The sequence below is a fragment of the Moschus berezovskii genome, chromosome X (assembly GCF_049115385.1).
Source record: "Moschus berezovskii isolate FMDL1 chromosome X, NW_MosBer_1.0, whole genome shotgun sequence".
NCBI classification, from domain to species: Eukaryota; Metazoa; Chordata; class Mammalia; order Artiodactyla; family Moschidae; genus Moschus; species Moschus berezovskii.
Window position 1 is genome coordinate 136,551,512 of NC_142488.1, and position 72,089 is coordinate 136,623,600.

Sequence of the window (72,089 nt, forward strand, 5' to 3'; positions counted from 1 at the left end):
CTGTCTACATACTTTAACAAGCCTAAATATTGGTCCTTCCTGCAATAACATTAGGTCCCTGGATCTGCTCTGTGTGTGTTGTGCATGCATGCCATGTGTGAATGAATGTAGCTATTACTACTGTTCAATATGGAAAAATATCCACCATTGTATAACATAATTAATCCATGGGCACACCTCAGTACCTGACTCTAGAGCTGCATATTAAGAATGCCAGCCAGAAAATTCAAAATCCCTTTGAAACTCACCCAAGGTAATTCAACTAAATGCTTGCCTTTTTGCCTTTAGTAAAAACATTTATTTGTAAAGCACACATAATATGACAAGAAGCACAGAGTGATGAGAAAAATACAGGCTCTGAAGGTCTCCACATTCACATTTAGAGCCCAGTGCTGCTCCTTACTAAGTAGCACTGGAAAGTTCTATGACCTCTCTGCATCAGCTTTTTTCCACGTAGATAATGTGGATTGTAGTGATATCTGCATCCTGGGGTTGATGTGACCATCTGATGTACATAAAGAGCCTAGGAATTGGCACATATACACTATTGATACTGTGTATAAAGTAGATAACTAGTGAGAACCTACTGTATAGCACAGGGTACTCTACTTAGTGCTCTGTGGTGACCTGAATGGGAAGAAAGTTCAAAAATGTGGTGATATATGTATGTGTAAGGCTGATTCATGAGGAATGCTGGGCTGAAAGAAGCACAAGCTGGAATCAAGATTGCTGGGAGAAATATAAATAACCTCAGATATGCAGATGACAACACCCTTATGGCAGAAAGTGAAGAGGAACTCAAAAGCCTCTTGATGAAAGTGAAAGAGGAGAGTGAAAATGTTGGCATGAATCTCAACATTCAGAAAACTAAGATCATGGCATCTGGTCCCATCACTTCATGGGAAATAGATGGGGAAACAGTGGAAACAGTGTCAGACTTTATTTTTGGGGGGCTCCATAATCACTGTAGATGGTGATTTCAGACATGAAATTAAAAGAGGCTTACTCCTTGGAAGGAAAGTTATGACCAACCTAGATAGCATATTCAAAAGCAGAGACATTACTTTGCCAACAAAAGTCCGTCTAGTCAAGGCTATGGTTTTTCCTGTGGTCATGTATGGATGTGAGAGTTGGACTGTGAAGAAAGCTGATCGCCAAAGAATTGATGCTTTTGAAATGTGGTGTTGGAGAAGACTCCTGAGAGTCCCTTGGATTGCAAGGAGATCCAACCAGTCCATTCTAAAGGAGATCAATCCTGGGTGTCCATTGGAAGTACTGATGCTAAAGCTGAAACTCCAATACTTTGGCCACCTCATGCGACGAGTTGACTCACTGCAGAAAACTCTGATGCTGGGAAAGGTTGGGGGCGGGAGGAGAAGGGGACGACAGAGAATGAGATGGCTGGATGGCATCACTGACTCGATGGACATGAGTTTGAGTGAACTCCGGGAGTTGGTGATGGACAGGGAGGCCTGGTGTGCTGTGATTCATGGGATTGCAGAGAGTCGGACACAACTGAGCGACTGAACAGACTGAAGGATGATTGATTTTGCTGTACAGCAGAAACTAATGCAACATTGTATACTCCAAAAATTTTAATTTTAAAAAAATATAAAAATCTTCTTAAATTAAAAAATAATAATAATAATATAAAAGGAGCCAAGTGAAGTACCAACCAGTCCATCCTAAAGGAGATCAGTTCTGGGTGTTCATCGGAGGGACTCATGTTGAAGCTGAAACTCCAATACTTTGGCCACCTGATGCTGAGAGCTGACTCACTTGAAAATACCCTGATGCTGGGAAAGATTGAGGGCAGGAGGAGGAGGGGATGACAGAGGATGAGATTGTTGGATGGTATCACCAACACAATGGACAAGGGTTTGGGTGGACTCCGGAAGTTGATGATGAACAGGGAGGCCTGGCATGCTGCGGTTCATGGGGTCACAAAGTGTCGGACACGACTGAGTGACTGAACTGAACTGAAGTACCAGGTATACACAGATTCTCAGCAAATGTTAGCTCTTATTATCTGTCTGAAGATTGTGGACAGAGGTTTCTGAAATGACTCATGAGGCTTGAAATCTACCTAACTGCATGAGTGGATCACAGAATATGACAATTATCAGGAGGAAGTGGGGACCTGGTGTCCCCTCCATCTCTTTAACTTAGTGATGGCTCATGCTTGGTTTGCCCTGGCCTCAATCATGTTAACAGGAACTCCCTAGCAGAAAGCAGGTATTCAGTCCCCTTCTTTGTATCTTACTTTGGCATAACCCAATACTCAAAGAATTCTATTGCAAAACTTACCACTAAGTCTTTGTTCTATAGATGAAACACCATGAAGTCCAGCAACACAGCTTGCTAATTGGTGCTCTGATAAATTTTTATACTTGATTTTTACTAAATAAAAGATCACTTATTATTGATGCCCTCACCAAACCTTTTCATACAGGAAATTGGCTTATAATAAAGAGTTGGCCGAACATACGGGGGTGGGGGGGTGTTGGAAAACACAGACAGCAGGTGGTACAGCCGTTCCACTATAAGTAATAACCCTTACTATCAAGTAATACATGTATCTGATCAACTTTTATTGTGTTGGTCACCTTTCTTACCCCACGAATAAGCCTCCATGAATTTATAATCATTATTAAATTGTTTTCATTCTCTTGATTAAATCGCATCAAAGTATTTATCTTTTTTCCTTTGGATTTTACCTTTCAACTTTAAAAATCTTTAAGTATGATCAGAAGATAACTATATTGATTTTTAGTAAATTTTGTCTTTGCTTTGGTGGGGCTTCCCAGGTGGCTCAGTGGTAAAGAATCTGCCTAACAATGCAGGAGACACAGGAGATGCGGGTTTAATCCCTGGTTTGGGAAGATTCCCTGGAGAAAGACATGGCAACCCACTCCAGTATTCCTTCTCGGAAAAAATCCCATGGATAGATGTTTCTAATGGGCTAGAGTCCATGGGGTCACAAAGAGTTGGACATGACTGAATGACTTAGAATGCACGTACATCTTTGTTTAGAGAAGGGCATTGAGTAATCACATAAACTGGAATGATGGTTTCCAAGTTCGTATTATTTAATGTCACTTATAATTTCATGCCATGACCAAGAGTGGTAAATTTTATTCAGAGTAACCACGGCAAATGCAGCTGCAAATGTGCCCTGAACAAAGCTTTGTATAATTGAGGACAGACAATGAATGAGTTCACATCACTATTGCATTTTCACCTGCAGGAATTTGAATCACACAGAATTACCGTAACAGTTTAGATTTAAATAAAATCCTAGCTGAAGCCACAAAACCAGATCAGGTATGTTTTATGCAAGGAGAGGAGGAGACACTAGGGGTATTTTCTCTCTTATCTCAGTGGTTTGCTATTTTTACCTGACGTAAATGTGTGTAAGAGGTGTAACATGTTACACCTGCTGTTGACAGTTACAGTTGGGGCATCTGGCCTGTCAGACATGTCACCATGTGCTTGTTCCCTGTGGAATATATGAACAGTCATCCTGTCCTCTTCTCAAAAGGGAATGTAGAAAGTAAAGATGACACCTATTTTACCCTGAGTCCCAAGGAAGATCAAAAACCCTGGGTTGAGAGTCCTTTTATGGGGATGTGGTATTGTCAATTCCCAATTGGGTGCTACTGTATTCAGAATGAAACAGAACACTGGAGGCAGTGTGGTGGCCTGAGTTCTAATGCTGCTTCTGTCTCTAATAGTTATCCCTGGGCCAGGAATTTGATCTTTCAAAGTAGCTGTTGCTCCAGTTTTCCTGATAAATGTACTAGACTGGGAATGACATTAAATCCACCCACCTCACCTGTAATGTTTCAGGAACACATGCTTCCCTTTATTTTTATATTTAAACTTTTCTCAACCAAGTATTTGAAAGTGCATTTTAAGCTAAAACATTTTAAATGTTAGCTGTCCAATAAAGATTAAGAAAGCAACATATGAAAAAGCAGTGGACCTAAATATTTATTTTAAACTATCCATCACTATTGAAGTAGCAGAAAATATGTAGAAATAAAATGGCAGATATGAAGAAGACACTTTAAGAGAAACGTTTCCTAGCTTCATGATGGTTGTTTTATTAGTATTCTTTGCTTTTCTGCTGAATTTATCATATAAACATATCTCTGTATCTACGAGTTGATTCAATATACAAACCATAAGTTGTGACATTGAGAAATTCACACATTCATAACTTTAACTTCAAATCTACTGTTAGACCTTAATAATGAATTTCACAGCAGAGAATATTTGAGTCCCAATTTTGAATGTCAAGAGATAAAGGGCATGGTAATTTCCCTCTATTAGAATGTGTGTAACTCGGGAAGATATTCACATCCTTCTTGGAAGCCAAGTGTTTTACAACTCAGAGAACGATAGTTATGAAAATGGAAGTTTTACACCCAGAAATTTTAAACCCACCAATGCACACTGGGTGCAAGGATGTTTGGGGAGTTGCTGAAACCTCTCAAATGATCCATCTCTTCACCTGCTTTTTAATTCTGATGGTCACTTTTTATTTAATATTTACTGTTTTTCCAGTGGTCATGTATGGATGTGAAAGTTGGACTGTGAAGAAAGCTGATCGCCAAAGGATTGATGCTTTTGAACTGTGGTGCTGGAGAAGATTCTTGAGAGTCCCTTGGACTGCAAGGAGATAAAACCAGTCCATTCTAAAGGAGATCAACCCTAGGTTTTCATTGGAAGGACTGATGCTAAAGCTGAAACTCCAATACTTTGGCCACCTCATGCGAAGAGTTTACACACTGGAAAAGACTCTGATGCTGGGAAGAATTGGGGGCGGGAGAAGCAGGGGACGACAGAGAATGAGATGACTGGGTGGCATCACCAACTCGATGGAGATGAGTTTGAGTGAACTCCGGGAGTTGGTGATGGACAGGGAGGCCTGGCGTGCTGTGATTCATGGGGTTGCAAAGAGTCGGACACGACTGAGCGACTGAACTGAACTGAACTGATGGTTGTATATTGTTATCCTGCTTATTTAACTTAAATGCAGAGTACATCATGAGAAACGCTGGGCTGGAAGAAGCACAAGCTGGAATCAAGATTGATGGGAGAAATATCAATAACCTCAGATATGAAGATGACACCACCCTTATGGCAGAAAGTGAAGAGGAACTAAAAATCATTTTGATGAAAGTGAAAGAGGAGAGTGAAAAAGTTGGCTTAAAGCTCAACATTCAGAAAACTAAGATCATGGAATCCAGTCCCATCACTTCATGGGAAATAGATGGGGAAATAGTGGAAACAGTGACAGACTTAATTTTTGGGGTCTCCAAAATCACTGCAGATGCTTATTGCAGCCATGAAATTAATAGACGTTTACTCCTTGGAAGGAAAGTTATGACCAACTTAGACAGCATATTAAAAAGCAGAGACATTACTTTGCAACAAAGGTCCGTCTAGTCAAGGCTATGGTTTTTCCAGTGGTCATGTATGGATGTGAGATTTAGACTGTGAAGAAAGCTGAGCGCTGAAGAATTGATGCTTTTGAACTGTGGTATTGGAGAAGACTCTTGAGAGTCCCTTGGACTGCAAGGAGATCCAACCAGTCCATTCTAAAGGAGATCCGTCCTGGGTGTTCATTGGAAGGACTGATGCTAAAGCTGAAACTCCAATTCTTTGGCCACCTCATGTGAAGAGTTGACTCACTGGAAAAGACTCTGATGTTGGGAGGGATTGGAGGCAGGAGGAGAAGGGGACAACAGAATGAGATGACTGGGTGGCATCACCGACTTGATTGACATGAGTGAACTCCGGGAGTTGGTGATGGACAGGGAGGCCTGGTATGCTGCGATTCATGGTGTCACAAAGAGTTGTACACGATTGAGTGACTAAACTGAACTGAATGCCATCATGATGGTGGGTGATTTATATGTTTTCTGTTACTGTCTCCTCATAACAGTGCCATAGGTTAAGTATTGTCCCATTTTTTGGAAGTGACTATGACTTTCCCAGGTTGACAGGAAGTGACAGAGGTGGGTCACAAAATGGTATCTTTCTGATCCAGATGTGTGCTTTTCCTTCTATAGAATGACCCTTTGTGAAAGAAGGCATAAATGATGATGCTAATTCATGTGAGCTACAGTCTATCATTCACGTAGGGTCTCTTCCTCATCGCTGAGCTTCCTACCCAGTCCTTTTCTCTGAAATTCCCAAAACGCTTTAAAAGGAAGCAATAGCTCCATTTTGCAGGCAGAGGGATGATGTTGAGAAAGGTTAAATGACATTATCAAACATGCAAAAACAAGTCATGATGAAGTCAGGGACCAAGTCAATAGTCAAGCCATTAGTGCTTGCCACAACACACAGGTGAGTTATCAGTAAACCTGGATGCTCTTTAAATCTCCTTCCAAAAAGTACCTTTGAGGCTATTGTTTCCTATATATCCTTTATAAGGAAGAAGATGTTGGAACATCTGCATGGAACATCAACCCCCAAATTGCAAATTATTAAGTGTGATTAAGTGTCCTTTAAAGTAACAGTCTGACACTTTCCAAAACTTGTATTGCTCTGACTCTCAGTCCCTTAACTCTGAAGAACTTTTCTCTACCAAAGTCAGAGTCTATCTACAATGATCTTTCTTGCATTCCCACAGCATTAGAGATGACTCCACTTTTCTCGAATGTATGCATCCTCTCAGCAAGCCAAGAAAAATGAAAGTCAGTTGTGCCTTTTAACCAGGAGAGAGTTGGGAAAAGTAACTAAAAATAAAGGAGGAAGGGTGTCATTGAAATATGTTCTATCTTCATAGTTTGGTTATCATTAGGGATGTTCAGAAATATTTCAATTTTCTCCTACTGTCAGGCAAATGATAGGATTATACTTCCTTGTCCCCTTTTAAATTTATCATGAGCATGTGACTGCTTTTGACCAATGAAATATGAGTACAAGTCAGATGTAGTAGCAATGATGTGTGTGTGTGTGTGTGTGTGTGTGTGTGTGTGTGTGTGTGTGTGTCTTCCAGGCAGAAGCTTTGAGTACCAGGGCATAATTTCCAATGTCCTCCTCCTCTTGTTGCAGTGATGTGGTGGGGCCTGGGGCCATGGACCATGAGGAGCAGAACCCCCGGGTAAGCTTTGTTTTGCCTGTGGCATGAATGAGAAATAAACTGTTGATGGGTTAAACCACTAATATTTATCTGCTTTTAATCACAGCTTAGCCTAGTCTATCCTGACTAATTCATTTATTCATTTATCAAAACATTTAAATCATTTACCTTAGAGAGTGATAAGAATGCTTATTCTTCTAAGATGGAAGGAGGAGACAGATGAGGAGATGAATAGGCTTGGAAGTGGAGAGACCAGAGTCATTGAGGAGGCCTCTACATCTTTTCTTAACGGCACTGAGGAACAGTATGTGGTTTGGCACCCATGGAGCAGAGGGCATACGGAAGAAGGGCAATAGGAAAGGAACTGAGTCAGATCCTGGAAGCTGATAGCACTAGGCTATGGCCTTCTGCTTTCATTTTGACATCAGCAATGATCTCTGTCAGACACCTGAACAGAGGCTGCTGTGACCAGAACGGCAGTCTCAACACCAGGCTTTACATCTCCCACCTGAGCTATTTAGACAACAGATCCTTCAGCTCTAAGTGAAAGAACTGGGTTAAACAAGTTACAGATCCAATTGTCAAAAAAAAAAAAACACTCAGACATGAGACACACATATTCATTGCTTCTTCAACTTTCCTGCCCTAAAGGATCACCCAGTCTACCTAGTTTTATATATATATAAGGATGGTATTTCCCCAGTGGTCCAGTGGTTAGGATTCCATGTTTTCACTGCCAAGGACTTGGATCAATCTCTGGTTGGGGAATTTAGATCCTAACACAAGCTGTACAACAGGCAGCTACAAAAATTAAAATAGAGATTGCTGTTTGTTTCCTTAGGTAGATATATTCCTAATTATTTAATTATTTTCGTTACAACAGTGAATGGAATACTTTCCTTAATTTCTCTTTCTATTTCCTCATTATTAGTGTATAGGAATGCAAGGGATTTCTGTGTGTTGATTTTATATCCTGCAATTTTACTGTATTCATTGATTAGCTCTAGTAGTTTTCTGGTAGTGTCTCGAGGGTTTTCTGTGTAGAGGATCATGTCATCAGCGAATAGTGAAAGTTTTACTTCTTCTTTTCCAATTTGTATTCCTTTTATGTTTTTTCTGCTCTGATTGCTGTAGCCAAGACTTCTACAACTATGTTGAATAGTAGTGGTGAGAGTGGGCACCCTTGTCTTGTTCCTGACTTTAGGGGAAATGCTTTCAGCTTTTCACCATTGAGGATAATGTTTGCTGTGGGTTTGACATATATAGCTTGTATTGTGTTGAGATATGTCCCTTCTATTCCCACTTTCTGGAGGGTTTTTATCATAAATGGATGTTGTATTTTGTAAAAGGCGTTCTCTGCATCTCAGCCACTTGTAAAAGAATTAAACTAGAACACTTCCTAACACCATACAACAAAATAAACTCAAAATGGATTAGAGAGCTAAATGTAAGACCAGATTCTATAAAACTCCTAGAGGAGAACGTAGGCAAAACACTTTCCGACATAAATCACAGCAGGATCCTCCAAGACCCACCTCCCAGAATATTGGAAATAAAAGCAAAAATAAACAAATGGGACCTAATTAAAATCAAAAGCTTCTGCACAGCAAAGGAAACTATAAGCAAGGTGAAAAGACAGACTTCAGAATGGGAGAAAATAATAGCAAATGAGGCAACTGATAAAAGATTAATCTCCAAAATATACAAGCAGCTCCTGCAGCTCAATTCCAGAAAAATAAATGATCCAATCAAAAAATGGGCCAAAGAACTAAACAGACATTTCTCCAAAGAAGACATAAAGATGGCTAACAAACACATGAAAAAATGCTCAACATCCCTCATAATCAGAGAAATGCAAAGCAAAACCACAATGAGGTACCATTTCACACCAGTCAGAACGGCTGCTATCCAAAAGTCTACGTGCAATAAATGTTGGAGTGGGTGTGGAGAAAAGGGAACCCTCTTACACTGTTGGTGGGAATGCAAACTAGTACAGCCACTATGGAGAACAGTGTGGAGATTCCTCAAAAAACTGGAAATAGAACTGCCATATGATCCAGCAATCGCACTCCTGGGCATACACACCGTGGAAACCACAATTGAAAGAGACACATGTACTCCAATGTTCATTGCAGCACAGTTTATAATAGCCAGGACATGGAAGCAACCCAGATGTCCATCTGCAGATGAATGGATAAGAAAGCTCTGGTACATATACACAATGGAGTATTTTTCAGCCATCAAAAAGAATGCATTTGAATCAGTTCTCATGAGGTGAATGAAATTGGAGCCTATTACACAGAGCGAAGTAAGCCAGAAAGAAAAATATCAATACAGTATACTAAAGCATATATATGGAATTTAGAAAGATGGTAACCTTAACCCTGTATACGAGCCTGCAAAAGAGACATAGGTATATAGAACAGTCTTTGGGACTCTGTGGGAGAGGGTGAAGGTGGGATGATTGGGGAGAATGGCATTGTAGCATGTATATTATCATACGTGAAATGAATCACCAGTCCAGGTTCGAAGCATGATACAGGATGCTTGGGGCTGGTGCATGGGGATGACCTGGAGGGAGGATATGGGGAAGAGGGAGGTGGGAGGGGGGTTCAAGAAACGGAACACATGTACACCCGGGGCGGATTAGCGTCAATGTATGGCAAAACCAACCAATATATTAATGTAAGGTAATTTGCCTCCAATAAAATAAAATAAATAAATAAATAAATAAAAAGGAGGAAATTAAAAAAAAGAAAAATAAAATAAAATAGAATAGAGATTTCTTGACCACCCTCAGGCTCCTCTGCCTGTTAATCTGTACATTTAGCAAGCTCTCCAGGGGATTTTTCTGATCAGGAAATTTAGGAAGCACCAGTCTAGCAGAGAAGACAATAGGCCTGTTTGCAAAGAATTCAACACTTGCCTCTATGCATCCATTCTTTTATTTCAAAAGTGTTCATTGAATATCCTGCATGCTGGGCACCATTCTAGAAACTAAAAATGCAAGAGGGAGCAAGATAAAACCCTTGCTCTCTCCAAGTTTCCATCCTGCTAAGAGAAAAGGAAAATAGGAATTATAGACAAAGCTCTTTACACTTCTATGGCATGCTGCTGAGTATTTTAGGATGCTATGCAGGAGCCTACCAGGGAGATCTGCCTTCCTCAGGGATACCTGAAGGCTTTCTCTGAGGAAATAAAATTTAAGCTAGTATTTGAATGATGAAGAGACATGAGCTAAGGAAAGAGATGGAAAAGATCATTTAAAGCAAATGGAAGATCACTGGCATCTGCCTGGACAGAGAGAGTCTAGAAGAATTATAGAAAATTCCACTGAGACTTGGCTACAGAAAAGGAGTTAAATGGTCAACATGAGCTATGGCCACAGTGGTGACACACTGATCTATGTCCAGTCTGTGTGCCAACCAGACGGGATTTAGACCTTGGCCTGAGTCCCAGATGAAACTGCTGAACTTCCCCCGCCCAGTGACCTTTCCCATGAAACCGATATGCTTCAATACCAAGGGAACAATATTCTATTATCCTGTTCACAATGCTCATTTGAACATTTTAAGTCAGTGTCTCAGAGTGGGAAAGTGTGGGGAGTTTAAAGGCAGCAGACAAATTAAATCCAGCTCTATCACTCACTAATGATATGGTTTTAGGCAAGTCACTTAAATCTCTTTGAGCTTTAGTTTCTCTAACCGTGAAATGGGATTAAGAATTGTCTCTACCTCCTAAAAGGGTTTGAGGATTCGCTGAGATAAGGCATCCAGAGTACAGTGGAAAAGAACTAGGATTTTTGCAGACCTGTGCTTGAATGCCAGTTCTGCCACTTATCTCCTGGGCAACACAGGGACATGTTGATTTACCTTTCTGAGCCTTGATTTTGTCATCTGCCAAGTGGTGAAAAAAATACATACAGCAAAGAGACGCTGTGAGGAGTAGAGAGACTATATGAATACTGCCTCATGCAGTGCCTGACAAGTAGGCTATACTCTACAAATGGCCACCATCATTCATCATTTCTGAGTACCAATTCAGCATTCTGCTTCCAAGGAGTTCAGAATACAATTTGGAATACACTAGGCAACAGGCCAAAACTGAGAGTCATAATGTGACTTTCCACTCTGGATTTCTCTTTGCCCAGGTATGACGTGAGGGAGATATGCTTCTCCAACTATCTACAGTAAAAGAGTTTTTCATCCCAATACATCATTGACCACGTTCTTGTATGTGGTCACAATGCCAAACTGCTTTAAAAGTCCCTCAGTGCTGATTCTCATGCTATGCATCTAGCATGTTGTCAGCAGACGCCAGTCCAAGAGCCAGCCCTCGTCCAGGGCCTTGTGGGAGTACCACTGGCCTAAATGAGCTCTGCAGGCTCTTTTAGCTCAGAAGACTGATGCTGAATGGAATTAACAAAATAGCCTGTTCTACTACAGACAATTGGAATCTGAGTCCCAGGAAGCTCAATAGTGTTACTCCCAGGACGGTTCCAGTGTATCCCAATGTACTGGAGATTAGGCTGGTGAGGACTGTGATATCCCGCTTCAGTTACTCACTTCATGGACTCCTTCACTTCTGAATAGCAGTGCCTGCTATAGAGGACATTGCATACAATTCTGCAGTGAAATAGATGAAATTCAATGAAAAATCTCCCCAAATGTCATGAGATCCAGGCTATCTGATCCTATAGCTTGCCTACAGGTTTTGGCTCCATGGAGCAAAAACAATTTGTTGGAAGAAGTGGGAAAAACAAGTGATAGAAAAGAGTGGGCTTCATGCTATGAGTGTACAGTAGACTTGCCTGAAAGCTTTGGAAAGAGGATGTGATGTGATGGAAGGGGTGGGGCCAGTTATGCAACTGGATGTGCAGGGTGGCCAGGAGCATATTAAGCCAGCAACTGGAAAGTGTGGGTGCAGCAAAAGCATCCATCCCTGATTGGTGCACACATAAATGTGAGCAGGGATGTTTGTGCACATGTGTGTGTGTGTGTGTGCGCGCGCACATGGTATGTACTGACATATGCACAAGCATGCATATTAACTAAAAAAAGTGTCTTAAGCAGGGAGTTCAGACTAAAGTTTTCTCATTGGCCTTTTCATTGGCAAGCTGTTGGTCTCCAGCCCTTAGGTTGTCAACAATGTGGAAGTTGGAACCCATTGTGTCCCCAGTGCCTAGAACCTGGAGGTGCGTACTGAAGCACATTGATAAATATCTGTTGAAAGAATGAATCTGTGGAAAGCACTCAGCACAGTACCTGCACACAGTAAGTGCTTGGTCAATGGCAGCTGCTATTGTGATATCATCATGCCTTGTCTGCAGTGAGAGTTAAACAAATCACAGTTGAACCTTGAATTCTAAATTAGCTGGTTGCCTATGCAGAGTGATTTTGTTATTTCTTATTATGAGGATTTCTCTGTTAATTTTTATTCGTTTTAAACTTGATTAAGGTATAATTACAGAGGATGGGATGGTTGGATGGCATCGCTAACTCAATGGACATGAGTTTCAATAAACTCCGGGAGTTGGTGTTGGACAGGGAGTACTGGTGTGCTGCAATCCATAGGGTCGAAAAGAGTCAAACATGACTGAGTGACTGAGCAATCTTGAGGAAGAAGAATGGAACTGGGGAAATTAACCTGCCGGACTTCAGGCTCTACTACAAAGCCATAGTCATCAAGATAGTATGGTACTGGCATAAACACAGAAATATAGATCAATGGAACAAAATAGAAAGCCCAGAAATAAATCCACGCAAATATGGACAACTTATCTTTGACAAAGGAGGCAAGAATATAAAATGGAGAAAAGACAGTCTCTTTAACAAGTGGTGCTGGGAAAATTGGTCAACCACTTGTAAAAGAATGAAACTAGAACACTTCTTAACACCATACACCAAAATAAACTCAAAATGGATTAGAGAGCTAAATGTAAGACCAGATTCTACAAAACTCCTAGAGGAGAACGTAGGGAAAACACTTTCCGACATAAATCACAGCAGGAACCTCCAAGACCCACCTCCCAGAATATTGGAAATAAAAGCAAAAATAAACAAATGGGACCTAGTTAAAATCAAAAGCTTCTGCACAGCAAAGGAAACTATAAGCAAGGTGAAAAGACAGCCTTCAGAATGGGAGAAAATAATAGCAAATGAAGCAACTGATAGAGGATTAATCTCCAAAATATACAAGCAGCTCCTGCAGCTCAATTCCAGAAAAATAAATGACGCAATCAAAAAATGGGCCAAAGAACTAAACAGACATTTCTCCAAAGAAGACATAAAGATGGCTAACAAACACATAAAAAAAAATGCTCAACATCCTTCATAATCAGAGAAATGCAAAGCAAAACCACAATGAGATACCATTTCACACCAGTCAGAACGGCTGCTATCCAAAAGTCTACGTGCAATAAATGCCGGAGAGGGTGTGGAGAAAAGGGAACCCTCTTACACTGTTGGTGGGAATGCAAACTAGTACAGCCACTATGGAGAACAGTGTGGAGATTCCTCAAAAAACTGGAAATAGAACTGCCATATGATCCAGCAATCGCACTCCTGGGCGTACACACCGAGGAAACCACAATTGAAAGAGACACATGTACTCCAATGTTCATTGCAGCACTGTTTATAATAGCCAGGACATGGAAGCAACCCAGATGTCCATCTGCAGATGAATGGATAAGAAAGCTTTGGTACATATACACAATGGAGTATTTTTCAGCCATCAAAAAGAATGCATTTGAATCAGTTCTAATGAGGTGGATGAAACTGGAGCCTATTACACAGAGTGAAGTAAGCCAGAAAGAAAAACATCAATACAGTATACTAAAGCATATATATGGAATTTAGAAAGATGGTAACCTTAACCCTGTATACGAGCCTGCAAAAGAGACATAGGTATATAGAACAGTCTTTGGGACTCTGTGGGAGACGGTGAGCGTTGGATGATTTGGGAGAATGACATTGAAATATGTATGTTGTCATATGTGAAACTAATCACCAGTTCAGGGTCGATGCATGTTACAGGATGCACGGGGCTGGTGTGCAGGGATGACCCAGAGGGAGGATAAAGGGAGGAAGGATGGGGGAGGGGGGTTCAGGAAGGGGAACTCATGTACACCTGGGGCGGATTCATGTCAATGTATGGCAAAACCAACCAATATAATATTGTAAAATAATTAGCCTCCAATAAAAAAAGAGAGAAAAAAATAGATAAAATACATTATTTGAAGTGATCAATTCAAAGTATTTTCACAAATATATACATCAAAGTAACATGCAAATATGGGCTCAATAAAGTACAGAAATGGTATGGACCTAACAGAAGCAGAGGATATTAAGAAGAGGTGGCAAGAATACACTGAAGAACTGTACAAAAAAAGGTCTTCATGACCAAGATAATCACGATGGTGTGATCACTGACCTACAGCCAGACATCTTGGAATGTGAAGTCAAGTGAGCCTTAGGAAGCATCACTACGAACAAAGGTAGTGGAGGTGATGGAATTCCAGTTGAGCTATTTCAAATCCTGAAAGATGATGCGTTGAAAGTGCTGCATTCAATATGCCAACAAATTTGGAAAATTCAGCAGTGGCCACAGGACTGGAAAAGTTCAGTCTTCATTCCAATCCCAAAAAAAGGCAATGCCAAAGAATGCTCAAACTACCACACAATTGCAGTCATCTCACATGCTAATAAAGACATGCTCAAAATTCTCCAAGCCAGGCTTCAGCAATACGTGAACTGTGAACTTCCAGATGTTCAAGCTGGATTTAGAAAAGGCAGAGGAACCAGAAATCAAATTGCTAACATCCACTGGTTCATGGAAAGAGCAAGGAAGTTCCAGATGAACATCTATTTCTCCTTCAGTGACTATGCCAAGGCCTTTGACTGTGTGGATCACAACAAACTATGGAAAATTCTGAAAGAGATGGGAATACCAGACCACCTGACTTGCCTCTTGAGAAACCTGTATGTAGGTCAGGAAGCAACAGTTAGAACTGGACATGGAACAACAGACTGGATCCAAATAGGAAAAGGATTACATCAAGGTTGTATATTGTCACCCTGCTTATTTAACTTATATGCAGAGTACATCATGAGGAACGCTGTGCTGGATGAAGCACAAGCTGGAATCAAGATTGCCAGGATAAATATCAATAACCTCAGATATGTATATGGCACCACCCTTATGGCAGAAAGTGAAGAGGAACTCAAAAGCTTCTTGATGAAAGTGAAAGAAGAGAGTGAAAAAGTTGGCTTGTAGCTCAACTTTCAGAAAACTAAGATCATGGCATCTGGTTCCATCATATCATTTGAAATAGATGGGGAAACAGTGGAGACAGTGTCAGACTTTATTTTTTTGGGCTCCAAAATCACTGCGGATGCTGACTGCAGCCATGAAATTAAAAGACGCTTACTCCTTGGAAGGAAAGTTATGGCCAACCTAGATAGCATGTTAAAAAGCAGAGACATTACTTTGCCAACCAAGGTCCGTCTAGTCAAGGCTATGGTTTTTCCAGTGGTCATGTATGGATGTGAGAGTTGGACTGCGAAGAAAGTTGATCACTGAAGAATTGATGTTTTTGAACTGTGGTGCTGGAGAAGACTCTTGAGAGTCCCTTGGACTGCAAGTAGATCCAACCTGTCCATTCTCAAGGAGATCAGTCCTGGGTGTTCATTGGAAGGACTGATGCTAAAGGTGAAGCTCCAATTCTTTGGCCACCTCATGCGAAGTGTTGACTCACTGGAAAAGACTCTGATGCTGGGAGGGATTGAAGGCAGGCAGAGAAGAAGACAACAGAGAATGAGATGGCTGGATGGCATCACCAACTCGATAGAGGTGAGTTTGAGTGATCTCTGGGAGTTGGTGATGGACAGGGCGACCTGGCGTGTTGTGATTCATGGGGTTGCAAAGAGTCAAACACGACTGAGCGAATGAACTGAACTGAACTGAACTGAATCCTCATCACAGTCAAGATACAGAATATTTCTGTTATCCCAAAAGTTTCCTTCTGTCCCTTTTGACTCAATTTCCCCTCCCTAGCCCCAGGCAACACTTACCAGCTTTCTGTCACTATAAGTTATTTTTTATTGTGTGCAAATTCCAGATAAAAATCTTACACAAGCTTTTATGTCTAGCTTCTTTCATCTAGCACAATAGTTTTGCAGTCCGTCAATGGTGTTACTGGTATCAGTAATTGAATGGACATACCACAATTTCTTTATGCATCCCCTGGTTTGTAACATTTTGGGTGTTTCCAGATTTGGGTTATTACAATAAAGCTGCTGTAAACAGTTGTTTATGAATCTTAGCTTAGGTTTATGCCTTAATTTCTCTAGGGTAGCAATCTAGAAGTGAAATGACTGGACATACACTAAATATACATTTAACTTTATGAGAAACTGCCCAATATTTCTCCAAGATGATTGTAGAAAATAAAATCAAATTACCCAGAATTTCTGTTTGGGGCCATGATGGAATGAATGACATCATACGTGCCTTCATAGAGTAAACAACTATATGAAACTATAGTTTTCAGATACTGGACATCAGGCAGCACTGAAATGAGTTCCCAAGAGAAGGAAAACAAAGAAATTTAGTCCCATAATCAGTCTGTGCTGGGAAATCTTAGCCCTTGGTTAAATATTTCTGGAATGTTAGCAGTATATACTAGTCATCATTACATCTAGCATAATGGCTTGCACACGGTAGGGGCTCAAAAAATGATACTGGAATCTAATTCTAAACTATACAGTTTCTTATATTTATTTCAGTGCCTTGAAAAAAAATACTTTGCATTTTGAACAAATCTACATAAAAGTACCAAGAAAAAACTGCAAAGAACCTCCCCTATACCCTTTTCCCAGAAACTCCATTTGTCTCACCAATTGTCCCTATCTCTTTTCTAGGAAAGGAATCCAATCCAGGACCACAGGTTGCACCCTGTTGCTATAGCTTTCCTGTCCCCTTTACTCTTGAATCATTCTTCCAGCTCCTTGATTTTCATGACTTTGACATTTTAAAAGATGCCAGATGTCATTCCATAGAATGTCTTTCAGTATGCGTTTGTCTAAGGTTTCATCAAGATTAGACCCGAGTTCTGCATTTTTGACTGAAAAATCAGGAGTGATGTGATAATGATGATCTCATTCTGTCCTATGGGGTGGTACATGTTGTTGATTTCTCAGCCTAAGGTGGTGTCACATTTGGTCACTTGATTAGTATGGTATCAGCCCTATTTTTCTACTGTGCAATAATTATTTTCTTCTTAATAAGGAATGCATGTCTTAGGGGGAGATATTCTGGAACTATGTAAAATCCCATTCCTCAGCCCATCTGCCCCCACTAGTTTTAGTGTCTGTTGTTTTTTCTTACTTGAATTAACTATTCCCATGAGGGTTGCCAACTGGCGATTTTCTAATTTGATCCTTTCTTCTACATTCATTAGTTGATTTTCTATTGTAAGGAAGAGCTTCCACTTTTCCTCCATTTAATATATTCGTTTCCATCTGGATGGATCCATGAGTTGCTATTTTTAGTCAGTTATAATATACATATTATTATATATATTGATGTTAAAATTGTCCTGGATTTTACTACCTGAACTTCTTTAGGCTGAACTTTCTATTCTTTTGACATAGCCCCATAAATTGTTGAAAACTTTCTTATTTGGGGAACAATAACAGGTTCCAGAGTCATTTGGTTCTTTTCTTGCCCCAATCCTAGATGTAGTCATTTCGAAAATGTGCTCTGGTTGCTTTTATTGGACAATGGGTGATATTCAAAAACCAGTATCTGGGCACTAAATGTGCTATTGTTATCAGAATATCACTGGTCTCAGGACTGCTCAGTGGGCAGACTTGGCAGGTATATGTGTGTAAATGTACTTGAATATGCGTGTGGAGGTGTATACACACATATACATATATACACACTCACATATAAACATCTGCATCTATATCTAGTTCTACATTGTATTTGTTGAATGCTGAGTTCACATCAATACATCTAATTGTCACCGAATATCTCTGGGTTCAAGCTAGCTGAACCCTTTTACATATTTGTAACTCCTGTCTTGAAGGATAAAAAAAAAAAAAAAACTGGCTCCTGTTGCCCTCAATATATTTACTTAATTTCTCAAAATGCTTACTTAATGTATTTCCTCAAATCTCCCGACCCTGCCAAGCTTGCATATATTTCTTTAAAGGGCCTCAGCTACCACTGAAGTGTCTTCCCATTACATTCAGGTCTGCCTAGTCGCTTTTTGACAAAAATGGAGGGACAGAAGGATAAAAAGAAGAAAGGAAGGAAGGAAAGATGAAGGGAGGGATGGAAGAAAGAAACGGAGCAGGGAGAGTGGGAGGGAAGAGGTATTTCATTGATATAATATTAAGGCTATTTGAAAGAATAAAGCACAGTTATGGTGAAGTCACATGTTACTCAAAGATAAGGTTACAATGTTGGTCTAAGGTGAAAATCAAGTAGTCAAAATTCACACTTGAAGATCTGTTAAGATGGAGACCTGTGTACCAACTCACAGTAAGTCCACAACAACATTTTCTTCTCCAGTGTTGAATATAGCTATGTTTATTTAGTTAAGAAGGGTAGTAAGTAGTTGGGCTTGAATATAAGAATCACATGACATAAAAGTCATATAGAAAGTGTTCACATCTTCAATCCATGTGCAACAAATAAGGGCTGAGATCAACTATGGGTCTAGACTCCCAGTCCACACTCACTTCGAGATGTAAACTCATCAGACTATTTAAATCATTTTTATATTACCACTCAAACACAGTTCTGTCTCAGTCTCTGTGGGGTCTCTGGGTCTTGGTGCACACAAGGTTTGTCTGAGCCCTCTGAGTGTTTCTGACGGGTAGGGGGTTTGATTCTAAGCGTGATTTTGCCCATCTTACTGTCATGCTGGGGCTTCTCCTTCGTTCTTGGATATGGGGTATCTTCTCACAGTCGCTCCAGCGCCACGCAGCCACTACTCCAAATTATTTTAGCCTCCAAAATCACTGCAGATGGTGACCGCAGCATAACCAACCTAGACAGCATATTAGAAAGCAAAGACATTACTTTGCTGACAAAGGTCTGTCTAGTCAAAGCTATGGTTTTTCCAGTAGTCATGTATGGATGTGAGAGTTGGACACAGAAGAACTGATGCTTTTGAACTGTGGTGTTGGAGAAGACTCTTGAGAGTCCCTTGGACTGCAAGGAGATCCAACCAGTCCATCCTAAAGGAAATCAGTTCTGAATATTCATTGGAAGGACTGATGCTAAAGCTGAAACTCGAATACTTTGGCCACCTGATGTGAAGAACTGACTCATTTGAAAAGACCCTGATGCTGGGAAAGATTGAAGGCAGAAGAAGTGGATGACACAGGATGAGATGATCGGATGGCATTACCGTCTCAATGGACATGAGTTTGAGTAAGCTCCGGGAGTTGGTGATGGCCAGGGAGGCCTGGCGTGCAGCACCGCTGCTGCTGCCTCTGCTGCGTCAGTTTAGCCGTGCCCGACTCTGTGTGACCCCATAGACAGAAGCCCACCAGGCTGCCCCGTCCCTGGGATTCTCCAGGCAAGAACACTGGAGTGGGTTGCCATTTCCTTCTCCAATGTGTGAAAGTGAAAATTGAAAGTGAAGTCGCTCCGTCGTGTCCGACCCTTAGCGACCCCACGGACTGCAACCTACCAGGCCCCTCCATCCATGGGATTTTCTAGGCAAAAGTACTGGAGTGACTTGTCATTGCCTTCTCCACATGGCGTGCTGCACCATGACTGAGCAACTGAACTGAACTGGCGTGCTGCACGACTGAGCAACTGAACTGAACTGAACTGATGTTACCACAAGGTCTCCTGACTTCTAGTAATGGTTCTCATAACTAATTATCTCTTCATTTGCCAAACACTTGCTGAGCTACTGCTATGTGCCACCCAGTATTCTCAGTGTGGCGAAACAAATATAAACAAAGCCAACAAAAACCCTATTCACCTGGAGCTTTCACTCCAGTGAGGGGGACAGACAAGAAACAAACAAAATGAGAATGGAGGATGGAAATAAGTGCCAGGGAGAGAAGTGAAGAAGGTGCCACTGTGAAATGGCTGGTTGGTGAATTTAAATTCACTGATCACTGCTGGTGTTGCTCAGCATGTGTCACATAATGATCTGAATGACAAGGTGGGGCCAATCACTTGAAAGCCATGGCAAGGAGCAAACAGAAGAAACAGTGAGTGTAAAGGTTCCAAGGCAGTAGGAGCTTGCTGTGTTCTAGAAAAGGAAAAGAGACCCACAGGGCACAGGAGAAAGCGGTGTGAGGTGGCATGGATGGAGTGGGAAAAGGTGAACACAAGAGCACCTGGGAAGTTGCAGAGGGAATGGAAACACAACACGTGGGTACCATTGCCATCATTTTGCTGAGGGCCTGAAGTAGCTTCCAAGCCAGTGTTTCTTAAACTTTAGTTAGCATCCATCAGAATCCCCTGGAGGCCTTGGCAAAAAACAGATTTCTGTGTTCCAACTTCAGGGTTTCTGATTCAATAGGTCTGGGGGATCGTAAGAGAAGATGCAGATCCTTAGCAAGATCCGCAGTGAAGCCGATGCTGGCCCACGCACCACACCTTGGGATCTACTGCTTCAGGGTCTTACATCTTGTGCCAGGGGAGAAAATGAACACTTGTGGGCCACCAAAGACAAAGGAAAACTTCATTAAAATGTATTGCATGGCTCCTGGTATAAAGGATATTGAGTACTATTTTAGCCAATACTTGTGAGTACACTTAGATAAAAGACGGAGGTACTTTTTTTCACATGGATTTTTCTTAGCCACATCTCTATAAGAGAGTAGAAAATAACATTAAATCGTCATGAAGGCATTTCTATGGGGATCTAAGATAACAGAGTCCAAGCACATTTCTTTTTCTGATTATCTAATCTGCAGGACACATTTCTTAGAAAAATCAATATCCCTTGAGGACTTGAGGGAAAACTTTCTTTTATGTTAAAATAAATAGGGATATATAATGAATAGGAATACAAAATTTGAATAAAATTTTATGAAAAAGTAGGAGACTTTAAAAACATTTCATGCTTGAATTGAGTTTCTCAGGCTCTCTTCTGCCATTAGGGGCTTGGGAAAGAAGGTTGAAAGACATGATTATAAGGCAAGCCTTCCTAGGCAGTAGCAATAGTGAATACATTTGTATGGTTCAGTGGAAGTACCAATTTTAGTTGTTGGCCTGACTGTGAGCTAGGGTGAAATAGCAGGGTGAGTGCTAAATGAAAGATGCAGCCTGAAGGACTTCTGAGATCATTGCTGTGGAGCAAAGCAGGGATGGACCAGAGTGGAGGTGGTACAGGTGATGGACAACCAGTGACTACTGCTACAGAACAAGGGTGTGAGTAGCACCTTAGGGAAAGCAGGTGTCCTTTCACTGCAAACTATATTTACTCACAAATGCATAGGGACTTTCCCAGGGGTCCAGTGGTTAAGACTTCGCCTCCCAATGCAGGATCTGGGGTTTCAATCTCTGCTCAGGAGCTAAGATCCCACATGCCATGTGGCAAAAAAACAAAACAGATACCAGAAACAATATTGTAACAAATTCAATAAAGACTTTAACAATAGCCCACATCAAAAAACAAACAAATGTACACACTTTGATGTTACAAACTCTAATAGATATGTACAATTGAATGTAAAAAAAGCCAAGGTTTTATTTTAATAAGATAGATGTTCACTGAATTACCATGTGATCTCATTTCATCTCATTTAGGGTCAAAAGCAAAGTCTTCCCAATGGGATACAAGTCCCTCTGGGACTCTCTCCCTTCCCCCATACCTCTTTGTCCACACTGTTACTGAAAACACTGTTTCTCAAGTAATTAGCCTCCAATTAAAATAAATAAATTTAAAAATAAATAAATAAACATTAAAAAATAAGATCTTGAAAAAAAAAATACCAGATGCATCCTCATCTCAGGTACTTCTGGCTTACGTTACCCTTGCCTGGAACTTTCCCTTCAATATTCTTATAGGTCTGTCTCACCTTTTACTTAATGACAACTTCCTTGACCACCCTCTTTAAAATACTAATCCCTCAGCCCCTTCTCTCCTTTACTTCTCTCCTTTACTTTTCTCCATCACTCCTTTTGATGTAGTGAGTAATATACTCATTTTGTCTCCCAATCTGGAATGCTTCAGAAGAGATTTGTCTGTTTTGTCTATTGATATAGCCCCATCACCTAGGACAGTGCCTGGTGCTCAAAGATTGACTTCTGATATGATGAATTTCAGAAATTCAGGCTACTGAAGTCATTATTAGAAATATTTTATAAAAGAAAATAAAGTTTTGCTTCCTCAGGTGATAGGTAAATAGGCTTCTTATAATGCTCCTAATATCTTATCTACTATTTATAACATTTACTTGTTCAAAAGAGATTCTGATAATTATGCTAGCATTGTTGATGTATTGGAATAAGAAATTGAAGTGATGGAGAGATACTGTTACTCAACCTATAACAACTGCTCACTGTACCAGACAGAATGAACTAGATTATACTACCATAATAGACAACTTTAAAGACTCAGTGACTTCAATTAATAAACATTCATTTCTTCTTCAAGTTATACATTCAGTATATTTTGGCAGGGCTGAGGGGCTGGATCTTTGCCCCATGTAGTCACTCAGGAACCCTGGCTGATAGAGGCCATACCATCTTATAATTCCTCAAAATCAAGACAAGATTCCAAGGTTTTCACAGCAAAGGAATAGAGCATGCAGAATCACAATTCAGTTCAGTCCCTCAGTCGTGTCCTACTGTTTGCAGCCCCATGGACTGCAGCACACCAGGATTCCCAGTCCATCACCAACACCCGGAGCTTAATCAAACTCATGTCCATTGACTCGGTGATACCATCCGATCATCTCATCCTCTGTCATCCCCTTCTCCCCCCACCTTCAATCTTTCCCAGCATCAGGGTCTTTTCCAATGAGTCAGTTCTTCACATCAGGTGGCCAAATTATTGAAGTTTCAGCTGCAGCATCAGTCCTTCCAATGAATATTCAAAACTGATTTCCTTTAGGATGGACTGGTTGGATCTCCTTGCAGTCCAAGGGGCTCTCAAGAGTCTTCTCCAACACCACAGTTCAAAAGCATCAATTCTTCGGCGATCAGCTTTCTTCACAGTCCAACTCTCACATCCATACATGACCATGGGAAAAACCATAGCCTTGACTAGACGGACCTTTGTCAGCAAAGTAATGTCTCTGCTTTTTAATATGCTGTCTAGGTTGGTCATAGTTTTTCTTCCAAGGAGCAAGCATCTTTTAGTTTCATGGCTGCAGTCACCATCTTCAGTGATTTTGGAGCCCCCCAAAATTAAGTCTGTCACTGTTTCCAATGTTTCCCCATCTATTTCCCATGAAGTGATGGGACCAGATGCCATGATCTTCGTCTTCTGAATGTTGAGCTTCAAGCCAACTTTTTCACTCTCCTCTTTCACTTTCATCAAGAGGCTTTTTAGTTCTCCTTCCCTTTCTGCCATAAGGGTTGTATCATCTGCATATCTGAGGTTATTGATATTTCTCCCAGCAATCTTGATTCCAGCTTGTGCTTCATCCATGTGTGCAGAATCACACTGTGACTCTAAAATGCTTCCACATAAGAGTCGATCACGTAACTTCTGTTCACTTTTCATTGGCCAAACAAAGTCATATGGTCATGGCTAAATTCAAGAGGCATGAAAGAACATAGAACTTGAAATCTCAGTGATACCAGTATACCCACAAAATGCATCATCTCATTCTCTGTGCCATTCCTGTGCTGGGCATTACGTATAGAAATGAGAGCAATCCCATCCCTAATCTTAAGGAACTCACAGGGAAGAAGACTATAAAGTACTAAGTAAAACAAAGATAACTTCTGTACCTGAGCTTCAGACTAGCAGATATCAGGAGCTTCAATTAGAAGCCACAGCCAGTAGAGGGTAAGTCTACAGACTGCAGTCAGGCTGTGAGGATACAAATCCTGGCTCTGGGAGGTGTATGGCCACATGTAGGTTAATCTCCATGTGCAGAGTCCTCATGTGTAAAATGGAGGCAAAACATGTACCAATCTGATTGAGAACTTGCATAGATTAAAGAAGATAATATAAGTAATGTGGAGATTCTTCACACGGTGAGTTCCCAGTAAATCTTAGCTCTTAAGCATCCTCTCCACTTCCATATAAATACCTAAATTTCAACAACAGTACTAGTGGTATACAACAGTATATAATATACAGTAGCATATCCAATACTTCTTATATAATAGTACACACAACATCATTACTGTATACAATATGATTTTATGAAATATACGTTTATATATACAATATGCAATAATATTCTCCAGACTGTTACTTCTCCAGTTTCTCTTCTCCAATCAATAGTGTCATGAGTTTTCTTCTCTTTGCAAAGCTTATCATATCACTTTGAAAAACAAACTCCAAATTCAAAGTCCTCAAAAATTTTCCCTGCCTACCATTCATTATACCACATCCCCGGCCTCTCTTTCCTTTTCATACTTACATTTCGCTCACATAGAAATAATGAAATTTCTTTACATATGGTTCTGTGCATGCAAGCAGGCTAAGTGGTTTTAGTCTTGTCTGACCCTTTACAACCCTATAGCCGGTAGCCCGCCAGGCTCCTCTGTCCATGGGAATTTCCCAGGCAAGAATACTGGAGTGTGCTGCCATTCCCTCCTCCAGGGGATCTTCCGACCCAGGGATCAAACCCGCATCTCTTATATCTCTAACAGCAGTGGGTTCTTGACCACTACACCACTTGGGAAGACCATGGTTTGTGCAGTGAGTACCAATTGGTGTCAGTCGTACACTTTTCACTGGGATCACCTCTGATTGTCCAGGGGTCCATGACCCAGCAGTTACATTCTTGCTGCATAACCCTGACCCCTAGTTAGAGCACATTGGATTGGATACTCACTGACCTTAGCAGGTCAATCAGATTTTCTTTTTCTGAGGCTGGAAAGTCATGCTGCTGCTGCTGCTGCTAAGTCGCTTCAGTCCTGTCTGACTCTGTGAGACCCTGTAGACAGCAGCCCATCAGGCTCCCCCATCCCTGGGATTCTCCAGGCAAGAACAATGGAGTGAGTTGCCATTTCCCTCTCCAATGCAAGAAAGTGAAAAGTGAAAGTGAAGTCCCTTATTCGTGTTGGACTCTTAGCAACCCCATGGACTGCAGCCTACCAGGCTCCTCCATCCATGGGATTTTCCAGGCAAGAGTACTGAAGTGGTTTGCCATTGCCTTCTCTGGAAAGTCATGGGGCCATATTTTACTATGGATATGCTGAAGTATTGATCAGTGGTTGGGACAGAAAAAGTGTGAGAGGGAGGGAGAGAAGGAGAAACTTAACTCTTCAAAAAGAGATGAGAAACGTAACAAAAATCCTTCAAGTATTTCAAGCCCTTGTCCTTGGAATCTCTAAGACACCTTTGGAAACCTTTTACGACATTATTTTGTTTGCTTCAATAGATAGAGAGTTAGCTTTATCACTGTTTCAGAAAAGTCTTCCCTAATTTTCCCAGGTAACCTGGGGCACCGTTTCCTTCATTTCCCTGTAATATTGGGGGTTTTCTGTTCATGTGTCTATCTTTCCTCCTGCCTGTAAGGTCCTTGAGAGCAAAGGTCGTGTGTTTTCATCTCTGCATCCTGTGTCACCTGGCACAAAGAGGGCAGTCTAGAGGTGGGTGTGCCTATTACCTGAGACCTGAGCCAGGCTCCCACAGAGGTATCTGAGCAAGGCTCTAAGGCATGAGGTGGAGTCGGCCAAGAAGGAATGAGGAAAACTATTGTCCTATTTAAGGAAAGATGCTGGTTGCTTTTGCCCTTGGGCATGTCTCTTGAATTCCTTACTATAATAGGATCACTTGGCCCTTTGTGTCTGACATCCATGGATTCTGCAGTGAGGAAGAGGGACAGACACACACGTCCTGAAATAGCAGTCCTATTTTACATGGTTTCGCCAGTGACTTGTGCCACCATTGGAGATGATATGGGAGGGACAGGGCCTTGAATTAGCTATGCTCAGACCCTACAAAGGATTTACAGGCAAACGAGGGGCTTTGAGAGCAACCTCCTGAGGCCCATGTGTGCCATCAGGAGCCTTTTCATACTTATTGCCCTCTCCTGGGAAAGAGCAGCAGGTGTTCTCTAAATACCCTGGCAACAATAATCTAGCCCCTCAGGGGGTCTCATCCTACTCCTTTTTATATTATTCTTTATGAACACATTTGATTTCTAGTGTGGCCTCCCTCATCCTAGGTGATTCAAATTAAACCAGGAGCCTCTGGCTCTATTTTCAATCTGGCTATTGCATCCATGAATAAATAGGCGGGTTTAACCAATTTTACTAAACGTACCTTTGCATTTCTGATGATATCATGTGAATTTCTCAGCAGGTTTTGTGAACACGAGGGGGAAAAAGTTCAGATACGACTTTGAATAGAAAAGGTGTGATGGAAAATATTTAAGATACATTGGCACTGATACATATTTTTGCATTATGTTCATAAAAATGTCATGTTTGTGAGAATCAAAAAGTCACCTGATTTACAAAATCAGAGACCAGGTGGGTTGATATCAGAAAAGAAAATGGTTCTATTGAAGGATTTTTCAATAGACAGAATAACTAAGGTCAAGGCATTATGCTGATAATGTCACAAGCCACCCTCCATGACATGGTTCCATTCTGCTGGGCCTTTTCCATGTACTTATTCTTGTAAAATATTAAATCTACTCTTGAATTTTGTTGAAATTGACTGTCAGAAATTTATATTCTTGAACTAGGAAGCATAAGGGATAGACCTCTCCTCTTAGCAGATGGGGAGTAGACATTCATGTTAACTATGACCTTGGCCATGGGTGTGCCTATGCTGGCCGAATATCCAGTCCCTTTGTTTCAGGCTAGGTCTCTGTGGGAAGTAGCAGCAACACAGTTCTTGTCATTCTGATCACTATTAAGGTCAAACTGTTCCCCAGTTGTCCATTCCCCCTAGAGAACAAGTGATTTGCCAATCATACTGTGATTTATTGTGGACTGATTAAAATTCAAACAGCCTCAGAAAGACATAGATGAACGAACACATATCCCTTCAGCACAGGTAGACTCCAGTCTGCCTTCATTTATTTACCAGAAACCCATTCTCTGAGTCATAGTCATTGGGCCACACATGATACAAAACAGGGAAGGCAAATATATAAGCAGGTAATTACAATTTGAGATTTTGAGAGTCTGAAGGAGAGGCCCCCTAATCCTGACAGGAGGGGCCTGGCTGAATATGCTCATTACAGCAGATACGTTCATTATAGCCCTGATAACCTAAGGCAACTACCACCTTGGCAAGCTCCAGTGTTCCTTCCACACTCAACAGGCCTTTCTTCTGAAACTTTATGTCCCAAGCACTATGCTAGGTGATGAACATTAAATGAGAAATCAGACATAGTCTCTATCCAGATGGAACCTTTGGTCTGGAGAGAGGAGACACATATATGAACAACGGTAATAGAAGGCAGATTGAGAAAAATATTATACTAGAAATAAATGCAGAGTGTTGTGGGAACATAAAAGAAAGTGCCATAAATTTTGCCTGACAGGTGTTGGGGGAAGAAAATAGCAATTAACCTGAACCTGGAAAATGACAGGACTTTTGTTCGACTAAAAAGGAAGGAACTGTACTCCAGGCAGAGAGGAGGCATGAGTCAAGTTCTAGGGCATCGTGGTCGCTAGAATATTAGTGGGAAAGCAGTCAACTTGGAGGATGGATTGTCAGGGGCAATTACATGGGAGATAAAGGTTAGGTAGGCTAGGTTTAGACTATGAAGGTCTTTGAATGTCAAGATTTAAAAATTACCTTTTGCAAACGGATCTGTGTTTTTGGAAGAGGTATGAGAGGCAGGTGTGAGGTGATGCAAGAATCGTTGAGTCTTAACCTTGCCACTGTTTAGCTGAAAGACTCAGAGCAAGTCGTGTAACCTCTCTGAACTTGCTTCTGTCTGGATACTATTAACTCTTACCAGGCCTAGGCACAAAATGTGTTTGGCAGAATGAAAGGAATAATACAGGTGAACCACCAGAAACAATACACAATTTACAGAGACCGCTCAGGACCTGCTCTCTGAATCATTGTTGTGTGAATTTTACCTTGGGGAGATGTAAAGCTGGTTAGGTTGTTCAACTGAAAATGCTGAGACATGGACTGAAGAAGTGAGAATAGAAAGGAAGGAACACAAATCAGCAACCCTGACCTTGGAGGTGAACCATGGGAGACACAGGGAAGGAGGAAGGGACCTAAAATGAAGGATGGAAACGGCACAAAAACCAAACTAGGGTGGAAAAGGCACCTGAGAAGGTGTGGGGTGTATGTGTGTCTGTGTGTGTCTGCACTGGCGGACAAAGTCTCAAATGACTATTCATGACATGATATTGTCAGAAATTATTTTTTCTCCTCAGCCAAGCCCTGTACTTAGAAAAGTAGAAACTTAGTTTCTCAGTCGTGTCCAACTCTTTGCAACTCCATGGTCTGTTCATGGACTTCTCTATGCAAGAATACTGGAGTGGGTTGCCATTCTGTTCTCTAGGGAATCTTCCAGACCCAGGGATCAAACCAAGGTCTCCTGCATTGCAGGCAGATTCTTTACCATCTGAGTTACCACAGGACATTATTATATGCTTGGCCACTTCCTGTTGGTGTGCTCTCTGGCAATGTGTAGTCAGTAGGCTATATTCTTTATTTCCCCTGGTACAGTCTTCCTTACGTTTGTCTTTACTTGCCTCTTCCTGCCTTTGGAAGTTAAGTTCTTGAGAGTCTGTATTTAAGTGTGGGACAAGGTAGTCACTTGGCTAGCCTTCAGTGTAGGATTAGGCCTGCCTTTAATCTAAGCAAAAAGGATTTTCCAAAGGTTGCACACAGTTTTTCATAGGTCATCCAACCTAGGGCTTGTTGGCTGTATGTATAATAGCTAATATTTTTATGCATTACAGCCTATACTTTATCTATATATTATATATATATACACATATCCATATAACATAAATTCATACATGAAAGTGAAAGTTGTTCAGTCATGTCCAACTCTTTGCAACCCCATGGATTATAGCCTGACAGGCTCTTGTGTCCATGGAATTCTTCAGGCCAGAATACTGGAGTGGGTAGCCATTCCCTTCTCCAAGGGATCTTCCCAATCCAGGAATAAAATCTAGGTTTCCTACATTGCAGGTAGATTCTTTACCAACTGAGCCACCAGGGAAGCCCAAATACACACATATATAGTAGGTACACATGCACACACACATACACATACATATACACATACATATATATAGTATATATTTACACATATATAGCATATCCATACATATATAGTATTATACATACATAATATATACATTATATATTATTATATATTATATAAGTTTATAATGTATATACTGTATATATATTGGGTTAGCCAAAAAGTATAATATACATAGTATATTATATATATATAGTGTATAGATAGATGTAGTCTTTTTTATTTATAAAGATATAAAATCTTTACAATATCCCTACAAAAGAGGTACTAGTGTAACCCTGACTGGACTGATTATGGGTATATAGAATTCCAGCTCTGGAGGAGAAAAAGAACCAAGCATACAAGAGGGGTCTGAAGAGTTAAGTGCAAGTTTGCCACATGAGGTAGATACTGAGGGAAGATCTCACTAAGAAGGTGACATTTGAGTAAAGGAAGTGAGGGAGTGGCTCCATGCTACGGCAAGGCAGTGCACTCCAGGAAACGGGAACACCAGGCACCAACACTGAAAGCAAGATCTGCCAGGCTGTGGTGTCACAGGAGGGAGGGGAAGAGGAGTAGAAGGTGAGGCCAGAGTTGGGGGGGGACAAAGATTGAATGTAACCTGGCAGATTTGAGGACTTTAGCTTTCTCTTGGGTCAGATGGGTGCCACTAGAGGTTTTTGCAAACAAGACTGATATGACCTAATTTCCACGTGATTATTTATGTTAATAGGTTCATCTGGGCTGCAGTTTTCAAAATACACTGGAATGAGGGGCTAAGGGGCGAATCTGGCCAAGCACCCCCAAGGTGGAGAAAGGTAAAATCCAATGTGTCAGTTACCAGCTCGTTGTCTCTTAGGATCCAAATCAGTGTGGTTTCTGTCTTCTGATTAGACCCGAACGATTATACCCGGGTTCATTAAACTATATTAATTTGTCTGAAATAATAGCCCACCTCCCTCCACCACCTCCAGTCCTGAATATTTCATCCTCTGGGGAAGCTGTAAGAGTAACTGGTGTTTAGCCCAAGATTCAGCCATCAAGGGTTCCATCATTCCTCAATCACTTTCCTTCTGGAAATATAACCAACAAAGCTATAGCCATTGTTTAAAGAGTTCTCCAGCTAAAGCTTAATTAATTCATGCTAATACATATTTAGATTAAGACATGATTGAGAAAATAATGTGGTGCTAATTAAAACTAGCTATAGAAAAATCAACTAAAATATTCATAAATGCCAATTCTGGCTAATAGTACATGGATTTTTTTACTGTGTCTCTTCTCCTTCCGATAAACAGGGATGAGGAAGAGAAGGGGACGACAGAGGATGAGATGGTTGGATGGTATCACTGACTCAATGAACATGAGTTTGAGTAAGCTCCGGGAGTTGGTGATGGACAGGGAAGCCTGGGATGCTGTAGTCCATGGAGTCGCAAAGAATTGGACACGACTGAGTGACTGAACTGACTGTGTCTCTTGCAAAACTTTTTTCAGACCTAAGATTGTTACTAGATATGAAAGTGAATGCTTGTGAGAATAACTAAGTGTAATTATGTGTTTTACAAACACATAATTGAGAAAATAACAACAAAAAGGATGGAGAAATACTGTCAGCTTTGCTTTTGGAGGAAAATTCAAATGATGCTTCACTCAGAAATATTTATGTAATCAGCACTTAAAGAGCTGCAAAATGTGGTACTCCTTGTAATTTACAGCAGTCATTATAAGCTCATAAAATCATGTTATTTTAAGTGAGGAAAAAACTTGTTGCTATTATAGAGAAGCAAACTCCATGCTATTTTACCATAATAAGTTTTTCCCCTTTCTGACATTCTAAATGCCTATAATTTTAATCACCGAGACCCTACATAAAGTTTTACTAGCATAAAACTGAAATCTCTTATTATCCTTTCTATTTATATGGCATAGGGTCACCAGATATCTGGATCTCTGGCATCCTTGTTTTTAAAGGTGATATCACAAATACAAATAGAGAGGGAACCGTTTGAGGGAACAGAACAGCCAAATTAATTTACATCGAAATTGCTAATTTAAAATGAAGAAGGGGATTTCCACACAATAGAGGATAAACCAACCTTATTATGAAAAGAATTTTCAAATACATGGCTAGAACTGATGAGCAGAACTGTCCGTAGATTGCAACTTTAAAAAAGGATAAAAACATTTGATCGATCATAGATGTGGCTGATTTCAGGTGTCTTTGAGGTGCTTACAGAAAAGCATAATGAAGAGTGGAGTGCCTGGCACACAGGGTAGGGACAACAGATCTCATCTTAAATATATGGTATCATAGGATGAATATGTTATGTGATAAATGTGTCAACTGGAATGAGATGGGAGTTAAGCAGCAGGGGTAGCATCCTCTTTCTCAGACTTCTGTCATTCTGAGGACGCCTACAGGTTACTTACCATATCCCTAAGCCACCCATGTTATGGTTTACTTAAGACTGTTCTTTTAATTGACCCAGATTTTCTGCTTCAATTAACTGCTTCATCTTAGCTCATCAGTTCAGTCGCTCAGTCATGTCTGACTCTGTGACCCCATGGACTGCAGCACACCATGCTTCCCTGTCCTTCATCAACTTCTGGAGCTTGCTCAAACTCATGTCCATTGAGTCGGTGATGCCATCCAGCCATCTCATCCTCTGTTGTCCCTTTCTCCTCCTAACTTCTCATCTTAGCTCATAATACCCATGAAATTAGAGGTGTTTTGTCCTAATTTTATTTGACACACATGAAAATAAATGAATAACTTTATTTTGTTTCTTCAACTTTTTTTTCTTAATTTATTTATTTTAACTGGAGGCTAATTACTTTTCATTATTGTACTGGTTTTGTCATACATTGACATGAATCTGCCCCGGGTGTCCATGTGTTCCCCATCTTCCTACTTGTACCACCATGGCTCACCAATTGTACGTGTGTTACTTCACCTTGAGAAATACTGGTATAATGCAAAGAGCACAGACTTTGGAATGATTCAGCACTCAGTTCTAATTCCACTTCTGCCACTTCCTAGCTCTGTAACCTCAGGAAAGTTACTTGACTCCCTAAGTTCCACCACATAGCCCTTTGAAAAGAAAATGCTTCTTTCCCTTTGGGGCTACATGGCAGATGCTGAGACTACAAATGTAACATGAACCCTGTCTTCATCACGTTCACATTCTAGCTGGGGAATTTAACACAAAAAAGCATGTACGTGCCACGCTCTGTCATACATAAACAGTATTTTGAGCTTTTTACAGTTTAGGATTTAGGAGTTAGAAGGCTTTTTTGAAGATGGGCAGGAGAATAGTGTAAATTGGGTTATGAGGTCCCCATGCGGGTACCTCACCTCAGCCATTGAACTCACTTCACTAGTCATGAGTCTGTTCCAAGCTCCAAAGAAAGGAGCATCCACCAGGCCCTCTGCAAGGGCAGGGTCCATGGCATCTTTTGCCCAGTCTGCCTTTGTGTGGAGCCCTGTTCTCTGGGAACTCATCTCCCCAAAGGAGTTGAAATTTTTACAGTGAATTAAAGTTTGGTCATAATATGCCACATCTCTCGGTAGATATGATACTGAGAACTGGAACATTTTCTTCGGAGTTAGTTTGTAATTGGGGTTCACATTTTTACTTTTTCAGGATTCAAGATTTGGACTATTTCCCAAAACATTTTGAGATAGGTTAGAGGTTTAAAAAAATACAAATCTGGACAATCAGGGGATTCAATGGAACAGGAATTATTTCAAGTCAGCAGAAAGAGAAAATTGTACCAGGCAACTGAGTTGAGTCAATGCCTACACAGACAAGACTGAAGTGACTTAGCAGCAGCAGCAGCCAGAAATCTTAGTACCCAATTCAGTGTCAAAGTGGAGGTATTGACTCAACTCAGCTGCCTGGTAGAGTCCAAAAAGGGAAATACGGTGGATCTTTTCTTTAGTCATTGTCTGAAGAAAGAAAGCACACACATTAGTCTACAGAAACAAGCTTTGTTTCTGCAGGGAAAAAATGTCTAATGCTATCCTGTTAGTTTCTGGGTACGAAGCACAGAGAAGCACAGTTGGGCAATATTTTCAAGTGTAAATCAACAAAAGATACAGATACTGTTTACAAAATAGGACATTCTTGTCTAGACTCTTTGAAGAGCCAGAGGAGGTAATGTTCCATCATGGCTGAAGGGAGGCTTCTCCACAGAACAGAAAACACAGTCTGAGAGTCTAAGGCAGAAACAGAGATTTGGTGACACACTGTAGTCATAGACCTAATAGAATCCAGAAATGACTGAATTGCTCACCTATTACGCTGTTTCATTCAAGTTTCAGCTGTCTTACCTCAGCTTCACATACTCCATACTTACCTTATGAAAGCTTTATACTTGAAAGACCATATGTGCTAAATTGTATTGTTATAATATTTGTTGCCCTCAACCTTGCCTAAAACCTCACAACTGGGCCATCCATCCCTGGGGGAGAATTATACTTCTCTACTCATGGACATCAGACTCAGGCATGGAACTTGGTTTGGCCAATGAACTTTGATCTGAAGTGTCATGTGCCACTTTCTGAGCAGAAACTTTCATAGCCTTCATGTGGCATGTGGGTTTTTCTCTTTCATTTTCCCTCTGCCCTGAGATTGATGGGTCTCAGAAAATGCCTATTCCTTGTACTTTGTTCTCAGAATGGAGGGATAGAGAGTATAACTGTATTCAACCTATAAAGGACATGAAAGGTGACTGAGAAATAAACTTTTCTTGTTGAAAGATACTGAGATTTGGAAGCTTAATATTTGTTACCATGGGATAACTTAGCAAGGCCTCTGAGGTGATGCTAGTGGTAAAGAATCCGCTTGCCAGTGCAGGAGACGCAGGTTCGATCCCCAGTTTGGGAAGATTCGCTAGAGGAAGAAATGACAACTCACTGAAGTATTCTTGCCTGGGAAATCCCAGAGACAGAAGAGTCTGGTGGACTTCAATCCATGGAGTCACAAAGAGTCAGACATGACTGACCATGCACACCTGAACTTAGTAAAAACTTACTATATGCAAAATACATTGGAAAGAAACTCACTTTGCTTTCATGAATTAACTCTTAGTTGAGCTTGTTTTCTACCATAATATTCTGTGCTATATTATGCGGAACATACAACTTCTATCTTATAATTTTTAGTTCAGAGAGAGCCAACTAACTCCCTCAGTTCATAGAGCAAGTAATTTTAACAAGTATCCCTGATGAGCATGTCAGTAATGAATGTTGAACTAGTTGAAAAATGCCCAGAGGGATAGATAGGGGGAGAAAAAGACTACTAACACTGATTGGGCATCTTCCATGCATTAGATGCTTTACATATATTATTTCATTTATGGTTATGGCAACTCAGGTTCCGCTGCCATTCTACAAATGTAATTCAGAAGGGTTGGGTGAATTGGCCTCAATCAGAGAGCTACTAAATGAGATAGCTGAAATTTGAGCTTTGATGTAACTGACTCCAAAATCATTACTTTCCATTATCCTCTTTCTATTACAGGCTTTCCACTACACGAGACAAATGAATTGATGATACAGACACAGAGGATCATTTTAAAGTCTTTGGAAGCTTAATATTGCACTAAGTTTAAAGGGAAAGGGGTCAGGTTTTAAAGGGTTGTTGAATACGTTTGCACAAATATACCTGGGGTTTAATTCCAATATTAAGAATAATTTATTATTTTAATTGTAAAGGAAATAGAAAATTTGGAAAATGTAAAAATCACAAGTGTATGTTTATCAACTTTTGATGTCAAAAATTTATAAACTTAGAAGCAGTGAGGGAAATATAAAAAAAAGACATACATATTTGATTGCACAGATGTTAAACAAATGCTGTATATCAAGTATAGGCTTTAAATTTTGAAAGATATATTTCTTTTGATATACTGAGTAGGATTCTATTAGTGGGCAGACTAATATTTCTATCATTCTTATGATAATATGACACTTCTAGATCACTTTTATAGTTTTGTATATATTTTAATTAATATTTATATAATTTATATTCCATAATAGTAATATATTATATATTGATATTAGTTAATTGTATGAATATTAATAACATGTTTGGTCATTAACTAGAACTAGAAATTGGGAGTGGGAAACACAGTAGACATATATACGTGAGGAACTGAACATCAAAAGAAATAACTACTATTGGCGTAAGGTGGCATTGCTGACAGAACAAGTAGCATTAGGACTCAGCTATGTAGTCAATGAATGGGGACAAGGATGCAGGAGTGTTTCTCACGGACAAAATGTGAGACGTGAGAAAGGTGATTGAGAGAGAAACTTACCTGAAGTATTAAACAAATAATAATTCATTTATTTTAGTTGGAGGATAATAACTTTACAATATTGTGATGGTTTTTGCCATACATTAACATGATTCAATCACAGGTATCCTTACCCAAGAAGATTGCCCACCAAGGTAAAGTGACCCCAGTAGAAGATAAGGATGCTGAATTTTCTCGTAAAAAGAGAAATAAGTAGTGTTGATTCATTGTTGCCATTTAGAGGATTTCAATGAACCCACATATATGTATCTCCAAGGAAAAGAGTTAGAGTTGACCATTTATTAAGCCCAAAGCAAGGCAACTTTGATTGCACAGATGTTAAACAAATGCTGTATATCAAGTATAGGCTTTAAATTTTGAAAGATATATTTCTTTTGATATACTGAGTAGGATTCTATTACTGTTAATGTATAGCGAGCATCTGATGAGGCTAAAGGCACCAACACCAGATACCGTAAGTGCAGTCAAATAGACCTTTCCTGACCCTGATATCTTCTCCCAACTGTTTCGTATCCTGGAGATGTTAGAAACTTCAGGCATGCCTATGGAGGGGAGAGTAGAGAACAGAGTAGATTTGTAAGGGAGAAGGATGCAAATGAGGGATAGAATCCTTACTTTAGAAGTTCAAAGATTTTTGTTATTACCCTACATTTACATTTAGTATTGTTCAGTCACTCAGTCGTGTGTGATGCTTTTCGACAAGACAGACTGCAACATACCAGGCTTCCTTGTCCTTCACCATCTACTGGGGCATTCGCAAACTCATGTCCATTGAGTAGGTGATGCCATCCAACCAAGATTTACATCAGTTCAGTTAGGTTGAGTCGCTCAGTCATGTCCGACTCTTTGCAACACTATGAATCACAGCACGCCAGGTTTGCCTGTCCATCATCAACTCCCGGAGTTCACTCAAACAATGTCCATCGAGTTGGTGATGGCATCCAGCCATCTCATTCTCTGTCGTCCCCTTATCCTCCTGCCCCCAATCACTCCCAGCATCAGAGTCATTTTCAGTGAGTCAACTCTTCCATTAAGTGGCCAAAGAATTGGAGTTTCAGCTTCAGCATCAGTCCTTCCAATGAACACCCAGGACTCATCTCCTTTAGAATTGACTGGTTGGATCTCCTTGCAGTCCAAGGGACTCTCAAGAGTCTTCTCCAGCACCACAGTTCAACAGCATCAATTCTTCGGCGATCAGCTTTCTTCATAGTCCAACACTCATATCCATACATGACCACTGGAAAAACCATAGCCTTGACTAGACGGACCTTGGTTGGCAAAGTAATGTCTCTGCTTTTTAACATGCTATCCAGGTTGGTCATAAATTTCCTTCCAAGGAGTAAGCGTCTTTTAATTTCATGGCTGCAATCAGCATCTGCAGTGATTTTGGAGCCCAAAAAAATAAAGTCTGACATTGTTTCCACTGTTTCCCCATCTATTTCCCATGAAGTGATGGGATGAGATGCCGTGATCTTTGTTTTCTGTATGTTGAGCTTCAAGCCAACTTTTTCACTCTCCTTTTTCACTTTCATCAAGAGGCTTTTTAGTTCCTCCTCACATTCTGCCGTAAGGTAGTGTCATCTGCATATCTGAGGTTATTGATATTTCTCCCGGCAATCTTGATTCCAGCTTGTACTTCTTCCAGCCCAGCGTTCCTCATGATGTACTCTGCATATAAGTTAAATAAGCAGGGTGACAATATACAACTTGACGTACTCCCTTTCCTATTTGGAACCAGTCTGTTGTTCCATGTCCAGTTCTAACTGTTGATTCCTGATCTGCATACAGGTTTCTCAAGGGGCAGGTCAGGTGGTCTGGTATTCCCATCTCTTTCAGAATGTTCCACAGTTTATTGTGATCCACACAGTCAAAGGCTTTGGCATAGTCAATGAAGTAGAAATAGACATTTTTCTGGAACTCTCTTGCTTTTTCCATGATCCAGCGGATGTTGGCAATTTGATCTCTGGTTCCTCTGCCTTTTCTAAAACCAGCTTGAATATCTGGAAGTTCACAGTTCATGTATTGCTGAAGCCTGGCTTGGAGAATTTTGAACATGACTGTACTAGCATGTGAGATGAGTGCAATTGTGTGGTAGTTTGAGCATTCTTTCGCATAGTCTTTCTTTGGGATTGGAATGAAGACTGACCTTTTCCAGTCCTGTGGCCACTGCTGAGTTTTCCAAATTTGCTGCCTTATTGAGTGAACCACTTTCACAGCATCATCTTTCAGGATTAGAAATAGCTCAACTGGAATTCCATCACCTCCACTAGCTTTGTTCGTAGTGATGCTTTCTAAGGCCCTCTTGACTTCACATTCCAAGATGTCTGGCTCTAGGTGAGTGAACACACCATTGTGATTATCTTGGTCATGAAGATCTTTTTTGTACAGTTCTTCTGTGTATTCTTGCCACCTCTTCTTAATATCTTATGCTTCTCTTAGGTCCATACCATTTCTGTCCCTTATCGAGCCCATCATTGCATGAAATGTTCCCTTTGTATCTCTAATTTTCTTGAAGAGATCTCGTCTTTGCTATTCTGTTGTTTTCCTCTATTTCTTTTCATTGATCACTGAGGAAGGCTTTCTTATCTCTCCTTGGTATTCTTTGGAACTCTGCATTCAGATGCCTATGTCTTTATTTTCCTCCTTTGCTTTTCACTTCTCTTCTTTTCACAGCTATTTGTAAGGCTTCCTCAGGGAGCCATTTTGCCCTTTTGTATTTCTTTTCCATGGGGATGGCCTTGGTGCCTGTCTCCTGTACAATGTCATGAACCTCCGTAAATAGCTCATCAGGCACTCTGTCTATCAGATCTAGTCCCTTAAATCTATTTCTCACTTCCACTGTATAATCATAAGGGATTTGATTTAGGTCATATCTGAATGGTCCAGTGGTTTTCCCTACTTTCTTCAATTTAAGTTTGAATTTGGCAATGAGTTCATGATCTGAGCCACAATCAACTACTGTTCTTGTTTTTGCTAACTATATAGAACTTCTCCATCTTTGGCTGCAAAGAATATAATCAATCTGATTTCAGTGTTGACCATCTGGTGATGTCCAGTAGAGTCTTCTCTTGTGTTGTTGAAAGAGGGTGTTTGCTATGACCAGTGAGTTCTCTTGACAAAACTCTATTAGCCTTTGCCCTGCTTCATTCCATGCTCCAAGGCCAAATTTGCCTGTTACTCCAGGTGTTTCTTGACTTCCTACTTTTTCATCCCAGTCCCCTATAATGAAAAGGACATCTTTTTTGGGTGTTAGTTCTAAAAGGTCTTGTAGGTCTATATAGAACCGTTCAACTTCGACTTCTTCAGCGTTACCGGCTGTGCGACCAACCAAGCACAAAAGCGTGGCCAAGAGGAGCAACCCCAGATCCAAGTGGCGGTGGCTGCGCAGGCATAGGCGGGCTGAAAGGAGCTACTCCACGTTCAAGGTCAGGAGGGGCGGCTCTAAGGAGATATCCCTCATCCAAGGTAAGATGCAGAGACTGCGCTTTGCTGGAGCAGCCGTGAAGAGACACCCCACGACCAAAGTAAGAGAAACCCAAATAAAATGGTAGGTATTGCGAGAGGGCATCAGAGGGCAGACACACTCAAATCATTATCACAGAAAGCCAGTCGATCTGATCACATGGACCACAGCCTTGTCTAATTGAATGAAACTAAGCCATGCCGAGTGGGGCCACCCAAGATGGCCACGTCATGGTGGAGAGGTCTGACAGAATGTGGTCCACTGGAGAAGGGAATGGCCAACCACTTCAGTGTATTTGCCTTGAGAACCCCATGAACAGTATGAAAAGGCAAAACGATAGGATACTGAATGAGGAATTCCCCAGTTTGGTAGGTGCCCAGTATGCTACTGGAGATCAGTGGAGAAATAACTCCAGAAAGAATGAAGGGATAGAGCCAACGTAAAAACAATACCCAGTTGTGGATGTGACTGGTGATAGAAGCAAGGTCTAATGCTGTAAAGAGCAATATTGCATAGGAACCTGGAGTGTTATGTCCATGAATCAAGGCAAATTGGAAGTGGTCAAACAGGAGATGGCAAGAGTGAATGTAGACATTCTAGTAATCAATGAACTAAAATGGACTGGAATGGGTGATTTTAACTCAGATGACCATTCTATCTACTACTGTGGGCAGGAATCCCTTAGAAGAAATGGAGTAGCCATCATGGTCAACAAAAGAGTCTGAAATGCAGTACTTGGGTGTAATCTAAAAAGGTCAGAAAAATCTCTGTTCATTTCCAAGGCAAACAATTCAATATTACAGATTTACATAGTCATTACTAAAATGAAACTACTAGAAAGCCAACCAGAGGACTTTTCATCAAATAAGACTGAGCATATAAGCTATGAGGACTGTCCACAATTTCTTATATGGGCTCAAAAAATATTCTACAAGATGGATTTAAAGGAATAATGGAGAAAAAGAAAAAAGAAAATGTACCACACTTTACAAGTACTCCCAATTCAATGTATTCAATTGTTTCCATCTTCTTCCATGATTTGAAAGGTAGACACCTACTTTTGTTGCTAGTACTCATTTAGCATTCATTCATTTTTCATCACATGTATTGAGTACATATTATGTTCCAGGGTGTATTTAGGTATTGAGGAAATTATAACAAATTTTAAAAGAGAGCAAAAAACTGCTTCCCAAATGGACTTACTTTCTGGTTGGGAGAGAAAAACAAAAATGATTTAAAATATATATAAACAATAAAATATCAAGTAAATATAATTGTATTGAAGAAGATTAAAACAAGGGTATGGGATGATGATGGGGTGTGTGTGGGGGGTGGATTACTCTTCAAGTAACATTTCAAGGGTGATCTTACCAAGACCTGAGTGATCAGAAAGTGACAGCCGTGTACAATTTTTGGAGAAAAGTACTGTTGGCAGAGGGAAGAACTAAAAGTGAAAAATCCCAAAGGAAAGGACTAGATTGGCTTTTCAAGAGACAAAAGGCATGTGTGACTGGAGCATAGTGAGCTCAGAAGACCATTGGGAATTGACGTTGGAGAGGAGCATATCCATGTCATGTAGGGGATGCTTGTGAGCCTGTGTAAACTATTTGGATTGTATCCTAAGTAGAATTTCAAGCCACTGGAGGATTTTAAGCATGGCAGGGACATGATAATAATTGCATTTAAAAAATAGCACTCTGGCGACTGTGGATAAGGAAATGGGCGCTGAGAGGTAACTTAGGAAGGCATTACAAAATCTAAGAATATGATGGCAACTTAGACCAGAGAGGTGGTGAAAGAAATAAAAGAAAGTGAATATTTTCAGAAACTATTTTGGAAGCAGAGTTGAGAGGATGTGTTGATGGATTGAATTCGGGGAGCTGAGGAAATAGGAGAAATCAAGGATTAGTCTCAGGGTTTTAGCTTAAGCTGTTAGATTAGTGGTGGTACTATTGCTGAGATCTACAGAGACTAGGAAGGAGGGTGGACTTAGAGGGAAATCAAAAGGTGTGTTTTTCAGGTTCTAGATTTGAGATGCTTATTTGGCATCTAGGCAGAGATACCATGTAGGAGTTGGGTATGTTTTGATAAATCAAAAGCTCAGTGGAGATGTCAGGCAGGCTACAAGTCTGGGATTCTTGGAATATGCTTGCTTGCTATTTAAGACCATGTAGCAAAATGAAATAACCTAGGAAGAGAGTAAAGAACAAATGCGTGGTCCAGAATTTAATTCTGGGAGCACTCCACTTTATAGAAGTCAGCAGAGGAGGAGGAGCCAGGAAAAGAGACTGAAAAGGATCAGCCAATAAAATATAAGAAAAAAATCAGAAGCATGTTGTAGAAGGGGAAAGAAGAGGTTTCCACAAGTAGGGAGAGTAGTTAACTATGTGAAATGCTGCTGAGTGATAAACTAAGAGGAAGATAATGAAGTGACCACTGGATATGACAAGCAAGGTCAATATCAAGATAAAATATTAGACTTCCCTTTATGATTCTTATTAATATATTTTGTGATTGCAGCCTTTCAAAAATGTTATTGGAAAATGCTATCATATTTATAGTATTTATCAGCTTCAGAATTTGTAATTTGCTGTTTTTTCTTAGTCTAAATAAATACTGGTATCTCCTGCTTTTCAATGGTCGGCTCTACACCACTTTACTTTTGCAAAGGGCTTACCAGGTGGCTTAGTGGTGAAGAATTTACCTGCCAACAGGAGATGTGGGTTTGATCCCTGGATGAGGAAGATACCCTGGAGAAAGAAATGGCAACCCACTCTAGTATTCTTGTCTGGAGAATTCCACAGATAGAGAAACCTAGTGGGCTACAGTCCATGGGGTTGCAGGAGAGTCAAACATGACTTAGTGACTAAACAACCACTTTTGAGAAAGACCTATTTTAGTACCTGTTTTCACTAACTGAAAGAAATCCAAAGAGGATTTTTGCTTTTTCGGGGAGGGGGGGAAGGCAAAAAGCAAAAATATCATCAGCATTTGTTTTCAGCGAGCTGAGGGGTTATAGAGGCTGTGCGCACCCAGAGTACCCATAAGAGTGTCGTGGCCAAGCTCCTCTTGGGAACCACACTCGGCATCCAGTTTCCATAACTTCAAACTGTGTGAGCATCTGTACTTTGTCTACACTCATTCTGAGTCTCCTTTAGTAAGATGTGTTCTAAGGTAATAGTTTTCTTGCTTATGGAAGATTTCATCAGTACACTTGTCTTTTGGAGAGCAGCGGAAACCTGTATTCATGTTCATACCTAAATTTGTATTCTTTTTTCCTAACTAGGTCCCCTAAATTGTAAAAGCTTCTGGCTACTCAAACACTCAACCTGTACTTGTTGAGGATGGATAGATATGTACATAAACAAAGAGATACCATTTTTTCAAACATATTCGAAGAAGAATGACAATTTGATACCTTGGTCTAATTTATAATTCTTTTTTGCTTTTAATTGGGCCACACCACCTGGTTTGTGGGATCTTAGTTCACCCACAAGGGATTGAACTGCACCCGCAGCAGTAAAAGCACTGAGTCCTAACTACTGGACAACCAGGGGATTCCCTAATTTATAATCCTTAACTCGCACCCTTTGTCCACCCAACTCTGTAGATAGTGATCTACTGTCTTCTTCAATTTAGTATTTTGGAGAAGATTAAGGATAGTCTGATCTTCATCCTTTGTGCATAATTACTATTAGGTTAGTATGTTTGGTTAGGGTTTTTTTTTTTTTTTTCCTTTTGGTGAGCAGTAGAGACTTGACAACCAGGATTCTTTGACTAAAATGACTTATGTGATTTGAATCCATTTTTATTTATATTTTATAGAACCCAGTGAATGCTCCCACTTTCTACATTTAATGCCTTTCTTGAGATCAGAAAGATTTCCCCATGCATTTTTCTTCAATATTGTTTCTGTTTCATGTGTTCTCCCTTATCTTCTAGCTGTCTTTATTTGTAGCTCCTATCTATAGGATCTCTCCACCATATTTACTATCACCACGTTCATTATTTTCATCTCTATTTTTCTCTGTGTTCTGGGAGTTTCTCAAATTTATCTTTTTATTTACTAATTCAATTTTCTGAGGTGTCAATTCAATGAGATACTCATTACTTGCACACAGTTTCTTCACTGTATTATTTATTCATCTCTGAATAGTCTTTCTTTTATTTATATTTATAAAATAGCAAGTGAGATGTGATAGGAACTTTAATTTAAAAAAATAGGACAGTGATGCTGGCCCTATACATTATATCTCTTCTTATCCCAAACTCCCCAAAGAGAAAGGTCTTAAAAGCTGTCTGTGAAATCCAATCCAGGGATAATAATATATCAAGAAAGCACTGGAGGGGGTTACATTGTGGAGGAGTTGAGAATAGGTTTCTGACTAATGTTTCATTAGAACTCTAGAACTTAAGAGAGACCCTGAGGCTCTGGCAGGTCATAACACTCCATTGTTCATCTGTGGAGCCAGGGAAAGATTTCAAAATGAGGAAGTCCAGGAAGAAGAGAACTGAAAACCTTACTGTACACATGATTACCTTAATTCATTTACCTTAGCATTGTTTATGGCAACCCACTCCAGTCTTCTTGCCTGGAAACTCCCAGGGATGGGGGAGCCTGTTGGGCTAACGTCTATGGGGTCGCACAGAGTCGGACATGACTGAAGCGACTTAGCAGCAGCAGCAGCAGCAGCATTGCATGGGGATGCAAGAGGGTAGAGGGCACCAGACCTACCCACCCAGTAAAACCAGAAGCAAGCATGCCCATGGATATCAACAAATGGCCCATTCAGAATCTCTGGACAGGCTCACTGGCAAGGCTACTGAAACCAATCTGTAAAGAATTCTGGAAGAGTTGCCTATTTCCTTATATGTGCAGACATCAACACAAGGTGACAAGGACAATAAATAATCAAGGAAACATGACACCATGAAAGGAAACTAATAAACCTCCAATTAATGACCCTAAAGAAATGGAGATCTGTGAACTGACATTCAGAATAATCCTCTTTAAAAAATTCAGAAAGTAAAGACAGACAACTAAAGAGAATTCAGAAAACAATGCCTGAATGAAATTAGAAGCTCAACAATGAAATAGAAGCCATTAAAAACAAAACAAACAAACAACCAGAAATGCTAGCATTAATGAATACAACAAATGAACTGAAGAATTCAGAAGAGAGCTTCAACAGCAGACTTCATTATGCAGGAGAAAGATTTAGTAATTGGGAAGACAGGTCATTTGAAATCAGGCAGTTAGAGTAGCAAAAAGAAAAAAAAAATGAGGAAGAGTGAAGAAAGCCTACGCAAATTATGGAATACCATTAACAGAAATAATCTACAAAGTGGAGTTCCCAGAAGGAGAAAAAAGTGATAAAGGGATGGGAAGCTTATTCAAAGAAATAATGATTGAGAACTTCTCAAATGTGGGGAGAGATTTGGGCATCCAAGATCATGAAGCTAGTAGGTCACTCCAGAACTCCAATTCAAAATGATATTCTCTAGGATATATTAAAATAAAACTATCTAAAATAAAAGGCAAATATATATTTTAAAAGAAACAAAAGAAAAACATTCCTGACATATAAACCACTTTGGAAAACAGTATGACGTTTCCTTTAAAAACTAAAAATAGAGTTGCCATATGTAAAGAGGCAACAGTTAGAACTGGACATGGAACAAGAGGCTGTTTCCAAATTGGGAAAGGAGTAAATCAAGGCTGTATATTGTCACCCTGCTTATTTAACTTATATGCAGAGTATATCATGGTTGAAATGCCAGGCTGGATGAAGCACAAGCTGGAATCAAGATTGCCAGGAGAAATATCAGTAACCTCAGATACACAGATGACACCACCCTTATGGCAGAAAGTGAAGAAGAACTAAAGAGCCTCTTGATGAAAGTGAAAGAGGAGAGTGAAAATTTTGGCTTAAAACTCAACATTCAGAAAACTAAGATCATGGCATCCAGTCCCATCACTTCATGGCAAATAGATGGGAAAACAGTAACAGACTTTATTTTGGGGGGCTCCAAAATCACTGCAGATGGTGACTGCAGCCATGAAATTAAAAGACTCTTGCTCCTTGGAAGAAAAGTTATGACCAACCTAGATAGCATATTAAAAAGAAGAGACGTTACTTTGCCAACAAAAGGTCCATCTAATTAAAGCTATGGTTTTTCCAGTAGTCATGTATGGATGTGAGAGTTGGACTGTAAGGAAAGCTGAGCACCAAAGAATTGATGCTTTTGAACTATGGTGTTGGAAAAGACTCTTGAGAGTCCCTTGGACTGCACGGAGATCCAACCAGTCCATCCTAAAGGAAATCAGTTCTGAATATTCATTGGAAGGACTGATGCTGAATCTGAAGCTCCAGTATTTTGGCCACCTGTTGCAAAGAACTGGCTCATTTGAAAAGACCCTGATGCTGGGAAAGTTTGAAGGTGGGAGGAGAAGGGGATGACAGAGAATGAGATGGTTGGATGGCATCACCGAGGTGATGGATATGAGTTTGAGTAGGCTCCAGGAGTTGGTGATGGACAGGAAAGCCTGGCGTGCTGAAGTCCAAGGGATCACAGAGAATCAGACATGGCTGAATGACTGAACTGAACTGATGGTCCTGCAATCCTACTTCTGGGCATATATCTGGAGAAAACCATAATTCAAAAGGAAGCATTCTTCCACTCCAACATTCATTGCAGCACTATTTACAATAGCCAAGACATGGAAAAAACATGATGTCCATCAACAGATGAATAGATGAAGAAGATGTGATATATATTTACAATGAAATATTACTTATCCATAAAAAAAGAATGAAATAATGCCATTTGCAGCAACATAGATGGACCTAGAGAATATTATACTTAGAGAAGCAAGTCAATCAGAGAAAGGAAATATTATATGATATCAATTATATTTGGAATCTAAAAAATAATACAAATGAATATATATACAAAATAGAAACAGACTTACAGACATAGAAAACAAACAAGGTTACCACAGAGGAAGTAGGGAAGGGATAAATTTGGAGAATGGGGTTAACAGTTACACATTACTATATATAAAATATATAAGTGATGAAGATTAAATGTATAGCACTCTAAAATATACTCAATGTCCTGTAATAACCTATAATAGAATATAATTAACAAAAAATAATGAATCATTTTGCTGTACATCTGAAATTAACACAGTGTAATAAAATAAAGGAAAACTCTAATAGAAGACTCTCAAAATGAAGTCTATTAACTAAAATAACAAAACAAAACCTAAAAACTGAAAAAAAGAATGAGAATTACATGAGGGAAATCGAGGGTTAATTAACCTGAAGTGGAACACTAGCAGTGTGTGTGCAAAAGAGGCTTTTGAGCAAAACCATAGTTGGTAAATAGTGTATGAGTTGAAGATGACTCCAGTGTTTCAGATACTCAGAGTGATTTTAATTAAGAAGTAAGATTTCTGTATAGTGAGAAGTTTTTTCTGTTTATGCACAACCCTCTTATGCAAGTAAAAAAGCAGCTACACCAAGCAAAGAAGACCTCATTGATCTGTTTTAATTAACTACTGATATTTTCCAATACATGCATTGTTTAAACTCAGGAGCATCAGATTGTGTCACTCAGAAATTTCATTGGTGCTTATAGCTTAAACCACCTCAAGTGGAATGGAGAAATAGAAAGAAAATGACTTTGTAGAATGTTGTAGAATGAGCCTTTTCTTGTCAGTACACAGAGAATAAAATCAGTTTGACCTTATCTGTGTATCCAAAAACAATCACTCTTAAGGGAACAGGGTGCTTTTTAATGGGAGATTTCAGCTCATCTTGGCTTTAAAATCTCTCCATTGCCTTAAATAACCATGGATGCTCCACCCCTCTGTGTTCAATAGACCGAAAATGAAGCAATGGTACGAAAATTGATGTTAAAACATTTTTGTTCTCAAGTTAAATACCATAGCTCATCTCTGTGATTATGGCATTTAGAAAGGACATCACCCAAAAGGACAGAGCATAAATCACCACAGAGAGCTACAGAATCTGTATTTGGCACGAGTGAGAAGGAAGTCCCACAGAGTACCCATTGAGCTCCAAGAGAGGCTGATAGAAGGGTCACTAGCTCTTTAAAATCTCTTTAAAATGATGACTATGTTATCAGATAGGTTAGCTGATAATTTATACAAAGTGTTTAGGAAACTCCTTAAACTGGAAGAGTGAAGGTTGACTTCTTTCTGCCTGATAAGGCACGAAGTACATTCTCACGAATAGATGATTTTAATAAGAAGATAAAGAGAAAGCTGGGCTTCAAGTATTAAAAGATAGATTGAACACACATATGCTTCTCTTCCCTCCCAAGATCCTCTTGAAATTATTAAAAGAATTTTTTTTGGGGGGGGCAGGGAGTGAGGAGAGAAAAAGCCATTGCAGTGCCAGAGAAATCAGAAAGGCAGCCAGCAGTAGACTAGAGATTTCAAAGGAATTCCAGATGGTAGAAACATCATAGAACACAGATGAGGTGGGACTGACTGAGGAAAAAAGATTGAAAACCACAGCCTAAATAGCAGAAAGAGTCAGGAGCATTAATGATAGCAGCTATGAATGGGGCTGCATTGGGAATAGCTAAGACAGCCACCACTGTCTCTGTCACCTTCAGCATTCTGCCCAGGGTGCTGGTGTTCACAACTCTGGCTCTCTGGGTCCTGAGGACTCCTCTCCAAATGACATACCTAGGCTGCCTGGTGAGGAGTCTTGAGATAGCTGTTAGGGCCCGGGAGAGAAGAGTTTGAGGTAAATCTGAATTCTCATGTAAAGTGCAGAGGGAAAAATATAAATGAAAAAAAAAAAAAAGCAAAACAAGAAAACTCTCCTTTCTGGAGTGCAATACACTAAGAGCCTCCCCTTGTCCTAGAGAGTAGGACCTTCCCTCTTTTGAAGTTTGTGGGACATGCTATTTGTCAACGGGGTCTTCAAAAGTGTCCCTTGCGGCTCAGATGGTAAAGAATCTGCCTGCAATGCAGGAGACTGAGGTTCCATCCCTGGATCAGGAAGATCCCCTGGAGAAGGGAATGGCTACCCACTCTAGTATTCTTGCCTGGAGAATTCCCACGTACAGAGGAGCCTGGCGAGCTACAGCCCTTGGAGTCACAAAGAGTCAGACACAACAGAGCAACTAAAACTTGCACTTTTCAAAAGCCAAGCTAAGGAAAAGCGCAATTTTAAAAGCCCTGTTAGAACTGAGATGCTACAGAAAGTTTACTCTGGGCAGGAAAGACTGTGGGCTGAGATCAGCTGAGAAGAGGCTGAGAAATGCTGGGGTAAGATTTGACCTCCTCTCTCTTAACCTTCGAAAGCTTGAGCTCAAGAGTTTGTTTTAGACTTGATATTATAAAGGAGAAAATGATCGTTCTTGCTCGAATTTTAGTTTGAAGAGCCCGTGCTCAAGAATTCCTCTTACAATCTTCTTTTCCTTATAATGAATGTGGTCCAATGACCACATTTCCTCCCTGAAGCATACTTTATTTCTGGAAATGCAGATAAAGTGCCATGCAGAGAAACGCAATCTTATTATTTCTTGAAGATAAGGAGTTCGGTAATCAGGAGTCACCTGTCAGGGCACAGACAAGCACTGGCAGCTCAGGGGGGAAGAGCCATAGGCGGTGAGCTGAAGGCTTTCTTCTCTCCCCCCGGTTGGCTCTCCTCTGGGGAGGGCATACTTCTCCAGGGAACACAGAGGAGACTGGGTGTCAAGAGCTGATAGATAAGAGCTTGTGGTTATTTATAAAAATCCACTTGTATAAGATAGCTTCTGGAGTGCTCCAGTGTGTGTATTTGCTGTGAGTTCTGCTTCTGCACTGTGGCTGCCAATAAAGGTGCAGTTCTGAAGAGCACGGGAGCTGAAGGCTCAGGATGGCTAAGCGTGATTAGCCTTGCTTCTGCATGAAATTTGCACACAAATAATTAAGTACCTTTTGAGTAATCCCTAAGGAGGGAAATATCATTACTGGCTATGATTAGGGGGTGTTCTATGAAATGGCAGCTGGATTTAAACAGTGAAGAGTTGACTCATTGGAAAAGATGCTGATGCCGGGAAGGATTGGGGGCGGGAAGAGAAGGGGACGACAGAGAATGAGATGGCTGGATGGCATCACCGACTCAATGGACATGAGTTTGAGTGAACTCTGGGAGTTGGTGATGGACAGGGAGGCCTGGCGTGCTGTGATTCATGGGGTCACAAAGAGTCGGAAACGACTGAGCAACTGAACTGACTAACTGACGGATTTCCCTGGTGGCTCAGAGGGTAAAGCATCTGCCTACAATGTGGGAGACATGGGTTTGATCCCTGGGTCGGGAAGATCCCCTGGAAATGGAAATGGCAACCCACTGCAGTACTCTTGCCTGGAAAATCCCATGGATGGAGGAGACTGATAGGACATGGGGTGGCTAAGAGTCGGACTCAACTCAGCGACTTCACTTTCACTTTCCACAGTGAGTAGATTTCAGTCTTTAGCACTCTCTTAAAACAAATTATCAGTTGAAAACACCTACAGCATTTTTATCCAAAAGTTCAGTTCAGTTGTTCATTTGTGTCCAACTCTTTGAGACCCCATGGACTACAGCACAGCCAGGCCTCCTTGTCCATCACCAAATCCCGGAGCTTACTCAAACTCATGTCCATTGAGTCAGTAATGCCATCCAACCATTCATCCTCTATCATCCCCTTCTCCTCCCATCTTCAATCTTTTCCAGCATCAGGGTCTTTTCAAATGAGTTAGTTCTTCACATCAGGTGGCCAAAGTATTGGAGTTTCAGCTTCAGCATCAGTCCTTCCAATGAGTATTCAGGACTGATTTCCTTTAGGATGGACTGGTTGGATCTCCTTGCAGTCCAAAGACTCTCAAGAGTCTTCTCCAACACCACAGTTCAAACGTATATTTAATACTTATTGGCTGATCTTCATCCTTTGAAGGTAAATTTTCAGAAAAAGATGCCATTTGAAGCTAACACTGAAGGAAAAAAAGTGAATGATCCACACTGGTATTATTCTTTGAATCTAAAGCAATGTCCACTGAGAAAATAATGACATTAGTTTCATTTGTTCCTGGAAAAATAGATGGGAAGATGATTCTAGAATGGGTCAACATCCTGAAATAAATGGATAGTGTCCAGAAGAAGAATAAGGCCCTCTGTGACAAGATGGGCCTTGTTGATTGTGAAGACAGAAACACTTTATGGTACTTGATTTGCCACCTATGAGCAAGGGAGATGGACGCAAAAGAGGAGAGGGATCTGAGAATACTGGCAGGCAAAGGGGTGGGGTGGGGTGTAGAAACAGGATTGGCCCAGAGGGAAAGAATCACATATTAGAAGTAAAGTCCATAAAGGTTTATGGAAAATACAGCACAGGTACAAGTTGAGAATGATGGTAGGTGCTAAATCAGGAAACAATTGTATGGGGTATGATTTCAACTACAAGAAATATTATAGATGGAAAAATCTGTTTATGTCTGTGCATCTATCTGTCTGCCTCACAGAAAGAGATTCCTACAAGATTGATGAATTTCACAGTTATTCCCCACAGTTGTGCAAACTGGTGGTAATCCCAGATGCCGCGGAAGGTCGGGACAAAATAGCTATAAAGTTAACTGGTGGGAAGGAAGGAAGAAGCTTGTACCCCAAACCTGGGTAATAAAAGGACTATACAGGCCTTACTGCCCATTAATGCCTGTGGGTATCAGGCCCTTTGGCTCTTTAATGTAGGAGAGTTAAAGGTTGTTACAAATGCCTTTAGTGGTTATTGAAATGTTTCTTCCTGCCCTTGTTGGATTCCGGTTCAAAGGATGAATATTAGTCAATTGCAATCTTCCAGGATGGAAAAAGGAAATAGATCAAGCTGTGGACATTGGGGATGGACCAAGTCAGAGCCCAAAATGATATTTCTAGTTTCTTGAGTTAAAAAGTTTCATTATTGGGTTGTCATAGTTGGAAAAGAAATGCCAACTGCTTCAGTTAACTTGCCTGGAGTCAGACTGCAAACCATTAAGAAGAAATTAGAGACGCTTAGACAATTCACAGCTATTTTGCTACTCATTATTTTTAAGGGCTCAAATACTAATGGAATTTTATTTTCACTTCAATATTTAGTGTTTGAGCAATGTCTCCAAATTTGATTCTCCTGATAGATGCTCCTTTTCCCCTGTATTGTGGTAAACACCGTTGGCGTTCTGCCCAATGGTTTTATCTCTCTTCTTTCTTCCTAAGACAACCAAGTTTTTTTTCAGACTTTTCTGAATTGCAATATCCTTCTCTCTAATTATGTGATGATTTTTTCCCTTTTATATAAAAAGGCATTTTATTTTTTAATTAATTTATTTTAATTGGAAGCTAATTACTTTACAATATTGTAATGGTTTCTGTCATACATTGACATGAATCATCCATGGGTGTACATGTGTTCCCCATCTTGAACGCCCCACCCACCACCCACCCCATCCCATCCCTCAGGGTCATCCCACTGCACCAGCTCTAAGCAGCCTGTCTCATGCATCAAACCTGGATTGGTGATCTGTTTCACACATGATAATACACATGTTTCAATGCCATTCTCTCAAATTATCCCACCCTCGCCTTCTCCCACAGAGTCCAACAGTCTGTTTACATCGGAGTCACATTTGCTGTCTCACATAAAGAGTCATTGTAACCATCATTATAAATTCCATATATATGCATTAGTATACTGTATTGGTGCTTTTCTTTCTGACTTACTTCACTCTGTATAATAGGCTCCAGTTTCATCCACCTCATTAGAACTGATTGAAATGCATTTTATTAATGGCTGAGTAATACTCCATTGTGTATATGTACCAAAGCTTTCTTATCCATTCATCTGCAGATGGACATCTAGGTTGCTTCCATGTCCTGGCTATTATAAACAGTGCTGCAATGAACATTGGGGTACACGTGTTTCTTTCAATTCTGGTTTCCTCGGTTTGTATGCCCAGGAATGGGATTACTGGGTCGTATGGCAGTTCTATTTCCAGTTTTTTAAGGAATCTCCACACTGTTCTCCATAGTGGCTGTATAGTTTTCATTCCCACCAACAGTGTAAGAGGGTTCCCTTTCCTCCACACCCTCTCCAGCATTGATTGCTTGTAGACATTTGGATAGCAGCCATTCTGACTGGCATGAAACGGTACCTCGTTGAGGTTTTGATTTGCATTTCTCTGATAATGCTTCTGTTAGGTCCATACAATTTCTGTCCTTTATCGAACCCATCTTTGCATGAAATGTTCCCTTGATATCTCTAATTTTCTTGAAGAGATCTCTTATTTTTCCTATTCTGTTGTTTTCCTCTATTTCTTTGCCTGGATCACTGAGGAAGGCTTTCTAATCTCTCCTTGCTATTCTTTGGAACTCTGCATTCAGATGCTTATACCTTTTCTTTTCTCCTTTGCTTTTCGCTTCTCTTCTTTTCACAGCTATTTGTAAGGCCTCCTCAGACAGCCATTTTGATTTTTTGCATTTCTTTTCCATGGGGATGGTCTTGGATCCTATCTCCTGTACAATGTCATGAACCACCGTCCATAGTTCATCGGGAACTCAATCTATCAGATCTAGTCCCTTAAATCTATTTCTTACTCCCACTGTATAATCATAAGGGATTTGATTTAGGTCATATATGAATGGTCTAGTGGTTTTCCATACTTTCTTTAATTTCAGTCTGAATTTGGCAATAAGGAGTTCATGATCTGAGCCACAGTCAGCTCCTGGTCTTGTTTTTGCTAACTGTATAGAGCTTCTCCATCTTTGACTGCAAAGAATAAAATCTGATTTCAGTGTTGACCATCTGGTGATGTCCAAGTGTAGAGTCTTCTCCTGTGTTGTTGGAAGAGGATGTTTGCTATGACCAGTGTGTTCTCTTGGCAAAACTCTATTAGCCTTTGCCTTGCTTCATTTCATGCTCCAAGGCCAAATTTGCCTGTTACTCCAGGTGTTTCTTGACTTTCTACTTTTGCATTCCAGGCCCCTATAATGAAAATGACATATTTTTTGGGTGTTAGTTCTAAAAGGTCTTGTAGGTCTTCATAGAACCGTTCAACTTTGGCTTCTTCAGCGTTACCAGTTGGGGTGTAGGCTTGGATTACTGTAATATTGAATGGTTTGCCTTGGAAACGAACAGAAATCATTCTGTCATTTTTAAGATTGCATCCAAGTACTGCATTTCAGACTCTTTTGTTGACCATGATGGCTACTCCATTTCTTCTAAGGGATTCCTGCCCACAGTAGTAGATAGAATGATCATCTGAGTTAAATTCACCCATTCCAGTCCATTTTAGTTCATTGATTCCTAGAATATCTACGTGCACTCTTGCCATCTCCTGTTTGACCACTTCCAATTTGCCTTGATTCATGGACATAACATTCCAGGTTCCTATGCAAAATTGCTCTTTATAGTATTGGACCTTGCTTCTAGCACCAGTCACATCCACAACTGAGTATTTGTTTTGCTTTGGCTCCATCCCTTCATTCTTTCTGGAGTTATTTCTCCACTGATCTCCAGTAGCATACTGGGCACCTACCGACATGGGGAATTCCTCATTCAGTATCCCATCATTTCGCCTTCCATACTGTTCATGGGGTTCTCAAGGTAAGTATACTGAAGTGGTTTGCCATTTCCTTCTCCAGTGGACCACATTCTGTGAGACCTCTCCACCATGACCCAGCCATCTTGAGTTGCCCCACATGGCATGGCTTAGTTTCATTGAGTTAGACAGGGCTGTGGTCCATGTGATCAGATCAACTAGTTTTCTGTGATTATGATTTCAGTGTATCTGCCCTCTGATGCCCCCTCACAATACCTACCATCTTATTTGGGTTTCTCTTACCTTGGTCATGAAATATCTCTTCACAGCTGATCCAGCAAAGCGCAGCCACTGTACCTTATCTTGGAGTGGTGTACTTCCTCTCCACCATGCTTCTGCGTGTGGTCGGTTGCGCTGGAGCCAGCGTCTCTCGAGTCTGCGCTGCCGGAGCTGGCGTCTCTCATATTTTCTGCAAAGATGTCCTCGATAAAGGACAGAAATGATATGGATCTAACAGAAGCAGAAGATAAGAAAAGGTGGCAAAAATTCACAGAAAAACTGTACAAAAAAGATCTTCACGACCAAGATAATCACGATGGCGTGATCACTCACCTGGAGCCAAACATCTTGGAATGTGAAGTCAACTGGGCCTTAGAGAACATCACTACGAACACAGCTAGTGGAAATGATGGAATTCCAATTGAGCTATTTCAACTCCTGAAAGATGATGCTGTGAAAGTTCTGCACTCAATAAGCCAGCAAATTTGGAAAACTCAGCAGTGGCCGCAGGACTGGAAAAGGTCAGTCTTCATTCCAGTCCCAAAGAAAGGGAATGACAAAGAATGCTCAAACTACCGCACAATTGCACTCATCTCACACGCTAGTAAAGTCGTGTGCAAAATTCTCCAAGCCAGGCTTCAGCAATATGTGATCCGTAAACTTCCAGATGTTTAAGCAGGTTTTAGAAAAGGCAGAGCCACCAAAAATCAAATTGCCAACATCTGCTGGATCATGGAGAAAGCAAGAGAGTTCCAGAAAAAAACATCTATTTTTGCTTCATTGACTCTGCCAAAGCCTTTGACTGTGTGGATCACAATGAACTGTGGAAAATTGTGAAAGAGATGGGAATACCAGACCCCCTGACATGCCTTTTGAGAAACCTGCATGCAGGTCAGGAAGCAACACTTAGAACTGGACATGGAACAACAGACTGGTTCCAAATACGAAAAGGAGTACGTCAAGGTTGTATATTGTCACCCTGCTTATTTAACTTCTATGCAGAGTACATCATGAGGAACGCTGGGCTGGACGAAGCACAAGCTGGAATCAAGATTGCTGGGAGAAATATCAATAACCTCAGATATGCAGATCACACCACCCTTATGGCAGAAAGTGAAGAGGAACTAAAAAGCCTCTTGATGAAAGTGAAAGAGGAGAGTGAAAAGGTTGGCTTGAAGCTCAACATTCAGAAAACGAAGATCATGGCATCTGGTCCCATCACTTCTTGGGAAATAGATGGGGAAACAGTGGAAACTGTCAGACTTTATTTTTTGGGGCTCCAAAATCACTGCAGATTCTGATTGCAGCCATGAAATTAAAAGACACTTACTCTTTGGAAGGAAAGTTATGACCAACCTAGATAGCATATTGGGAAGCAGAGACATTACTTTGCCAACAAAAGTCCGTCTAGTCAAGGCTATGGTTTTTCCCGTGGTCATGTATGGATGTGAGAGTTGGCCTGTGAAGAAAGCTGATTGCCGAAGAATTGATGCTTTTGAACTGTGGTGCTGGAGAAGACTCCTGAGAGTCCCTTGGACTGCAACGAGATTCAACCAGTCCATTCTAAATGAGATCAGTCCTGGGTGTTCATTGGAAGGACTGATGCTAAAGCTGAAACTCCAATACTTTGGATACCTCATGAAACAGGTTGACTCACTGGAAAAGACTCTGATGCTTGCAGGGATTGGGGGCAGGAGGCGAAAGGGACAACAGAGAATGAGATGGCTGGATGGCATCACCGACTCGAGGGAGGTGAGTTTGAGTGAACTCCGGGAGTTGGTGATGGACAGGGAGGCTTGGCATGCTGTGATTCATGGGGTCGCAAAGAATCAGACACTACTGAGCGACTGAACTGAATGAACTGAACTGATAATGAGTGATGTTGAGCATATTTTCATGTGTTTGTTTGCCATCTGTATGTCTTCTTTGGAGAAATGTCTGTTTAGTTCTTTGGCCCATTTTTTTATTGGGCCGTTTATTTTTCTGGATTTGAGCTGCAGGAGATTCTTGTATATTTTTGAGTTTAATTCTTTGTCAGTTGTTTCATTTGCTATTATTTTCTCCCATTCTGAAGGCTATCTTTTCACTTTGCTTATATTTTCCTTCGTTGTGCAATAACTTTAAAGTTTAATTAGGTGCTATTCATTTATTTTGGCTTTTATTTCCAATATTCTGGGAGGTGGGTCATGGAGGAATCTGCTGTGATTTATGTCGTAGTGTGTTTTGCCTATGTTCTCCCCTAGGAGTTTTATATTTTCTGGTCTTATATTTAGATCTTTAATCCAGTTTGAGTTTATTTTTGTGTATGGTGTTAGGAACTGTTCTAGTTTCATTCTTTTACAAGTGGCTGACCAGTTTCCCCAGCACCACTTGTTTAAGAGACTGTCTTTTCTCCATTTTATATTCTTGCCTCCTTTGTCAAAGATAAATTTTCCGTAGGTGCGTGGATTTATCTCTGGGCTTTCTGTTTTGTTCCATTGATCTATATTTCTGTCTTTATGCCAGTACCATACTGTCTAGATGACTGTGGCTTTGTAGTAGAGACTGAAGTCCGGCAGGTTGATACCCCCAGTTCCATTCTTCTTCCTCAAAATTGCTTTGGCTATTCGAGGAATTTTTTATTTCCATATAAATTGTGAGATTATTTGTTCTAGCTCTGTGAAAAATATCGTTGGTAGCTTGATAGGGATTGCATTGAATGTATAAATTACTTTGGGTCGTATACTCACTTTCACAATATTTATTCTTCCCATCCATGAACATGGTATATTTCTCCAACTATTAGTGTCCTCTTTGGTTACTTTCACCAGTGTTTTATGGTTTTCTATGTACGGGCCTTTTGTTTCTTTAGGTAGATGTATTCCTCAGTATTTAATTCTTTTCATTGCAACAGTGAGTGGAATAGTTTCCTTAATTTCGCTTTCTATTTTCTCATTATTAGTGTATAGGAATGCAAGGGATTTCTGTGTGTTGATTTTATATCTGGCAACTTTACTGTATTCATTGATTAGCTCTGGTAGTTTTCTGGTAGAATGGGTTTTCTGTGTAGAGGATAATGTCATCAGCCAACAGTGAAAGTTTTACTTCTTCTTTTCCAGTTTGAATTCCTTTTATGTCTTTTACTGCTCTGATTGCTGTGGCCAAAACTTCCAGAACTATGTTGAATAGTGGTGAGAGTGGGCACCCTTGTCTTGTTCCTGACTTTAGGGGAAATGCTTTCAGTTTTTCACCATTGAGGATAATGTTTGCTGTGGGTTTGTCATATATAGCTTTTGTTATATTGAGGAATGTTCCTTCTATTCCCGCCTTCTGGAGGGTTTTGATCTTAAATGGATGTTGAATTTTTTCAAAGGCTTTCTCTGCATCTATTGAGATTATCATATGGTTTATATTTTTCAGTTTGTTCATGTGGTGTATTACATTGATTGATTTGTGAATACTGAAGAATCCTTGCATCCCTGGGATTGAGCCCACTTGGTCATGATGTATGATCTTCTTAATGTGTTGTTGGATTCTGATTAGTAGAATTTTGTTAAGGATGTTTGCATCTATGTTCATCAGTGACATTGACCTGCAGTTTTCTTTTTTGTGGGATCTTTACCAGGTTTTGGGATTAGGGTGATAATGGCCTCATAGCATGAGTTTGGAATTTTCCCTTCCTCAGCAATTTTCTGGAAGAGTTTGAGAAGAATAGCTGTTAGCTCTTCTCTAAATTTTTGGTAGAATTCAGCTCTGAAGCCGTCTGGACCTGGGCTTTTGTTTGCTGGAACATTTCTGATTACAGCCTCTAATTCCGTGCTTGTGATGGGTCTGTTCGGATTTTCTATTTCTTCCTGGTTCAGTTTTGGAAAGTTGTACTTTTCTAAGAATTTGTCCATTTCTTCCAAGTTGTCCATTTTATTGCCATATAATTGATGATAGTATTCTCTAATAATCCTTTGTATTTCTGTGTTGTTGGTTGTGATCTCTCCATTTTCATTTCTAATTTTATTGATTTGGTTCTTCTCCTTTTGTTTCTTGATGAGTCTGGCTAGTGGTTTGTCAACTTTATTTACCCTATCAAAGAACCAGCTTTTGGCTTTGTTGATTTTTGCTATGGTCGCTTTAGTTTTCTTCATTTATTTCTGCCCTAATTTTTAAGATTTCTTTCCTTCTACTAACCCTGGGGTTCTTCGTTTCTTCCTTTTCTAGTTGCTTATGTGTTCAGTTCAGTTCAGTTCAGTTGCTCAGTCATGTCCGACTCTTTGCAACCCCATGAATCACAGCACTCCAGGCCTCCCTGTCCATCACCAACTCCCGGAGTTCACTCAAACTCACCTCCCTCGAGTCGGTGATGACATCCAGCCATCTCATTCTCTGTCATCCCCGTCTCCTCCTGCCCCCAATCCTTCCCAGTGCTTATGTGTAGAGTTAGGTTATTTAGTTGACTTTTTTCTTGTTTCTTGAAGTGTGCTTGTATTGCTATGAACCTTCCCCATAGCACTGCTTTTAGAGTGTCCCAGAGGTTTTGGTTTGTTGTGTTTTCATTTTCTTTCACGTCTATGCATATTTTGATATATCTTTTGATTTCTTCTATGATTTGTTCATTATTCAGCAGCGTGTTGTTCAGCCTCCATATGTTGGCATTTTTAATAGTTTTTCTCCTGTAACTGAGATCTAATCTTACTGCACTGTGGCCGGAAAGATGCTTGGAATGATTTCAATTTTTTTGAGTTTACCAAGGCTAGATTTATGGCCCAGGATGTGATCTATCCTGGAGAAGGTTCCATGTGCACTTGAGAAAAAGGTGAAATTCATTGTTTTGGGGTGAAATGTCCTATAGAGATCTATTACGTTTAACTGGTCTATTGTATCATTTAAAGTTTGTGTTTCCTTGTTAATTTTCTGTTTAGTTGATCTATCCATAGGTGTGAGTGGGGTATTAAAGTCTCCCACTATTATTGCATTGTTGTTAATTTCCCTTTTCATATTTGTTAGTAATTGTCCCTTTTCATACTTGTTAGTAATTGTCTTACATATTGCAGTGTTCCTATGTTGGGTGCATAAATATTTATAATTATTATATCTTCTTCTTGGATTGATCCTTTAATCATTATGTAGTTTCCTTCTTTGTCTCTTTTCACAGCCTTTGTTTTAAAGTCTACTTTATCTGATATGAGTATTGTTACTCCTGCTTTCTTTTGGTCTCTATTTGCGTGGAATATGTTTTTCCAGCCCTTCACTTTCAGTCTGTATGTGTCCCTCGTTTTGCGGTGGGTCTCTTGTAGACAACATATATGGGGGTCTTGTTTTTGTATCCTTTCAGCCAGCCTTTGTCTTTTGGTTGGGGCATTCAACCCATTTACGTTTAAGGTAATTATTGATAAGTATGATCCCATTTCCATTTTCTTTATTGTTTTGGGTTCAAGTTTATACACCCTTTCTGTGTTTCCTGTCTAGAGAAGATCCTTTAGCATTTGTTGGAGAGCTGGTTTGGTCATGCTGAATTCTCTCAACTTTTGCTTGTTTGTAAAGCTTTTGATTTCTTCTTCATATTTGAATGAGATCCTTGCTGGGTATAGTAATCTGGGCTGTAGGTTATTTTCTTTCATCACTTTAAGTATGTCTTGCCATTACCTCCTGGCCTGAAGAGTTTCCGTTGAATGATCAGCTGTTATTCTTATGGGAATCCCCTTGTGTGTTATTTCTTGTTTATCCTTTGCTGCTTTTAATATTTGTTCTTTGTGTTTGATCTTTGTTAATTTGCTTAATATTGTCTTGGAGTATTTCGCCTTGGGGTTATCCTGTTAGGGACTCTCTGGGCTTCTTGGACTTTGGTAATTATTTCCTTCCCCATTTTAGGGAAGTTTTCAACTATTATCTCCTCAAGTATTCTCTTTCATTTTGTCTTCTTTTTCTGGGACTCCTATGATTCGAATGTTGGGGCATTTAACATTGTCCCAGAAGTCTCTAATATTGTCCTTATTTCTTTTAACTCGTTTTTCCTTTTTCCTCTCTGTTTCATTTATTTCTACAATTCTATCTTCTAGTTCTCTTATCCTGTCTTCTGCCTCTGTTATTCTACTGTTTGTTCCCTCCAGAGTGTTTCTGATCTCATCTATTGCATTATTCATTGTATATTGACTCTTTTTTATTTCCTCTAAATCCTTATTAAAACTTTCTTGCATCTTCTCAATCTTTTTCTCCAGGTTATTTATCTGTAACTCCATTTTGCTTTCAAGATTTTGAATCAATTTCTAAATCAAATTTAGAAATTCTTTATCAGGTAGATTCCCTATATCTTCCTCTTTTGTTTGGGTTGGTGGGCATTTATCCTGATCCTTTACTTGCTGGGTATTTCTCTGCCTCTTCATCTTGCTTAAATTGCTGTGTTTGGGATGGCCTTTCCATCTTCTGGCAGTTTGTGGAGTTCTCTTTATAATGTAGTTTCCTCGCTGTGTGTGGGGTTGGACGGGTGACTTGTCAAGGTTCCCTGGTTAGGGAAGCTTGTGTCAGTATTCTGGGGGTGGAGCTTGATTTCTTCTCTCTGGAGTGCAATAAAGTGTCCAGTAATGAGTTATGAGATATCAATGGATTTGGAGTGACTTTGGGCAACCTATATATTGAAGTTCAGGGCTATTCTCATGTGTTGCTGGCGAATTTGCGTGGTATATCTTTCTCTGAAACTTGTTGACCCTTGGGTGTTGCCTGGTTTCAGTGTATGCATAGAGGCATTTGATGAGCTCCTATCAATTAATGTTCCCTGGAACAGGAGATCTCTGGTGTTCTCAGGGTTTGGACTTAAGCCTCTCCCTCTGGTTTTCAGTCTTATTCTTGCAGTAGGCTCAAGACTTCTCCATCTGTCACTTCCAAGGCAGTTCCTTCTGTTTCAGCTCTTCTGGTTGCTTGTCTCTTCAGTGTCTAATTCACGTCCTGACACATGGGGGCAGTGGTGGACCCTTTTATAGGCTCACTTGTTATGTCGTGCTGTGGGGAGGGAGGAACACTGCTAACAAATAACACTGGCATCTGTGGGGAGTGCTCGCAGTGTCTCAGCTACACTGGGATTGCCCTCACTCACGATGTGTGTGCTTTCCCTGTTTATACTGCTCAGGCTCTAGGTTGCTCTGCTGGGAACTGTCCGAAGCCGGCACTGGGTTGTATGCACTTCCCAGGTCTGAGCACCTCAGGTTCAGGTACTCGGGTACTCCACAAAGGCACAGACTCAGTTGGGCCTGCGTTTTGTGCCTTCCCCAGTCCGAGCAGCTCAGGTGACCAAGCGTTTGGTGAGCACGGTCACTGAGACTTATTGCCTCCTCCCTGGTCCCTGCCGCTCGGTTTTCTGGGTGTACAACCAGCGCACCTTCTCATGTGGATATTGACCTGCCCGAACCCAAGAAGTCTTGGTTAGCAATGAAGCCTGCCTGCAGCTTGGTATGGGAAGCCTCTCTGGGGCTGCGGTTGCCCTTTCCGGCTCTGGCTGCCCTCCCTGCCTGTCCCAGCAGGGGATGGGGGATGGGCCGACCACAGCTGGCTTGCTCTGCTCAGTCCTTTGTTCTGTGAGTGGGGCTGGTGGAGTCTTAGGTTGGGGCTTTTCACCTTTTCACAGGCTTTTCACCTTTTTGAGGGGTCGCTATCCCACAGTCTGCTTAGCTGTCTTATGTTGGCGCCCTCAGGTTGCCCTCGAGGCACTCAGGCCTGGTCCTCTCTCTAAGCGGGGCCACCCGTGCCTCCCTGCCCAGCCCCAGCTTGCTAGTGGGGGGTGTGGGTGGCTGTGCCACTTCTCCCCTGAGAGTTTCCTCTGTGCACTTAGTCTATGGGTTTTAATTATTTCTTTTTTCTCCTGGTTATGTTGACCTCTGAGGTTCAAAGACTCTCCACACACTCACCAGTGAGTGTTTCCAGGTGTTTGGAAACTTCTCTCTCTCTTTTTTTTTTTTTTTGTTTTTTAAGCCTCCCTTCCTGGGCCAGATCTCCGTCCCTCCCTCTTTTGTCTCTATTTTTATCTTTTATACTATTTCCTACCTCCTTTCGAAGACAATGGGATGTTTTCTGGGTGCCTGATGTTCTCTCCCAGCATTAAGAAGTTATTTTGTGGGATTTACTCAGCGTTCAAATGTTCTTTTGCTAAATTTGTGGGGGAGAAAGTGGTCACCCTGTCCTATTACCCTGCCATCTTCCTGCCTCCCCCTGCAAGGGATTTCTGTGTGCTAATTTTATATATCCTTCAACTTTACTATATTCATTGATTAGCTCTAGTAATTTTATGGTAGAGTCTTTAGGGTTTTCTGTGTAGAGGATCATGTCATCTGCAAACAGTGAGAGTTTTACTTCTTTTCCAATCTGGATTCCTTTTATTCCTTTTTCTTCTCTGACTGCTGTGTCTAATGTTTGCTGTGGGTTTATCATATATAGCTTTTATTATGTTGAGGTATGTTCCTTCTATTCCTGCTTTCTGGAGGGTTTTTATCTTAAATAGATGTTGAATTTTGTCAAAGGGTTTCTCTGCATCTATTGAGATAATCATATGGCTTTTATCTTTCATTTTGTTAATGTGATGTATTAAATTGATTGATTTGAGGATATTGAAGAATCCGTGCATCCCTGGGATAAAACCCACTTTGTCATGATGCATGATCTTTTTAATATGTTGTTGGATTCTGTTTGCTAGAATTTTTTTAAGGATTTTTGCATCTATGTTCATCAGTGATAATGGCCTGTAGTTTTCTTTCTTTGTGGCATCTTTGTCTGGTTTTGGTAATAGGGTGATGGTGGCTTCATAGAATGAGTTTGGCAGTTTACCTTCCTCTGCAATTTTCTGGAAGAGTTTGAGTAGGATAGGTGCTAGCTCTTCTCTAAATTTTTGGTAGAATTCGACTTGAAGCCGTCTGTTCCTGGGCTTCAAGTCGAATTGGAAGATTTCTGATTACAGTTTCGATTTCCATGATCGTGATGGGTCTGTTAAGATTTTCTCTTTCTTCCTGGTTCAGTTTTGGAAAGTTATTCTTTTCTGGGAATTGTCCATTTTTTCCAAGTTTTCCATTTTATTGACATATATTTGCTGATAGTAGTCTCTTATGATCCTGGAAGATTTGTTTGCTGGAAGATTTCTGATTACAGTTTCGATTTCCATGATCGTGATGGGTCTGTTAAGATTTTCTATTTCTTCCTGGTTCAGTTTTGGAAAGATATTCTTTTCTGGGAATTTGTCCATTTCTTCCAAGTTTTCCATTTTATTGACATATATTTGCTGATAGTAGTCTCTTATGATCCTTTGTATTTCTGTGTTGTCTGTTGTGATTTCTCCATTTGCATTTCTAATTTTGTTGATTTGATTCTTCTCCCTTTTTTTCTTGATGAGTCTGGCTAATGGTTTCTCTGTTTTATTCAGCTTCTCAAAGAAGCAGCTTTTAGCTTTGTTGAGTTTTGCTATGGTCTCCTTTCTTTCTTTTTCATTTATTTCTGCCCTAATTTTTGTGATTTCTTTCCTTCTACTAACCCTGGGGTTCTTCACTTCTTCTTTCTCTAGTTACTTTATTTGTAGGGTTAGTTTATTTATTTGATTTTTCTCTTATTTCTTGAGGTAAGCTTGTATTGCTATGAACTTTCCCCTTAGCACTGCTTTTACTGAATTCCATAGGTTTTCGGTTGTTGTGTTTTTATTTTCATTCGCCTCTATGCATATTGTGATTTCTCAGTGTGTACACTTCAATCCCAAACTCCCAATCTCTCCCTCCCCACAAGCCTTCCCCCTGGTAACCCTATGTTCATTCTCTAAATCTGTGCATCTGTCTGTTTTGTAAATAACTTTATTTGTATTTTTTTTAGATTGCACATATAAGTGATATCATATCATACTTGTGAGTAGTTTTTGATTAGACTTTCTAAGCTGAGCATTCCTCTTGCTAAGTGCTTGGTTTAGCATGGGCAAGACATGTAATTCTGGCCAATGAGACTTTAGAGGAAAACTGCTGGAAGCTTCTGGGAAGATTTTCTTTAAAAGGAATGTAAGAGATAGACTACTGTTTTGATAATTAAATGAGCTAATATATATAACTCCAGGAGTTGGTGATGGACAGGGAGGTCTGGTGTGCTGTGATTCATGGGGTCACAAAGAGGTGGACATGACTGAGCGACTGAACTGAACTGAACTGAATATATATAAAGTGCTTTGAACAGTGGTGGTACATAACAAGTCAATAATCATTTGTTATCATTGAGCTATTGTTGCTTTGTTTATTAATGTAAATGCATAGCATCCCAGAGTGTCCATGATATCCTAGAAGTGATGTAAGATGTGTACATCATATTTCTCTCTGTGTAACAAGGACAAACATTAGCCTACAGTGAAGGCACACAGCCATAGGAAGACTTTTGACAGAAGCTGAGAAAACCAAGCTCTTCAAGAATTTTGTGACTTAAACATACAGAAGCTGGCTCAGAGCTGACAAGATGAATATGTAGCAACAGTATTCATCCCCCTGTAGCCCTGGGGAGAGCTCTGATGCATTCTTGGTAAGAAGGAGGAATAACCTCACAGAACCTTTGTTTATTTTTCTTTATTCTCCATTGGCTGCACCACTCCAACCCCCAAAATAAATCTCCCACATGTATAATTTATTTATTGGCCACATGGTAATAACAAGTTTACAAAAGCTGAAATCATAAAATAATGTATTCTAGAAAATGAAAACTTCAAATGTAATGCAGAAAGATTTTAATTTCCAGATAATTTTTATTTTCATTCACTTATCTCTAATGTGAATACTAATGAAAAAGTTTAGAAATACTGGTATATGCAGGACACAAACACCATGTCCTTTCTGAACGCTTCAGCCAGATATTAAAATAAAACAAGTATGAATATTAAATATTCTAGTTTTATAGCTCATTCATGTTTTGCAAAAGCACTATTTAATGTGAACAAAACTCCCCCCTCAAAAGAAAAACAACTTTCAGTACCATAAAATAATTAATGCCACACTAGTCCATGACTTAAAAAGTACTCTTATTAAGGTTCCATTTTCCACCATTCAGAAGAATGGCCCAGATGATACTAGGAAGAGTCTAGATAACTCCTATTGCTATCTAGGCACTAGGTTTTAGAATATTGGCCAGAGGTATTCTTTTGTACTGAGGGATGTCAAAATATCAGGTTTTTTGTGCCCATCCTACTTTGCATGACTTTTATGTACAATATTCTGCTTTGAGAGTATTTATTGTACTGTTTTTATATTATTTACAACCATTATTAGTAGTAAATAAAGTCTACAAGATAACTTTTAAACAATACATTATAATCTAAATGTTTGTATAACAAGAAATCAAAATAATGTAGAAATAAAGTTAACTAGTATTTATTGTATGAAATAATATTACAACCAATCACAAAATAACCCTCAAAAATGAACCAAGTCCAAAGCTAAGGATGAGTCAGTGAGGCTTTTTGGTACTCTGTCTCTCCACTTCTGTGCATATTTGAACATATTTTTGGAAAGTTTTTAGAAGACGTGGGGCAGAATATAGGCCCCAGAAAGGTGTCCACATTCTACTGTGAGAACCTACGAATATGTCAGATTACATGGCAAAAAGGAATGAACATTGCTGACCACCTGATATTGAGATGGTAGATTATCCTGGATTATCTGGCTAAGTGCAATGTCATCACAAAGGTCCTTAAAAGCACAACAGGGAAGCCAGAGAGTGAGAGTCAGGGAAGGAGATTTGAAGCTGAAAGGAGGATTATAATGATTCAGTATGAGAACAATTCTATCACACATTTCTGGCTTTAAAAATGTAGGAAGGAAGCATGAGCCAAGGAATGCAGGTGGCCTCTAGAAGAGGCAAAGAAATGGATTCTGTGCAGGCACCTCCAAAGGAATGTAGCCCTCCTGACACCCTGGTTTTAGCCATTTCAGACTTCTGGCCTACAGAACTGTAAGATTATAAATTTGTGCTGTTTAAGCCACAGAGTTTGTTGTCAATGTGTTATATCAATAATGGGAAACTGGGACTTTCCTGATGGTCCAGTGGTTAAGACTTTGTACTTCCAGTGTGGGGGATGCAGTTTTGATCCCAGGTTGGACAACTAAAAGCTTACATGTTGCGTGGTGTGGCCCAAAAAGAAAAAAAAAAAAAAACAATGGGAAACTAATACAGGGAGAAATGTGTCCTTTCCCTTCCCATTTGCACAGAAGTGCAGTAGGCCCCTGCAAAGATAGACATATTCTAATTCTCAGAAACTGTGACTATGTTAATGTTACACAGCAAAGGGGACTTACAGTTGTTTCATCAACTGACCTTGCAAAGGGGAGACTACCGTAGATTATCTGGATGGGCCCACTGTCATCATAAGGGTCCTTAAAAGTGAAGGAAAGTGGCAGAGAGAGGGTAGAATCAGCTAGGCTTGAAGATGCTTTGCTGCTGGCTTTGAAGATGGAGGATGAGGTGACAAGCCAAGGAATGTAGGTGGCCTCTAAAGGGTGGGAGAGAGAAGGCAGTAGATTCTCCCTTAGACTAATCAGAGGGAACATGGCCCTGCTGACATCTTGATTTTAGCCCAGTGAGCCTCATTTCAGACTTTCTGTAAGATAATACATTTGTGTTGTTTGAAGTGACCCCATTTTAGTTATATACTATAGCCGCATGAAAAAACTGATCTATGAAAAAAAAAAATTTTTTTTTGTTGAATATCTCTCTGTGCTTAGCACTGTGACGCTCACTTAGATGCCAAAACGGTTTGGTCCATTCCTTTAAGTTGCTTTCCATCAGCTCAAGGCTTAGACAAAGAATGCCTAGGGGGTAATAAAAGATGACAGAGTGTTTAGAGCTAAAATGAGGGATGTAGAGGATAAATCCTCCTGGAATTTTGACCACATAAACAGACAGAAATCACAGGGCCTAGCTTGTTCATAACAGAGAGTTCTGTAGGTGCAGGAGGATGGCATTGGAGAACTGCTGACACAGCTGGGTTAACTGTCATTGTACTGTGTGCTTCAGGCCTGCCGTGTTACAGCTGTGATACCTGGGCATCTCAAGGGAGCACGGGGTGATGGGTGACTCTCACCTCCCCACTGATGTGCTGCCATGCACAAAATAGTCTGTTAGCCTGTGCTTTCCTGTCCTTCTTAAGAATCCCTTCCAGCCCCTAGACATCCCCAGCTAACACTGCCACACCACCTGTGGAATGTGTCTGTCCTTATGCCCTCATTCCAGCCCACTGATCCTTATTTTTTAACCTAACTGGTACTTCCATTCACCTTTTCCAAGCCCCTGCAATTTGTTTCTGCCAATGGGAACTTAGCCATGGGAACTTGGATGACTTCCCTTTTTTGTGCCTCCGGTTCCTAATCTATAAAATCTGGAGGCTAACAGCACTGATCTGGTAGGGGAGGCAGCTCTGAGGATTAAATGACACATTGTAAGTAAAGTGCTTGAGTGAGTGAGTGGAGTAGCTCAGTCGAGTCTGACTCTTTGCGACCCCATGGACTGTAGACTACCAGGCTCCTCTATCCATGGGATTCTCCAGGCAAGAATACAAGAGTGGGTTGCCATTTCCTTCTCCAAAAGTAAAGTGCTTAGTCTCTATCAAAGTGTAGAAAGGTTATTAGTATCATTTGTTAGGACCAGGTACTACTTGTTCATAAATAGATCAAATGTCCAGTTTGCACAGGGGAGCCCAGGTTTATACCTGCTTTCCCAGATTAGTTATTAATAGCATCCCTTTTTGCTCACAAAAATGTCCCCAAATGGCACCTTAATCATAAGGAATGAGGCAAGAAGCCAATTATTAGAATTCAACCATCAGATCAGCATCAACAAAAAAGCTAACTTAGAGTCAAATGTCTGTCTCATAGCTTCTCCATCTTCCCTGCCGAAGGAACAGCATTGGTGCTGGGACTCTGGAACAGGCCAAGGGCATAGAAACGACTATGGACAGAAGGCTTCAGATAGATGCTACACTTTTCTTCTCCTTGAACAATTTCTTCTTCATCTTCCTTAATCCAGGGAGAAAGCAGGGATTAGAAAGATCCAACTATGCAGTCATTTGATTATTTCAAGCAGGCGTTTTTGTCTGTCTCCCTAGAAAGAACAAAGTAAAATCCGTTTGATATCGAATTGCTATGATACTTTAAAGCTCCAGAGCTGTGATTATGGTCTGAAAATAGCTCTTGACATAAAACACAGATTAAAGATTCAGGTGAATTTAAAGATGAGTTTTCCTTAGTTCGAAGGAGGCTAAAACCAGAGTTAGACCAAACAACAATTTATTACAGAGACAAGATAAGGCGCTGTATCCAGGCATTCCTCCTTTATAACAGCTTTTCCTTTAGAATGACCTCTCTTTCAACCTTTCCATTCATTATTTTATATGTAAATGGATATATATATATATAAATTCATATCTATATCATCTCTATGTATTTATGTATTGTCAACTTTACCTCCCTGGAGAATTCCATGGACAGAGGAGCCTGTATATATATATACTCATACACATAAGACTTTGACTCAATTTCTGCAAGAACTTGTGCCCCTCAACTCCCTCTATGACTGTACCTCTAGCTGAAGGTCTGTTCATGCTCTGACAAACCTTGTCTCAAGCCGCCTGACCACCTTTCTCTTCCAGGTGAATCCTAGTCAGCTTTACAGGCTATAGTGCTGCCTGACACTGGACATCCAAATCCAGGGGCTTCCTAGTGAGGAGGTGGAAGGTACTGGGGGCAGGAAAGTTATAAGCCACCAGAGTCAATCCTTTCTCAAATCAAACCAAGTTACTAGCTCAATTCTATGCCACTGTGCATATGACGAAGTGACAACAAGGCCCCTCCAGGAGCTCACATGAGCTCACACTCTACTCTTGTAATCAACCAACTCTGTTTTTTGAATGTCTATAAATCTTTCTCTTAATTTTAGTAAAAGCCAATTGACTTTTCCTGCCAGGCATTTTCTACTTACACTTGAGTGTATTTCTGCATATAATCTTTAACTGTTTAGTTGGTTAAGAAAGAAGAAAAGAAGACAAGTGTGAAGCCCTCCAGAGGAAAAAAGCAACCCACTCCAATATTCTTACCTGGAAAATCCCATGGATGGAGGACCCTGGCAGGCTACAGTCCATGGGGTCGCAAAGAGTCGGACATTACTGAGCAACTTCACTTCTCCAGAGTAAAACAGTAAAAAAGGAAGAAAGAAAGAAAAGCAGCAGCCTCAGTAACTGTAATGTTGCTCACCATTAAGAGGTGCTCTGATTTATTATCCATTACTAATGTAGCCCTTCATTTTTGCTGCAGTTTTTCATTAGTAAGCCTGTCTACAGTGTACCGTACATAAAAGCAACACTCACTCTACTCACTCTAGGACATGGCAATCAAATGTGAATCATGATGTTCATGAGTAAATACCAGTAACTTATGGTCATTTAATACTGGTGGGAGGGGGGTTCAGGATGGGGAACACATGTACACCCATGGCTGATTCATGTCAACATATGGAAAAACCACTACAATATCATAATTAGCCTCCAATTAAAATAAATGAATTAGTAAAAAAATACTAGAATATTAAACTCAGTGTTCTCATTGTTACTTTGTATCATGATTCAAAATGTGATTATTAAAAATAAACATTGATATTAACTATGAGCTTCAAAACTCTTCCACTAGATATTCTTAGCATAACTCTTATTTTTTAAAACTCTGGATTCACATACATATTTCCACATTCTTCCTGGAAATTAACCCTCTTGATAGATAATTCATGAAAGTTGTATTGTCATCTGACTGCCAAATGTCACCAATTCATATTAACTGCAAAGAAGATAAGTAAGAATTAATTTTAAAAAGGTAAAGAAAAATACTTTCATTACAATAACATAAAATAAGACAAATTTCCAATTAAAATGTTTCTAAGCATTTGCCTCCCTGGTAATGAAAATAATGCTGCCTTTCAGGTGTTATGAGCAATACATGACATCATGTGTATCAACTGTTTTACACAGGTGCTAGAGTAGATATTCAAGAGAAACAGTACTTGTATTATTACAAAACCCCAGTGCTCCCACTTTTCTAGCCTTCTAAGCATCATCTTTCTTGAATGTCTAAATACAAAATAACTTGAGAACTCATCCTGGGTAACACAAAGTCCTCCTGTGTATTTCAAATCATTCCTGGGGAGTATAAATCTATCTCTTCTGAGTCAACTAAAAATTAGCATTTACCATCTGCCTCTACAAGGACTTATTCACAAACCACAGCAACCACAGGCTTCAACACCCACTGAAAAGAGTTCAGGGTGGAGATAAGGAATGAGGCCCTCTGTGTGCTGGGAAAAACTGGCAGACCAGGTCTTTAGACAGTTGGATATACAGTTGGACATTTTCAGGAGACGATTTTATGAGTCCAATTCTTGCATTTCCCCATATCAAGAAAAGCACTAAGATCATTAATGGTGACGTCTACTCCTCATGACTAGCAGCAAGCCTCTGCCAAAATATGTGCTTGACTACACATACTCCCCATCTTCACTAAAACCATATGTAACACTGACCTTACCCCCTGCCTCTTTGGAGCAGTTTCTAAAACCTACCCGAAATGCTGTCTCCCAGGCGACAGTCATTTTGCCTCAAATAAAACTTAACTCACAATTCTCACGTTGTGGATTTGTTTTTCTCAGTAGACACCTGCGTTTTCCTTGTGACACTTGACTCTAAACTGATGCCTCTGAATTCTTTGATTCACTCTAATTTTGGTCCATCTCTACTTAGTGGTACTCCATGCCACTCCAGTTCTCAAAAACCTCTTTCTGAATATTGAAACAGCCCCTTCCTCCCCACCCCAAGTAAGTACAATACAAGAGGCTGTGGTGGTTAACACGTTGTGCTGGAAATGTGATTATAGTGCAGTACCAGCAGTAGCAGTAGCAGCTCCCCAAATACAAAGGAAACACTCCAATATGGAAGGTCTGAAGTAGACCAACTGCCTGCGTTTCTTCTCCCATCGTCTCTCTCTTTCCAGTTTGAAGGTTCTTCAGCTTTTGTCCAGAGCATGCCAGATGGAAGGGAACATCCCTAGATATCCAGGAGGGTCTGGGTTCCCATCCCTCCATCCTCACCCCACCAAAAGTAAACTTTTGCATTATTAGAATGTTAGTATTCCTCTCAGAATTATTTACACTTAGATTACTTCCAAAATCAGAGAACAAAGAATAAGTACTTAGCTTACGTCTGCATATCAATAAAGCTCAGGATTAATCCCTTCCAGAACAAAGAGAAAGACTACCTACTCTCAAAGCTCATTCCCACTTTCACTCTTCCAACCCTAGGAAAGACATTTTCTACAACTTTAAAAAAGCAGTTTTGTACCTGCTGCTAGTCATCAAGGAACAAGAAATATTGGCTTTCAGTTTTGGACCACCTCGATGCAACATGAGTAACAATAATAAGGTCTTGCCAAACTATTTTAGTAAAAAAAAAAATCATTTAAAATTAGCACATTAACTGTTTCTATGCAAACATGAAGCTGCCAACTTTCAATTAGAAAGCAGTTGGTTTCTAGGTAAGTCAATGATTACCCTGTAGATTTGCTGGGGAAATTTTGTGTGTTTTAGTTCCTGCAAAGATAAACTGCAGCCTAGATTGCACTCAAATCATCCCCGCCCCCCCAATCAAATTAATGAGCTTTTGCCAAACTGTAAAGACAGGCTTTGTTTCTTACCAATATTAGTTAAACAATACAGAGTGGTCATATTTAGATATGGTCACAGAATTCTCTAGTAGACAAAGTTCTTATATATTCTTAAGCTTAGCCTGCTGTTTTGTAGGAAAAAAAAAATCAGTCCCAAGAATGATTTACTCAGGTTTACACAGTTCCTGTGTCAAGGTGTATAGATATTTTTTCTTAAATCGCAAGATTCTTAGGATGGTATTGCTTTGGCTAAATATATCTGTTTAGATTGATATAACCTGGGTATAGATGTTTAATGCTCACATTAAAACACACACACAAGTAAACAATTGAGGGCTGG

The 72,089-nt window shown here is 40.2% G+C and overlaps 1 non-coding gene across 1 annotated transcript; it reads right to left on the reverse strand.

Moving 5' to 3' along the window:
• Positions 1–32,747: 32,747 nt before the first annotated feature.
• LOC148773473 (Nuclear RNase P) lies at positions 32,748–33,079 on the reverse strand. The gene has a single exon (XR_016036982.1).
• Between the last annotated feature and the right edge of the window lie 39,010 nt (positions 33,080–72,089).